Below are 69,619 nucleotides of genomic sequence, written 5' to 3' on the forward strand. Positions count from 1 at the left end.
GTGGTCAAAGTGAGGGGTGAGAGTGGCTGTAGGAGGCACAGGTACCAGTGTCCAACTAAGCCAGATGACTGGACAACTATTTTATTCCTGGGAACCTATCCTACATCCTACTCAAAGCAGGGTTGGCTATGGGGTCAGACCAGGTTGCTCAGGGCTTTTTCCAGTCACATAAACTCCCCAAGACTGGAGACTGCACAGCCTCTCTGGGCAACCTGCTCCACTGCCGCACTGTCCTTAAAGGTAAAAAGGTTTTGCTTATAGCCAGTCTGAACCTCTCCTGTTCCAACTGATGCCTGTTGTCTTTCATCCTCCCACCATGCACTGCTGTGCACAGTCTGGCTCTATCTTCTCAAGGGGCTGCTGTCAGGTCCCCCCAAAGCCATTTCTTCTCCAGGTTCAACAGGATTCTTTCCCTCAGCCTTGGCTCACAGTGCTTGTATTCCAGCCCTGACCATCTTGGTGGCCCTTTGCTGAATTCGCCTCCATTTATATTGTCTTTTCTGTATTGGGGGCCCAAAACTAAACTTAGTATGCCAAATACGGTTTAACAAGCACCAAGTAGATGTGGATAATAATTTTCTTTGATCTACTGGCTCTGCTCCTGTTAATACAGCCCAGGATGCTCTTGACCTTTGTTGCTGTGTGAGTAATATGGGCCTCTTCAATACTGAGGAGCCTTGTTAAAAGGCTTGCTTTCATTCAATACCAAGTAAAAATTCATTAGAAGTATGAACAGAAAGACAGGAGTGGCTTTCTTCAGACAACTTTGCTTCTTGTTTCACACTTAAAGAACTTTTGATTATACAGTCCATGAGATAAAAATTTAGAAAATGAAGCATGACACGCACAGAGAAGCTGAAGTTGATGGCAGCATCGTTTTCTTTAACCTGATAAAATTGCTGTGGTACTTGCATGAGGTTGTTCTTGCTATCTGTTTTGGGGTTTTTTTTTGAACATCAGGTTAGAGAAATTTAAGTATTTGCATTTCTAAAACAACATGCATCCACAGCCACTCTGCCAATTCCTTACTATGTTTCAGAAAAACAGTCCTGGGAGAACCGAAGTAAAGAGATGCTAGTAGTGTGTATGATTCATGTGACTCACACAGTGCTATTGAACTGCTAACAAACAGAAAGCTCAATATGTAAAACCCAACAAACTGCCTTCATTGGTGAGAATACAGTGAAGCCCTTGGGAATAATTAATATTTGAATTGAAACTTTTTTTTTTTCCTAGTATGCTTTATCTTATACTGATGTGTCAGCAGCGATCCATGTGCCATTTGCTGGCAGTGCCCAGCTTCTCTGTATGCAGCCTGAATTGCACTGAAGCAGTAAGATTTCTGGGCAATGAAACAACTGAAACTCCAACTGCAGTTTGTTTAGAAAACTCAGTCTGTTTTGAAAGATGAAACTCTTTCTTTGAAAAAATTAAATAAACTGAACTTCTGTGAACTTTATTCTGCTTTTCTAAAAAATAAAAGAGCAAGCTTTATTTTTTTGTCTTGTAGCAATATTTTTTTTCGGGATACTGGATTTCTCTTTTGTGGGTTATGGCCAGCTATATGTTGAGTTTCCAAGGTTGAAACTCCATTGAAATTATGAATATTTTGCTTGTTCCTAAGAAAATACTTCAGCAAAGCTAGCTCGTCATTCAGGTCCCTTGCTTAGATACCTCATGGACTGCATCATTTACTTTTTCCCCTGGAGTTGTTCTACATTTTCAACATCCTACAGGCACCTGCCCATCTCTGTAAGTTCCAGTGGAGACTTCACCTTGGTTTGTGAGATCCAACAACTCAGTACCTTCACAGTAAGGGTTCTGCTAAACTGGCTTTTGAAAAGCTGTTTACTGAGTCTTCTCTCATGCAGTGGAGGTGCTCAGTTGCTCTGTTTGTTTTCTCTCTCTTCCTTTTGGCTGAAATTTAGATGAACTGAAAAGTGGAAAGGGTGTTTAATAGTGCCAAACCCAGGGAGAAAGGTTTGGGAACTGTGGACTAAGGTCATTGAGTCCAGACTAGTGCTGCAGTGTCCAAACAACTCCACTGAGACCTCATGTGGTGGTAAGGATGCTGCTTTTCATTCTAAACTGGTTTTTGATTTTTGTGTGTGTGTGGTGGTTGTTTGTTTTGGTTTTTGTGTGTGTGTGTGTGTGTGTTTTTTTGTTCGTTTTGTTTTGGTTTTTATTGTGTGCCATAAATTCCAACCCAATGAAAGGGTGCAGAAACTTACTTTCTAGCACAGGGAAAACTTTAAAGTTAGATATCCATTTAGGGAGAGTGGAAGGAAAAGTGGCTGTGCACATCCATCAATATCATGAGCTGCTCAGGCAGATGTAAAGTTGCCCATATACCACCAAAGCTCTGTTCTCAGCTGAACGAAAAAAACTCCCTGCAGTGGGATACGGCCTGAAACAAGATCTGAAAACTGCTTTGTTTCATCCCAGTGTGTGATGGTGGCTCCTGTGCTCACTGCAAGCCACAGGCCTGGGTCTGAGGGAAATTACAACTGCACCAAGCTCTCTGACAGCTTCTGCAGTGGGTGGCATTTGGCCAAGTGTTGCCTGGGAGTGAGTTGGGCATAATAGATGTCATTTGTCCCATGATTCATGGTTTGCTGGAAACCCTCTGCAGGGGGCTATGTTCTCTTTTGAGTATCTCTGTGGGTGCTGTGTTTCTGAAAGACTAGTGTGTAACTTTCCTTGGCTGGGTAAATATGAGCTAAAGCCAAAGAGTGTGCGAAGAAGTGAATTTTGGTCCATTCTGGGGAGGGGAGACATGACCGTAGGTATATCTTACTCCCATGACTGTAGCTTTACTTTGTATACTTTTTGTGTCTGCCTTTTGTGTGACAGCACATTTCCAGGCAAAGGACTCAGCCCTGGAAATATTGCAGCACTTGGGAGTTGACCTTTACCCGAACAGGCACAGGAATGCACAGCTGCATGATGATGTTTTTGTAGTAAGTCTTTCACTGTATAGGTTAGTACCTAACCAACACCCAATAACGCTTTCTGCTTAGACCAAAGCTTTTGACACTAAACAGCCATTTGGATGGTCTGAGATTTATTGCAGAAGAGAAGACAGGGTTGGGAGCAAGGAAAAGGCAGAGCTGTTTTGTGGAGAAATGCCAGGGTTGTGAAGGGCCTTTTTTGGGCCAGTCCAAGTGGAAAAGATGTGCTTGTATCAAATTCCTGTAGCAGTGGATGGCACCACCTGCAGACAGTTAAAGGGGCCAGAGATGTCGCTAGTGACGCGTTTATTCTTGTTCTGTTGTTTGGCTCCGCGGCTGGTTATTGACTGTTTTGCAACTTGCCTGGGAAAGTTTCATATAAATAGTACTATTTGTAAAAGTATTATTTTTATCTCCCTGCAACGAAGCTTTTGAATCAATCTGTCTTTTATGATCAAGCCTGTCACTGAATTCTCAAATGGTTAAAGATGATATTCCTTGCTATCGTCTGAGCTGGTTATGTTCAGTGCCGCATGTGAACTGACTTAAAAGCTATCAGCATGCTAAAATATATGAAAAAATTATCTTGAGTGCTGTGGCTCACAGTTCAATTTCTCTGCCAGTTACGCAGTGAACAGTGGGAATGCCCCAAAGGCAGATGTGTTTATATGGTTTTGCCTGTTGGCTATTTTGCCAGCTGTTGCAGGTGAAACACAGACCTCCACTGGACAACTTGCCTAATAGTCTTCAAGCAAGCAGAAGTGCAGTTTTCTTTTAAACAGTCTGTTTGAAGCTGCATGTTTGCTCATGTGTTCTGGAACTTGAAACCTGCTCCCAAGATATTCTTGGAGCATTTAAGTGGACATGTCAGTGGCCTCAGCAACTGTTAAACGGTTGATCTCTCTCAAAATCACAGATACAACATTCCAATGGCAAGAACTTTCGCATTGGCCTAAGGAAAACTGTACCGCAGTGAACATGTCAGTGTCTGCTGTGTAATTTGTTCTTGTTCCTGTCTGGGGGCTTGAACTGAGATTGCAGGAGAGAGCTCTTGCCTTTCTTCTTAAATCCTGCTTTGCTTTCACCATACCTGCCTGTGGGGTTTTTTTATTGTTGATGAGAGAAAAGATGGCTGTGGGTTGCCATTAGCCCTAAGATTAGAGTAAGGATTTAATGGCTCTTGGCTAGGAACCTCAGAAAGCATTTATAGGCCATATAATTAAAAAAACCACTTGCAGTTGGGATTAGACTTTTGGGTACTGTCCAGAAGACAGAAAAACTGGTCGGTTTTCGGTTTTGTTCTGTTGTTGGTTTGGGTGGGTTTTTTTCCCTACAAGTTGCATGGCATCCTCCTCTGTTGTAAAAACCAGCAATTGAGTCCAAATGGAGGACATAATTTGCCTAATTGTCCTGATTTGGGAGTGTCTGTTCTTGCAGGAATCTGTAGTTATGGAAATCTGATACTTTGATGTTTTTGTAGCTTCTTTAATGTCAGCTGAAGAAGTGTCAGGGACCTTAACTGACACTTAATTGTTTTGTTTCTCTCTTTGAAAGTTGTACAAAATAACCAAACAAGAGAAAGATAGCGTCTACTGTTCCTGAGAGCTTTTGTTTGCTTCAGTAACAGGTAAAACATGTTATGAGATTTGACAGTTTTAATGCAATTTAACTATTTACCCTTTGCTTTAGTAAAAGGATGTTTCTGAAAACAGGATCTACCACACAATATTTGTGCCAAAATAGTTTCCCTGTTATATACTTAAAACTGAAAAGGTTTTAATGATCTTAAATCTGTGTACAATCTATATGAAGTTTTTATTCTTTAATAATGAAGCATCTTGTAAAATCTTCATTGATGCTCAAAAAGTGTTCTGCTACAGTTCACAACTTTCTGTGACATTCTTATTAACTTTTTGTTCCTTAAAATTCTTCGTCTTTAATTATAAAATGTAATTTTTGCTATCAAATGGGGCCATGGTGTGCTCTAGTCTATAGAAAAGCAGAAGCCTTGAAGTTCTAGCAGAACTGTACTGGCTTACAGCTTCCCTGGTGCATTTCTGCAAAAAGTGAAGTACACCACACGTGCCAGGGCTCTCATGCAAAGAGGCACAGGATCTGTGGGATCTTTTATATGTTCAACTTCACAGAGCACACAAAGCAATTCCAAGATAGATCTTCCCAATTACAAACCAGAAAAGTCAATCTTCTGTTTCCATGTGCTGGGTCTTCTCCATCTCAACATATGTAATTGGAATCATATAAGGGAGTTTATTCTTGATTTGCATTTATTGCCCCTGGAATTAATTTACTGTTAACCCTTTATTGTTGTATAAATTGTTTACCTGAACGTTTAAGAAATTGAGCACTATTGTAATAAAATGCCTCTCTGTTTACTTCCCCAGAAGTAGCCTGGTTTTTACCCGGATAAAACTTGTCTTGTATGTAATTTTTCTTAAAGCCAGAAGGTGCAAAAGTTCTGCAATTGTTAAACAACTCAATGAAAAATGGTAAAGCTCACATTACAGAGATGGAACAAAAAATCACTTTGTGCTAGCCAAGAGTACCCAGAGGCTTTTCTGTGCGCTGAGTTTTGTTATCTGATGCTTGTATTACAGGTGACTTCCCCACGTTGTGACTGATATGTGCTCCAAGAGGGTATTCTTGGGTTTCAGGTGCCCAGGTAATGATCAGAGTTTGAATAGACAGTAAACCAAACTGAAGGATAATAATACATGAGTGCTGGCAAGCTGCCTAGATTGGCATTGGTAAACATCATTCTGCAAGAGCTGTGGAGCATGAAATGGGAACTGTGCTGTATTTAAACAATCAAGAGGATTAACCTGAGTTCCTTGACCGCTGACAGGTACCTTGCACATAGGCATAAGCAAATCCTTCATAAAAAAGCTAGGAAGAAACCAGGAAGATGATTCTCATCAGATTTATGCAGAGTAGGCAAAGGGCAGGGGATTCTGCAGTCTTTTTTGAGCTGTAAAGGGACAGATACTGAAGAGCTTTAATGAGCATGGCATTTTGGTGATTTCACACCAGGCCTATGAGACATAGCTTGCACAAATTGTTAAGATTGCTCCCCGTGCAAATCGAAGGGATACAGCTTTTATGTATTTCCATCAAATACATGCATTTTCCATTGGGAGAACATGTGAAGCACAACCGCAACAGTTATTTAGCTATGGAAAGTAAATCAGCAAAGTGTTTAACAAGAAATTGATAGACAGTTGTAGAGTGCTGCCTGGGTCTTCTCCCACATTGTTTATCAATGTTGCCAATGATCTAATTCTTGCTTTCAGTATTTCAGACTTTATTTCAAAGTCAGGAGGGAATGATATCTAGTATTCATGTTGTTAGCATGTGTGTACTCTGGCACTATTGATCTGCAACCATCACTTTAAATGGATTTGTATTTGAACATGATTTTAGTGTTGGGGTTTTTTTTACCTTCAGTATCAAGCTTGCTTTTGTTTAATGCTTTGTTTTAAATATTGTTCTGAAAGGGCCTTCCCTGAATGAGACATGGGATTTGAGGCTGTGAGACAGTTGCAGACAATGATAGCAAGATAATAATAATAAAAATAATGAATACATTTTGATTACACTTGGTGTTTTACTCCTTAGCAGTTTGGTGCTCTGCAGGAACAAATGGTAAAACTGGCAGCAGCATGGTTTTACAGCAGAGACTTTAGGCAGCAAACTCTTCCAAGAGTTATTACTGAATGCTGATGGTCTTTTCCCATACAAAAAGAAAGCTTGTAATGGTTTCTGCACCTGCAAGGAGTATCCTAGCAACATCACTGAGGAAACTGTATGCCAGGACCTTTTTTCTGAGTGCTTTTTGTTGAAAGTAGCAGCCTGTAAAACAAAGGTCAAGAGCAATTTAAGCTCTTCAAGATGCTGTTGCCTAATTAATTTATTTGCAGAAATGTTTGTGTTGTAGTTTTCTGCCTAAAGGATAAATATCGGGTTACAGAGTCATCCAACAGACTATCCAATCACAGTTTAGTGAAATGCAAATATTGGTTAACCTAAATGTCACTGCTCCTTGGGGGAAAAGCACTGTTGGCATTTAACACTAGTTTTTGCCTTGTGAAGTAACCAGGAGTTCCTGCTGCCTTCTGCCTGCTCTAGCTGCTGAGGATACCCAGGGGCTTCTGTGCAACGCAGAACAGGGGAGCACAGACCACCACCAGGTAGTGGGAACAGACCATCGGTCTAATTAAAAAAAAAAGCTTTTTTTTTTTTTTTTTTGTCTGTGGAGGTGTATGTGGTCATTGTCTTACAGTATGCACAGACCTCAGGTGAGTTCCTGCTTCGTGCTTTGTCATCAGATTCAGGGAAAATACTTATTTCAGGTTTTCCTGTGACGTTCACTGGTACCTTGTCAGAAGTACTTGCTGGGCTTGCTGTTGCTGGGCTTGCCATCTTGCGAAGAGGAGAGGGCAGTGTTTATCTTTGTGTTCTATGGATGTGGGAGTTGAGGCAAAGGACTAAGACCCCTTTAAGCCCCCTAGGGTGGGGCTGCAGAGTTACCGGGGGAGCTGGGCCATGCTTTCAGCCCCTCTGAGCTTCTGTGACGTTACTGTCTCTCTCTAGGAGAGATGGTGATACAGCCTAAAAAATGCATGCCATTGTAATAAGTGTTTTTGTCCTCGTCCCAGTCTAGTAGATAATCTCTAGTTCTAAAGCCTGGTCTAAAAATGAAATTTTTACCATTTCTACTCAAATTTATCTGCTAGACAAGGGACAAAGCCTGTTGCTGGTCATTTTCCCTGCATTCTGACTTAGTGAGAAGACCTTGTACTTAGATTATTGGATGTCGGCCTTCTTAATTAGCTACTTGGAGAAATACAGGTCCTCCATGGTTTCATATGTAAACAATCTAAAAAGTCAGCAGTCATCAGACACAATTCTCTCTGATGCAGCTCCCTACTTATTAATCTAATTGACAGTTTAAGCTGAAATTTAATACTAAACAAACTAATGTGCTTAAGGTAACCCTCTGTTTCCTTCATTACAAAGGCACTTGAAAAGTGCTAGAGCCATTTCCCTACTCTGAGAAATATTTCTGAGTAATTTGCCAAAGAAAGTTAGTTGAGGATAAGGTGCTTGTTCTGAGGCAACAAGGAAATTTTCAGTGAAAATCTGAGACAGCTAATAGAAAAAATTAAACACTGTTCCATTCAAACAATTTTTTAAAATTTTTTTTTCCTCCTTCTGGACTTCAGGTGATGTCACCCCTGTTCTCATGAATCCTTTCTTGCAGTCACACTCCATTCCTCTGGCAGAAGAAATATGCCGTACTATATCAGACATGAATGCAGATCATGTGATGGTCACTCAGGAAACTTTAATAGAACAGCTAATGAAAAATCATCCAGGTAATGTTCTTGTTTCTCCCTCCTTTTAAAAATGACTATACCATAGAGCTTGAGTTTCTGATATTGGGCAAATGATCGCTGAATGTTTAGAAGCAAAGCTGGCACCATTCAAGAATATAAATTGAGGCAATTGGTAGAGTACATGAATGGGCATAGTTCTCATCAATCTGTGGGTCACTAACATTGTCTTGGATGTAATTCTTTTTACAGATGTTACTAAATCTTCTCTGAGAGTAAGAGGGAACTGAGTGCAGTAGCATGTTGAGAGTATGCCCTTTCTATGGGATGGGAAAGCATAGATAAAGTATTTAGGTGCCAGATATGGAACACCATAAAATAGACTGTGTGTCAGACCATACAGACTTTGAGTCCTCCTTTAAGAGGCAGGGACATAGCTGACTTTGACGGCAAAGGGACTGGGTAGGAATCTACATCCAGTGTTTGCTATCAAAAAACACAAGCAGCCTCAAAATTCAGGTTCATTGGTCAAATTCCAGCCCCTTCCTTCCTGAAAACAAATTACTTACAGTAAATGAGCTTTAATCCCTCTCCTCTGATGGGGTAGCAGCTACTTCCCTTAAATGCTGTGTTTTCTTTTCAGTCTGAAAAATATTCAGTTTCTCAGATCTGCAATATCGAAGTGTGTGTGTGTGCATGTGAGACTCTGTAAAGGCTCATTACGGCCCTCTGCAGGAAGTTGCTTTGATACTGAGCTTCCCCTTTTGAATCTTCTTAATCTTACAGCTCTGAAAACGTTACAGGTTGATCTGGCAGGCATTTTCACTAGTGTGAAAAATTTTAATGCAACCCCAGAAACTGGCCCAGAACTCTGCCAGCAGTGTGATGTAGTCTTATATGTGCACTGAAGACAACCACAAGATAGCGTTTTCAGGTCAGCCAGAAGTAGCACTGCTAAAGTTTGTAGGGGGAGAGGGTATTTCTTGCTACATTTTCACCTTGCTGGAAGTTTTCATTCCTGTGGGCAGGAGATCTGCAGAAGACTAAGGCAGTAGATCAGATGTCACTAGACTAATGACTCTGGGGCTGTGACACTTAAGGTAAAACCAGTAGCTGAGACCAGTCTCAGTGAGGTAAACTTCAGTAGCAATTGTCATCTGACGAAATTATACCAGAGGCTTCAGAGAGTGATGATAAAAGCCACTGTTAAATAACCTGCCAAGAAGGAAATGCTTTGAACAACACATTATTTGGTTCGTACCTGGCAGAAGGTCTCTCTCATGAATATCATATCCTGACAGACACAGAGAACATCCTTGCTTATTCGAAGACCATCATAAGCTCCATCACAGCACTGTTGCAGGGACAACCAGAAACGTACCTGGCCTTTACCTTCTTCCTCAGGGGTGACCTTGCCTTATCAGTGAGGAATGGCATTGGCAGAGCTAAAAAGGGTTTTACTGATCTGTAAGGCACTGGCAGGATGATGTTTCTGTGCTGCCCTCACCTGGCTGGCCCAGAAGGGCTCTCCCTGACTCAGGGCTCCAGCCTCTGCTGGCCTCGAGGTTTGCAGCAGCCGTCGCTGCCCTCTCCACGTGTCGACACTGCTGCAGAGTGGGGCTGTGCCTGCTCTGCCGGGAACCCAGGGCTGTGGGTGGGGAAATCTGGGTGCAACAATTGCTGGATCTGGAAGCTCGGCAGAGTGGTGACGTGTTAAAAAAAATCCTGCCTTTTGTCCGGTGATACTGGACACTTTCCTGTTGAAATTGACTATGCCCTACTCGAACTTCAGTCACCAGGTCAGTTTCAAACTTCTTTTGGAATCCTCTGAACTAAATACAATGGGTATTTCATGTTCAGTGGCTTCCAAATATGTTGTATGTAAGTTATTTTTTGGCCAGCTCCCATTTTATTTGAAAACTTACTTCTGATTTGAAATACCTGTATCTTTGTTGTAGGCATTGCAGTTCCCTCCCACAATATCTTATATAATATCCTGGGCACTCTAATTAAAGAAAGGAAAGTCTATCATACGGGAGAAGGATACTTCGTCGTGACTCCAAACACATACTTTATCACAAATAATGCCACAGAAGACAATAGATGGGTCCTGCTGCAGGACAGTTGTGGCTGTTCATCGCATTCCATCACTTACCTGGTAAACATTGAGGGCTGTGCAGACCTAGTGAAAGAAAACATTTCTACGGTATCCTGTTACAGATCCTGCCATTGTTTCCCTTACCAGAATATGCTCTGTGAACAAAGACATCGGCAGCTACTGAACCATGAACCTAATGGAGGAGGTAAGAAAGACTGCAGTGAATTGAAACCTTCAATTCAAACTCAAGGGATCTCCACATCCACTGAAAACCATTCCTGGGATACCATCAAATCCCTGACATTTGTGAAAGAGAAACTGAAAAGCAAAAAGTTTGGCCTTGGCTTTTTCTGGAGAAGTGCTTCTAAAAAAAAGAAAAACATAAGAAGCAGTACTCCGCTTTTTCAGTGCAGTTTCCTCCCAAGGAATGGCCAGTCAGGGATGAAGATGACTTAAATAATATTCCACGTGATATTGAACATGAAATCATCAAGCGTATTAACCCTACTCTTACAGTTGATAATTTGATTAAACACACAATACTAATGCAGAAGTTTGAGAAGCAGAAAAAAATATATCAGTAAGGGTACCTCGGCCGAAGTATCAATAGTCAGGCAAAACAGTCTTTCACAGGATTGTACTCAAAAGACACAAAGTAAAACAGCAAAACACAGCGGGAAAAACAAATCAAAGAAACAGAAGCAGATTAGAAGAAGCAACAGGAAATCTCACATACATGAGCTAACACCCCAAAATGAGAAACTTGAAGAGAACCTTTCACTGCCTATCAGAAACCAACAGCCATGTGATGTAGCACTGGAATCTCATGTCATATATAAAAAAAAATTAAGAATCCTTTTCAGGGTCTGTCATGGAGATGCAACTTTTATGCGAAAGGATACAAAGGTACTATTAACAGTCAGCTGAAGTTCGGGACTCAAAAGCAAGAAAGGGCTTTACAAAGGCCACGGTCCTCAGATTCCTCAAAAACCTTTGACTATGAAACTGAACAGAGGGCTACTGAAACACTGGCTGACAAAGCTAAGCAAAACAAACTACTCCACACTAGTAGGTCTTCCCTCCAACTAAAGAAAGACAGTTTAACTGAAAACTATAGTTACCTGCAAGGCAGTACTTTGCAAATAGATAGTAAATACTTTCTGGAGAGTAATATTTCTGATGAAAACATCCCCAGAAGAACAGTCAAAAAAACCCCTGAGAATATTAAAAAATCCCCTCACTCCTACACTGAAGATAATGGCATGTGCAAAGAAGATGGAAAATTTTTGTTACATGTGCAAGATGAGTATTGCAGGTGCAAAGCTGACACTGTATGTGAGTTACTAGATCAAACAGCAAATGAATTTCAAAATGTCTGTCTTTCAAATTATACAGCCACTGTTAACCCGGTAAAAAAAAAAATTATGTCAAATACAGACCAAAAAAAGGATAAAAAGAATGAACTTCTATTTAAATACGACTGTGCCAGCCAACTCAAATCAATTAAGCTGGGAAGTGAAGGGTTTACTGGTAACAGCCATCTTCTGTATCAAAAAACACGTGATGGTGACACTTGTAACTTGTTACATCTGGATGACGGTTTTGAAGGCAATGAACCATGTCACCTGCCTCCTGGCCATGCTTTTTCAGAAACAAGAGACTGGAGTAAAGCTGTGCAAAAGCTGGGGACAGTTGTGTCCCTGAAAAACTGTAAGGTTATGTCTTGGTTTGAAAGACAGGTGTCTGCGGAGGAAGGCAGGAGCGTCCCTTGAAATGGAAAATGCAACCCCCTTCCCTCCAAATTATTATAATGTTGAAATTAAGGGGCCTTCAGGCAAAGATATGGGGAACAGGAATAACAGTTCTTTACTAATATATATATATATATACATAACACAAGGCAGGGAAAAAAAAAAAAAAACCAACCCACTGGTTTACACTGACAGAGTCAGGAATACAACCTGACACCCTGTTAGGGTGGCAGTAGCAGTCCGATAAGATGGTGGCTGCAGTCCTCCTGAAGCGATGGATGTAGTTCTGTGGAAGCAGCGATCTTGTAAAAGGGTCTGGTCTTCCTCCGAAGGTCCAGTGGTAGGTAGGTAGCTCTTGTCCTCTGGAACTCCAGTGGGGGGAAAAGCTCCTCTGGGAATTCAGTGGAAGAAGGCTGCTAGGGTGTTCAAAATCTCCGGTTTTATTTGGCATGGACTGCTTGGCTCCTTCCCCCCCCCCCCCCCCCCCCGGGCGGGGCATCTCACAATGGGATGGGGAGTCGTGAGGCAGTTCCTTGCTGGGCCGTTACCAGGAGATAGTCCAGGAGCGAGTTATCGATGGGTCAGGCGATAAGGCATTGTTGTGCCCAGTAACAGAAGATAGTCCAGAGGGAGGAGGCAGGGAGCACTGCCCCACCTGGTCTCAACAGCTCCTGAAGATGGTAATAGAATACTTTTTTGGGGCACATCTTACACTGTAACCTAGGACAGGTTAATACTTATCCTGCCCCATACAACACAACTGTAAATAAACGTGACACTGGAAAGCAGAATCAATAGATGGCTCAAAGAAGCATCGAGAAACAGATCTCACAGAAGAAAGCTGTTTGTGCAGTCAGGTTCTTCCGATAGGTCACAGAAAGGAAAAAGAAAACGGCCTTACTGAATGTGCGAAGACTTGAGCTGTAGCAGATTTCTGCCACGCTGATGAGGCTGACTCAGATGTTGACACTCTGCAGAACTTCACCTACGAGATGGGCAAAGTAGTGGCATGCTGTGCTTTGGGCTCACAGACCAAAGAAACAAGAAACCTTCCAGGAAAAAAAGATCTTATTTTTAAGAATGCATGTGCTGTGACATCAGGACGGAAACACTTGGAAGGGACAGAAAACTGCAGCATTACAGGAGACAGTGGAATTGACTCAACAAGGTAAGAAAACACATGTAACTTAGATGTTTTATCTTCAAATTAACAATCAGATTTAGGCAGAAATGATGCTGTAAATTATAAATACCCCCTCTCTGCAACAACTAAATTCTTTAAAAACTTCAGTGTTATGTCCTGGAAATACTCAAAAACTGTATAGTTCTACTATGTCTTTTTACGTGAACATTCCCCCTAAATCAGCTATACAAATGCTGCTGTTTATATTTTGCGCTTGTTTTCATGAGGCAAGAAAATAGTATGAGCTCTGCCTTCAGATGGAGATGGCCAAGTGCAGGAATGTCAACAAACATGGCAACTGGTAAACTTTTGTTAGCAGGCAGGTTCAGCTCACATTGATCTTGCCATGTGACATTATGCATATTGTCATAGTTCCCCCAGACATAGACAAAGAATAAAAAGTGCTTTATGTAATAAGTAACATATTGTGCTTTGTTCATTAAACCTGTATGGGAAGGTATGGATGGAAGATTTATGTGCCCGCAAGGCTTGATAGCCCAACCGAAGGACATTCTTGCATAAGTCAACAGGACCCGTAGCTGAGGGGGTTGAGTAGTCACATTCTTGCATAAGTCCACCCACAGGGCAACGAGGAAGACCTTCAGCCTTCATCCTTAGGATCACCAGGAGGCAGAGAAAGACCCCCCAGCAACAGAAGGAACATGCGCAGAGTATCGACCTGATTGCGACATCACGAATGCAGGAAATGAGACTGTATATAATGTGCTTACACGAGGTGGGAAGTTGCGAGCCGTTGGCGGAGCGCAGACTCCCCGGCCGCCCAGCGCTGCCTTTGCTCTTGTTCGCTTGCTAATATAATAAAATTCACATTGGATTTTGACACTTTAAATTGTCCGTGTCTCTACCTATCACACTTTATAGAGGTGTTCAATCAAAATTTAAAGTACAAAATACCATCCGACTTGCTCACAACAGACAGGACAATGTGTACATAACTTGTGCTATAAGCTTCTGCCTCCTTTCATAGAGCCTCCTTCTCTGGAGATATTCAAAACTCGCCTGGACGCAATCCTGTGCAACCTGCTGCAGGTGAACTTGCTCTGGCAGAGGGGTTGGACTAGATGATCTGCAAAGGTCTCTTCCAACCCCTGCCATTCTGTGATTCTGTGGTACATTTTGTCTGTAACTATACTTGAAAAATCCCTTAATGGAAGACAAATTGTCATGGAACCATTTTTTACACAGTTGCGTGTGGAAAAGACCTACAAAACTAAATTGTCAAGAACATAAGTTAAAATGCAGTGAGGGAAAAATCATATCCTTTTTTTTAATAGCATCACATATTCTTAAGATCTTAAATGACTGGTATTTAAGTGTAACTAAACCATTTGAGTTCTCATTAGATATGTACTGTTACCTTGAGAAGCTAGTGTATGAAGGGACAAATCACATACTACAATTTTCAAGGAAATTCTGCTGATTTTTTTTTTTTTTCCCTTAAGCAGATTTTGGCTGTGCTTTCTTTCAAGTACACTTCTAGTGTATTACTTGGAGACGAACACTTCAAATCTGTTGGACACCCTTTAGCAAAACATATTTCAAAGGGTCATTTTCATTGTTTGTATCGATGCCATCTGTGATACCAGCCAACTCAGTTTATTTTTAGAATGTGAAGTCTAATGTCTAATAATTCTGTTATTTTAGATGGACTGAAAAGAAGATGAAGCTTCCTGCCAAATTCTGAAAGCATAAATACTAATGCACAGAGGAGGACAAAGTGGAAGGACACTTGCAGCAAAATTCCTTGCTTCAGCTAACTCTGGTCATGAATATTTGATTTATTTTTTTCTTTCAATGAGCTTTATGAACTTTCTCTTTGTAACAATGTAGCCATACTGTAAATGCCATCAGTCACATCTGTGAGGCTCTCTCTAAATCAAAGCTCTTTGTTACAACTTTTGATGATAGTATTTGTAGAGCTAATCTGTATTTCTGTTGCTCTCATCTTTAACTAGTTCTTGCATTTCTGATAATAAAAATGAGAACCAATATACCTCATTAAGATCACACCATTAACCTGCAAAAGGTATGTGTTGCTCTAATAGGAAGTGGATCAGTTGCACAGGACTGTTTTACACTGTAATTCTTGAAAGTGCTTCCTACTTATGCCACAGAAATAACAGCACACTCCATCTCCCCTGTCAGAAAACAAAGCAAATGAACTAGACTGGCATGCACCTTGTTACCACAAAAATTCCTTGATGCCTGAGGTTCTCTCACGATGTCCTGAAGAAATCTCAGCTGACCTCGTGGTGTGTTTGTATCTGGCAAGCAGGATGCAGTCTTTGCAAATGTAAATGCGTTCTTGCAGGAGACAACAGGTAAGGTCAGTGGCATTCTTTGAGAGAAACCCTGCTGTGGGTCGGCATGCTCCTGTACTGCTCCTGACCACCCTTTTCCTTCTTTTAAGGCATCAACATCCTGGCAGCCGTCAGGATCACTTTACAGCTTTTAGTTCAGAACACTAACTTTTAACTTCTTAATCCTGATTTCTTCCTGTAGCTAAAAGCAGACTGCGCTCGTTTCACGACGCTACTGCCAAAGGCTTGTGGTCCTTTAAATCTGAGGGCACTGGTCATGCTGTTATTGACTACGTTGGGCTCCTTCAATGTTGAGAACTTGCCTCCAATAATTACGGAGACAGAAGACTAAAGCTGTAGTTACCTAAAGCTATTAGAGATTTCTGTTCGGGAAGGTGTCTCTGGCTGTGAAGAAGTGGAAGAAACTGCATTTGTGTCGGCTGGGGCTGAGCAGAGCCCTGAAGCGCGCTGTACGGTTCGCCTCAGTCATGCCGGTACCGGGATTTCACCGGCAGGCTCCTCCAGCAGCGCTCTACCCTCACGCTGCCTTTGCCGACCAGCAGCTTTTCCGCTTCCTTAAAAAGTCCCTCCCAGGGGCTTAACACAGGCAGCGAGGGTACGGCACAACGCGGGGTACAGCGGAAATCCGGTGGGCAAGGCCAAGACGGCGTTTCCCCGCCGGCCCAGCTCCCGGGCCGTCGCCCGCCCGTGGCCATCATGGCGGACGCCTCAAGGTGAAGGCGCGACGCCCGCCACGAGCTCCCACGTCTCGCGGGCGCGGGGCACGCTGGCTCTTGGAGTCCTGAGGGGGGGGGGGGGGGGGGGGGGGGCGGGTGTTTCTCCGGAGCATGCTGGGCGCTGTAGTCCGGCGGCGGGAGCGGCTGGCTATTGGCTGCCGGGCGGCGGTTCAGCGGCGCGGCCCCGCCCCGCGTTGCCGGGGCAGTGGGCGGGTTCTGTTTCTGTCACAGAGCGGCCGGTGGCGGTAGCAGCGTGGCGGGGCTGCCGGCGAGCGGAGATGCCTGAAGCCACCCGGTTTAGCGTCAGCAGCGGGACCGAGTCGGATCCCGAGTGCCCTATGGAGTGCGAGTCAGCCCTGGAGAGCAGCCGGCGGCGGCGCAAGGTACGGGGGGGGGGGGGGGCGGCGGCGCTCCGGGGCCTTCCGCGGCCGGGTGCGGCCTGGCCGCGCCGCGCCGCGCCGCGCCGCGCCGCCTCGCCTGTACGCTGAGGCTCGTATCCGGCGGGTCTTGCTTTGGGTCTTGCCTCGGGTCGTGCCCCGCCGGTGGCGTGGGCCAGGGCGGGTCTGCGCTGTGGGGCCATGGGGAGTGCTGGGCCGGCCGGCCGGCCGTCCACGTGCGCGGTGGCGGCGGGGCCTCCCGGGAGGCCGGCGGGCTGGAAGGGCTTGTGGCGCTGGGCCGCAGCTCCCGCCCCGTGTCGGGATGGCCCCACCGGGGGTGGTGGGCCTGCTGGAGCAGGCATGTGGCCGTCATTGTCGTGCAGCGCTCCGGGGTGCGCTTTCGGGTGCACGTTGAGGTGGGGAGGAGTCCCGAAAATGAAGGCCTGGGTGTCTCGTGGTCAGGAAAATGCTTCCTGGCGGCACCTGAGCTGCGGCAGGGAGGGGTGTGTGCCTTTATACGAGCCCCTCCGTCAATAACTTGAAAATAGATTGCTGGTTTCGACTGTTCTGCAACGTCTTCTCTGTTTTGTGTTACTTGGACCGTCGTTTATTGCTGTGTTGCTCTGTGCCTTACCAGAAGGAGAAAAAAGAGAAGAAATCTAAACGCCATGACAAATCTCGGAAGAGGAAGACTCAGATGGATGAAAGTGAGCAGTCTGAGGATGAAGTTGATTCCCCGAAACTCAAGAAAACAAAGAGTAGTGTTAAACAAAACGGTGATACAAGAGAAGAAAGCCCAGAGAACACGAGATTATCTTCCTTAAACATTAAATCTACCCATAAAAAGCGGCACAATAATTCTAGTGAAACGTCAAGTGGCGATGGTGACAGTGAGCAAGAGCAGGTAAAGCTAATGATTGATTTAGTTATAGTGATGTGTTTAGCTTTCCACTCCTGCACTGCAACCAGGTTAAATTCAGAACAGGTCATCTTTCCTTTTTTTTTTTTTTTTTTCCCCAGTCAGTGGAAAGACTAGTATAGATTTTCGGGGTTCAAAGCTTCTTGAACTGTCTCTTCTGTCGATTATTTGCAAAAACTTTAAATTATGAAAGTGCTGAAGTTCTAGATTACCGCACCTTTGTTACCTCACTTCAGCAGTCCGCTACCGTGGTAGCTGTTGGCAGATGGATGAGCTGCAGTGAGATGGTGCTTTAATGTGATTCGGCATCATTAGATATGATTGTAGTTGCCACAAATAATTTGTCTTCTTTTTGGTACTATGCGTACTTCTCTAGTGAAATAAGAATTACCTGGTTTTAACTAGTGGAAAAAGAAAAGTTATGTTTTAATTTGTTTTTATGTATCATCTTATTAAATAGTAGCTTTTAATGTGATAAGATGGTTCTTAAGGTAATAAAACATCATGTTGTAGTGGTTTTAGAAGGTTTTTTTAAGCTTTTATGTAAGAATGTTTTTGTTTTGTCTATTTCTGTTTGATTTAGGTTCTTTTAAAATTGCTTGACATGAGCCATGTTTTTTTTTTTGAAGGGAAACATGGAAACATGTTGGGTTGTACCTAGAATTTGTTTTGAAAAGTCCTCGTACTTGTATATCTGCTGTTGCTTGGTTTTGTTTCTTGTTCACAAAGCATCCAGGGTTAGCATTCTTTCCTCATGCTTAGCATTTTAAACACTGTGCTGTTAAAACATATGTGGAAGTGATGCATTGCGAAGTAGGTACGTTTGATGCTTTATCTCATAATGTTACTCTTTTGAGGATTGATTTCTGTGTCTGTAAATTACAGAATCACAGAACGGTTTGCGTTGGTAGGGACCTTAAAGATCTCCTAGTTCCAATCCCCTGCCATGGGCAGGGACACTTTCCAGTAGACCAGGATGCTCAAAGCCCCATACAGCCTGGCCTTGAACACTGCCAGGGAGGGGGCAGCCACACTGTAAATCACTGTGCTGTATTAATTGGGAAGTAGGAAATAAGCTAGATATCAAGCCTGATTCTTGCGTATTACAACATAATCTGTTAGACCATTGGTAATTATTTAAAATTAAATGTTAAAACTTAATTAAAAGTTTTCAGAGTTTTAGTTTGGGTGTTTTGCATTTACAGAGTTGTGCCATTAGGTATGAAACAGCCGTAACTTAAATTACAGATCACTTTTGTCTAACTTTGAAATATGATAGTAAATAAAACACAGAAGGCTCTTTAGCTGCAGCTGAAAATTTGACCATTGGCTGTGACACCAGTGCCTATGCCATTACCTTGACTTTTCAGATGGTCATATGATATTCACATGGAATGTTATCTGATTTATTGTTTACCTAACAGGAGATGACTGAAGAACAGAAAGAGGGTGCTTTCTCCAATTTTTCTATTTCCAAAGGGACCATTCAGCTTCTTCAAGGTAAATTTCTTGGCATGATATGACCACAGAAAGTAAATTATCTCCATCATGTGTTTTTATGCTCAACATATTCAGTCAATGAGCTTTGAGATGTGCGCTGTGCATGTATAAGCACAGATGCTATAAAGAAGGCATACTGATTGCCTATGGTAAATACATCTTTGAACATGCAGACTTTTCTGTTTGCAGTATTGCTCAGTTCGGCCTTTACAATAGAATTTTAAATGACATAAGCTCAAAAAAAAATTCTGTGTGAGAATTTTTCAATTAAATGTTATTTGAGTGTGAGTAAGGGAAAACCAGTTATATTTAGTCTCTTTGATAGTTTGTGTGTGATTTAGTATGAATTAAGAGAAGAATAGAAGTGGTTTTGACATATGTTTTGTTTGAAAGGAAGAGATTTTCATAGATGGGAATATTACATAAATAAAGCCACAGTATTTAAAGACTTGCATTAAAGGCTAGTAACTTCATCTGTCCCAGCCAGCACTGTGTCTGGTGGTATGAAGTGGGAGAATAAAATGGACAGTCCCAGAGCACTCTTTACAGATGAACTCTGTGATTAAATAAATCAGTGGAGGTGATAATATAGTCCTGACTTACTTTAGAGTTGATGGAAGTTGTATTTGGGATAACTTCCTCTGAAGGGTATGAAAGAACACTTATAAAATGATTGTATTAAGGAAGTCTGTTGAAATTGTCACAGCTCGAGGGGTGACTTACCTGTTTCCTGTGCAAGTGAAGACCTTCGACCCAGTATATTCTGGCAAAGATGTAATTGCTCAAGCACGAACTGGAACAGGGAAAACATTCTCTTTTGCTATTCCCTTGATTGAAAAGCTTCAGGGAGACTCGCAGGAAAGAAGAAGAGGCCGTTCACCAAAGGTAACTGTGCTTAGTTAGAATGCTGATTTTGCTTTGTCTTATGTCAGAGTGATTCAGAGTTTTAACCCACTGGAAGAGTTCTTCAGGTTTGTGCAGGGACAAGCTAACCCACATTAAAGGTTCTTTAAAAGCTGTGTTTGTAGGGCTTTGCCTGCATCCTGTGCTGCCTCACACCCTCTGATCAAGAGTAAAGAGCAAAATAGCTTTATCCATTTGTCAGTTCCTTTTTCTGCTGTAAAGACAGACTGAAACTACGGATGTTCAACGTGTTCCTATTAAATTTTGTTCAGTGACCTTACCTGTTCAGGTCCAGTGGTTACTGTGTGCTTGTTTTTATCGCAGATTAGTAACAGATTAGCAACTTTTTCTGATTTATAGAAACTGTCTAGTTAAACATGTAAATGGTGGGAGGTTTTAAAAATAGACTTAGTTTTTACTAGGATCACCACCAGATATTCTTCTGCTCCAGAGAATGCAGATTCATGTCATTCCATGTATGTTTTTTCACCGAATTCTTGTGATGCCCTCCCAAACTAGATAGGCCTAAGCTTATCGTATCCCCATTAATAGTGGATTTTTTTTTTTTTTTGGTCAGTTTATTTTGTCTTGTCACCCATCTCGTAGATTACCTGAAACTCATTCCAAAACTAGTGCTAGCTGTTTTATTTGCATCTGCTCATCACGCTGTCTGTCTGAGAATGCTGGCTCTAGGTCTGGCGCAGTCTTGCGGAGAAGGGAAGGCTTTCTTTGAGGGAGTCACAAGTCTTAAAATAAAAAAGATTTCAAGCCTCCCTCTACCATAGTACACACTATTCCTTTCTTTTTTGTGATGTGTTTCAATGTTGAAAGAAGTAACGGGATAGAGATTTTAAGGTTTCTTTTGTCAAGCCACTGATGCAGGGTTTGAGAGCAGTACTACAGTCATGCATTGAACTAAATTAATTAAAGCTCTTAGCTAGTATCTTGTCCATCGCCTGTATGTTGGAAGAGAGGATGGTTCCTCAGTTGCTTCTGCGGCGATATCAGCATGGGCTCCAGAACCATACTGAACACCAGCTTTGCAGACTGAACATATGTTTCCCTGAGTCACGGGGAAGCTGATAGACAGTTGATAGCTCTTCCTTACACCTTCTTATGGGACTGTGAAGCATTACTGAGCATGTGTAAAACCCTTTTGTTACCCAAATCCTTCAATCTTGTATTCAAATGGCATATGTGTATGTAAAAGACAACTTGTAGCTGATCTGTTCAAGAGCAAAGTTAAATAAGATTTAAGTACCTCCTATCTCACTTAAAAATAAGTTAACCTTCCTAAATGAGCTTGTGCTGAAGGAGATTAATGATGTTACAAGAAACTTAAGGAGTGTGTTTCTCTAATCTTTGCTTAGATAACTATTTAAACCAGATATTTTTTTTTAAATATGTAAATGGTCAGACCTAAACTAATGATTAGAAGTCTAGTGGTTTCTTGGCTGAGGCCACACAGAGAGAATATCTGTTTGTCTGTGTTCTGTCTAGGTACTAGTTCTTTGTCCCACAAGAGAGCTGGCAAACCAAGTTGCCAAAGATTTCAAGGACATCACAAGAAAGCTAACAGTAGCTTGCTTTTATGGAGGAACTCCATATAATGGACAAAGTAAGTGACACTTATCGCTAATAATTGAAGTGTCGATTGACTGACATATTTGAGAAATGCAGTTGGGTCCTTCAAAACACACTTTTAACTCAAGAACTGGAGGGTATTCATGGGGAATTTAGTAGCTCAGAATATATCTTCTTATGGTGACAAATAACCATAGCTCTTGATTATATTCTTAGTGTTCCTTGTCTACCCACGTACTTTAATTGAAAGTGAAAGAGATTGTACTGCGTGTATACAGAGTATTTGGGTTTAGGTTCTTGTAAACATTTATATTTTCTTTTAAAAATGTTTAGTCTTGGAGCTCTAAGTGGATGTGGGTTTTTTGTGTGATAGGGGATATCTAGAGGGTTTGTAAAGTGGAGAAAAATTTCTTTACTGTGACAGCATAATTTACTGTCTTGATGGTTGTAAACAAGGCAAATGTGAGCAGGAATGAGATAAGCTCTTTCATCATAATGTGTCTTGAAACATTAGGGATATTTTTTTTTCCCTGCAGAGCTTTGAGAAGGAGGTGATTTCAGTCACTTGGTTAGTCAAATAAATAAAGATTTTGTTTTTTTCTACATTTCCAGTTAAGGTAGACAATTTGGGAAGAGCTAACTACTTCCAAAGTGTGTTAAAAGAAGCTCTTTGTTTGCCACTTTATTTAAATCATGGGGAGAGGAAAGTGAGATGGGAAATAGTTTTTCCTTCAGGAAGAGCAGGAGAACTTCTACCTTACCAGTTTTGGTTTTTGTTTGTTTTTTTTCCCCCAGGTTTTCTTCTGTTCATCATTTGTTGTCACTTGCATTTGTAAGGAGAGTTCTTGTGAATGGTTTAAGAAGCTGTTTCATTATTACTTAGCTACCATGTGTTTCTAATGTAGAGAATGCTCCCTAGTTCACTGCTAACTCCTTTTCTGCTCTTTCCTGCTTATCAGTTGATCTCATGAGAAGTGGCATTGACATTTTGGTTGGGACACCTGGTCGAATCAAAGACCATCTTCAGAGTGGCAAGCTGGACCTTACCAAGGTGAAACATGTTGTGCTTGATGAAGTTGACCAGATGCTGGACATGGGATTTGCTGAGCAAGTGGAAGACATTTTACGAGTTGCATACAAGAAGGGTAATCTCAATATTTAAACAAGTAGTAGGAAATATACCTGAATTTCAGCAGACTAAATTATTACTAATATTTTTCTGAAAGTTCAAGGTGGCTTTGTTTAGAAATGTCTGAATACTACATATTGTAGGAAATGTACTGTGAACGCAGTACATGAGCAAGTGTTGCGAAAGTGGGAATCATTCATAGGACCTTTGCAAAGCTTAAAATCCAGTACCCAGGGATCTGTAAATAACTGTCTTTGGCACCTATCTCTAAGTTGTACTTGGACTTCTTCCAATTAAAAAGAATTAGAAGCTTTTTATGCTTTTCACCACTTGAAAATAGACTGGATTTTTGGTCATAGTAACTTTTTTCTAAATCTTGAAAATATTTAGATTTTTTTCTAGAGTATTTTTTCTCTAGATGTTGGTAATGCATAATTTAAAAAGCAGAATTGCCTTCTTTGTTTTATATACTGGTGTTTGAGCTCATATTTTTAATAACCCGTATAATCCACTTGTATGCATCTGTAAGATGAAACATACGAAGTTTGTGAAACATGGTTCTGTGTTTTTTTTAAGATTCTGAAGACAATCCCCAGACACTACTGTTTTCTGCAACTTGCCCACACTGGGTGTATGATGTGGCTAAGAAATATATGAAGTCTAGATATGAACAGATTGACCTTATTGGGAAAAGGACTCAAAAGGCTGCTACAACAGTAGAAGTGAGTAATCTATCTAATGTGGAATGTTCCCAGGCCTTTTCCATTTTACTTTATGCTACCAATGGTCATCCTGTCTTAAGGTACCTTATCAGAATGATGTTGAAAGTTGTTTTGAGAATTACAGTTTTTAAGCATAAGGCACATTACAGCTAGTCAAACCGTTTCTGGGTTTAGGATCTGTCTCTTTTCTTACAGCATCCGGTAACCATATAGACATCTCGGGTAGAGTGAGGATTCAGTTATCAGTTACTTTTGTTGGTTTTCAGAGAAAAGCGGTATCTGAATTTATCAAAGTTGGAAGCAAAAGGCACACATTAGCATCAGCCTAGCTCTTTTATATCACCACGGACATCACAGTGAAATTCTGCTATTCTGTGTATAGGAGATATTTTTAAACTTCCTGTGGTATCTCACCTCACATATTTTGTCCATCGGGAAACTGTATCACTCTTTAGTATTTCTGGATTTTAGCACTCCAAATGTATTTAAAAAGAATCTTGTGGTTTTATGTAACCTAAACACTGGATTTTTTTTTTCCATAGCATTTGGCAATAGAGTGTCACTGGTCTCAGAGAGCTGCGGTTATTGGAGATGTCATTCAGGTCTACAGCGGCAGCCATGGGAGGACCATCGTCTTTTGTGAGACCAAAAAGGAGGCAAATGAACTGGCTCTGAATGCTTCAATCAAACAGGTATATATCATCTGTATTAAGTAAAAAAACCTGTCAGACATACGTCAACCCTGTGTTAATACCAGACCTATGCTGAGTAAGTTTTAAGGGGCGACTTTCAGAGTGAATAAGGCAGGCTTTTGCAGGTGGTCAGACAGTTTCAAAACTGCCAAAAAGAACCTTTAAAAAAAACCAACCCAAACTGGTTGAAAATGTACAGCATTATCGTCTTCAGGACTAGGCTGCACTAACAGATACTGGGCTACCAAAATTCTTTTTCTCTTAAAAGAAGAGTTCTCATTGACAGTATGTGAAGCAGTTATGAATTAATTTTTCTGTAGAGAGGACTGTTTTGGATTAAAAAAAATGGTGGTGGACTTAGAGAACTACTAGGATAACAAGTCGTGGTACTGGAATAGCAGTTTTTGAGCTGTGATGCTGACATTAATTAATGTTGTCGGGGGCAGGAGGAAATTTGGGTTTCAAGCTGTAATGTAACAGAGGCTATATTTGTATTTTCATGAAGATGTTTATTAGCTGTTACGGAGAGTTTAAAGATGTATGCACAGAAAGAATTCCATCTGCCATCTCTTGTGAATGACGTCTAGTGTATTCCTGAGATTCGTGGTATGGCACACTCTAGCACTGGTGGAAAATAACTCGTTGATGTAGTGGTGCAACGTAACATGTGGTGACACTGGCACTGCATGCCCAGTTCTGGTGGTGGTATCACAGCAACTGCTTTTTCTGTGTGTGTTTTCATTGAGGAGATGGGTTAAGTTCTGTCTAGAAAGCAGTATAGCATTATGTTCCCAGGGAAAGGAGAAGCTTTTTCATCTGCCGCAACTGTGTTCTGGAGTGTTTCTCCCACACTCCTAGCTGACCTCAGTAACAGCTAAACCTGAGCATGGAGCCTTACCCTACGTTAATGGTGGTGTTAGTGATTGCATAGGCAATGCAGAATTCTGATCTTGGCAGGTCAGAGAAGGAAGTTACTTGGATGTTTCCGTTTTAGCATATTACTACTCACTAACAGAATATATGCCTGTTGTATTTACCAGCTGACATCAGTCCAAAACTAGCTGGAAAAGAGTTTTTGAATTCTGTGCTGACCCGAGCATTGTATTAGTATTTTTTAAAATAATTTTCTGTTTACATGTGAAAAGTGGAGGAAAAAACCAATTTTTGTATGTTTGGTCTTCATATTGCATGATACAGAAGGACTTTCAGAATGTTTGGACTGAAACAAAATTATTTTTGAAGCTGTAGTTCGTTTTTTTTAGGACCACTTATATTTTAATCCTTTAATTGGTAGTGGGGGAGATTAATATATTAAGGGAGATTAGGAAGAAACACTATTTTGGAAAAAGATGCCTAATGAATACTAGGAAGGCCTGAGAAAATTGTCAGTGACTATTTTGAAACAGCTATGCCTTGCATAGATGGTGTGGATGGCAAGTTAGGGCGTAGTTGCTCTCGTAGGTCACAGTAATTAGAGGTAAGACACTAAGGTGATTCTGTTTTCCTACCTTTATTAAAGGTCTTTGAGGTATATGAATAAGAAGTACTGAGTAAATACTGTAAGACACCTAAAACATAAACTCTAGGAATTGTCAGTATCTTGCCGTACATTAATCCTTCAAACACCAAGATACTGTACCCAAAGCTGACCATAAATGGAGCGGTGTCTTGGATTTTGGTATGGTCCTATAATAACACTGTTTTTCAGGATTGCCAGTCGTTGCACGGTGACATTCCCCAGAAGCAAAGAGAGATCACACTGAAAGGTTTTCGAAACGGTACATTTAAAGTTCTGGTTGCAACCAACGTCGCTGCCCGTGGTTTAGATATCCCTGAAGTTGACCTGGTTGTACAAAGTTCACCACCAAAGGTAGGATATGGTTATGTTTGGTGTCTTGTAATGATTTGTAGTCTTGTTTTCAAGTAGTATATGCTGTCAGGTATTCACCATGCAGAGTTTATCAGCATGGCATTTAAGGGTAAGAAATGTCCTGATATGTAGAGGTACTTTCTTAGAGGATTTTTTCCAGAGTGTGTCAGTCCCTAGTATGTTTCAACACGGTCTCCTTACAATGCCTTCTTTAAAGGTTTTTCAAAGCCTCTCCCTTCAAGGCCATATATGGTGATGGCAAGTCTGGAAGCAGTGAGAAGTGAGGAAAGCCTGTTTGTCTTGCAAGAATGATTTACTAAGTGGGGGCATATATGAGGAGGGGACCCCAACAGTGAGAATATTGGCTGAAGTTAAGAGGGCTTAAATAGAACAATGTAATTTTTCCGTGGATGCTCAATTAATATCTCAGTAACCATGCTTAAGTTGATGTGCAGGAAGGTGAGAGGGATTGTTAGAGGTATACATACTCAAAATGTTTTCTCCTGTTTGTGCTGATGCCAAAACAAGACTTAGTTGATCTATGCTCATGGTTCTGGCTTTCAAACCGTGATTTTTAGAGGGTTATGGAAAAGCTTACTCATTTGACTTTAACAAAACTGGTTTTTAATTTAATTCTCTGATGCAGTTATTGTGTATTGTTCAGGCTTAACTGTAATAGCTTCTACTAAATTATGTGAATGCAATTAATTGATTAAATTACAATAAATTCAGTAAGTCATAAAGCTATTTATTTTGAAGGATGTGGAGTCCTATATCCATCGTTCTGGACGCACAGGGCGGGCTGGACGGACTGGGATCTGTATCTGTTTTTATCAACGAAAGGAAGAACATCAGTTAAGATATGTGGAACAAAAAGCGGTAAAGTACAGTTTTCTTCTGATCACAAGCACTCAAATGTAACGTGTTAGGGTAGCACGTAAAATCTTCATGTTTTGTCCAGTAGTTCAATTGCAGAATATAGCTTATAAAGCACCCAGGTGAGGTTCGGTTACCTTGCAGAGTTTGGGTACACTGGCAATTACTCTGGAGCAGGGAGCATGCTGCATATTCTCATGCCCGTGCTTTTCAGCAAATGCCCGTACCTGTGGAAACGAGAAGAAGCTAGCAGTATTTCAGTTTAGTGTTCACCCTGGCTTGTCATCTGATCAGTGATTGGCATATGTGTGGCTTTACTGAAAATCGTTGTTTCCATTTTTGCACTTTGTGCACTGTTTCATATGGTAGTTTTCTCACCAATTAAGTATTCGGTTGCGATGAGATGGTTTAGTCTCTGCACATAAAACTTGGACTTAATTTAGAAAGGCTGTGTAACTTAAATCCAAGTAAATCAGACTAAAATTAAGAACTTAGAATTTGTAGGACTTTTTTTCCTTTCAAATCTGCCAAAATGATCTCTATTTATTTCAGTTTAAGGTCACTGGATCATTTATCATGGAAACATAGAATACCAGGTGGGAAGGGACCTCAAGGATCATCTAGTCCAACCTTTCAAGGCAAAAATATAGTTTAAATTATATGGCCCAGCACCCTGTCAAGCTGAGTCTTAAAACTGTCCAATGTAGGGGAATCCACCACTTCCCTTGGGAGATTATTCTAATGTCTAATTGTCCTCATGGTGAAAAAGTTTTTTCTGGAGGCCAATCAGAATCTCCCCAGGAGTAACTTGTATCCATTACCTCTTGTCTTTTCCATGTGACTCCTCCTAAAAAGGGAGTCTCTGTCTTCTTGATAGCCACCCTTTATGTACTGGTCATAAGTTTTCCCCTAAGCCTTCTCAAGGCTGAACAAATGCAGTTTTCTCAGCCTTTCTTCATATGGCAGGTCTTCCAGTCCTCTGATCATCTTCTTGGCCCTCTTCTGGACTCTTTCCAGCTTGTCCACATCTTTTTGTATAGCAAGGACCAAAACTGAATGCAGTGCTGAAGGTGTGGTCTGACCAGCGCTGAGTAGAGCGGAATAACGACTTCTTTATCGCTGCTGGTGATGCCCTTGTTAATGCAACCCGGCATCCTGTTGGCTTGCTTTGCTGCTGCAGGACACTGTTCACTTATGTTGAGCTTGTTGTCCATCAAGACCCCCAGATCCCTTTCCACAGGGCTGCTCTCCAGCCAGGTCTGAGCTGCATTCCTGGGTTATGTACTCCCAGGTACAAGGCCTTACACTTCTCCACATTGAACTTCATAAGGTTCCTGCTAGCCCACTCTTTCAGCCTGTCCAGGGCTTCCTGGAGGGTGGCTCTCTCTTCTGGAGTGTCAACTATGCCACTCATTTTTGTGTCATCAGCAAACTTCATCAGGGTACACTTGATCCCATCATCCACATCACTTATGAAGATATCAAACAGCACTGGGCACAATATCGATCCCTGGGGGACCCCACTTGTAACTGGTTGCCACTTTGTGAATTAACTATTTCCTGCCACCCTCTGGGTATGACCTGTCAGTCAGTTCCCCACTCACTGCACAGACCACAGCTTTGAAGTGTTCCCTGTTTCCTTGTAAGCTTAACCTTGTAATTTTCACTAGCAAAAGCTGGGAGTTAAAAGGTGAAAAGAAGAAAAGTGATAGATTTAAATGCTTGTCTCATTGGAGTCCAGTTTCTTTAGAACTGAATGATTAATTAATGTTCTACAACTTCTATCTGTATTTTGCTTTTTAAATTTCAGGGCATTACATTCAAGCGTGTTGGTGTTCCTACTGCAACAGATATAATTAAGGCTTCCAGCAAAGATGCCATCAGGTGTGTTTGGCGACTCAAGCCCTGTTGTATCTTCCTGTTTTCCTAGTTCAGAATGGCTGTTTGGATTGCTCTCTGCCATCTCTCTGAACTGATCACTATTAAAGTCTTGGACTGCTGTTTTTCTATTCCAGAGCCTAGTAAATACTAGCATACAATTTTTTTTTTTTTTCTTGCTTTAATTACATTTAGGTGTCTGGATTCTGTTCCTCAAACTGCTATTGAGTATTTCAAAGAATCTGCTCGGTTCCTAATCCAAGAAAAGGGACCAGTTAATGCTCTGGCTGCAGCTCTAGCCCATATTTCAGGTGCTACTTCCATTGAACAGCGCTCCCTGCTGAACTCGGATGCGGTAAGGATGTATGGCTTAATGTTCCTCTTGAATATGAAAAAAAAACCCACACCTCTGTGTTGTTTATTTAAATAGAGAATTGTCTTCCTATGATTTTGTTTATGGGGACTGTACTTAAGCCACTAGGAACTACTAATTTAGTTAAAAGCAAGAATATAATGGCTATAAATATACTTTATCTCCCATAATAGTATCCACTTGAAAACTTAGTTTATAAACTAAATTAGCAGGTTTCTTGTGTCTGATAGATGTATTGAAGCTTATTTGTCTGACTGAATGGAGCATGCCTTGTTTCTGACACTTTAGGGATTTGTTACAATGATACTACGCTGCTCTGAAGAAATAAACAATATGAGCTATGCTTGGCGAAGACTGCGAGAACTGTTGGGTGATGATGTTGATAGGAAGGTCAACAGAATGTGTTTCCTCAAGGGAAAAATGGTAAGCTTTTTTCATATCTTTGCTGCTGAGCTCTTCTGGTTGTAGCCTTTCCTCAGCAATTGTCCGGGGAGATACTTGGTCTTTTTCCCTGCTCTAGGCTCTGATGATAAGGCCATAAATAGTAGAAGGATGGGCCTTAATCCTTTTTATCAGGGCTCATCTCAGGGGCTTAGGGCTCTGCTCCACTGACATGTTAAGGAGGCAGTACATAGGATAGCAGTAGGGGTAGCAGAACAGGTGAAACGTCCGAGCCTTACAAAACATGGAACAGGATTTCTTAGGACAATCAGTTCTGATAGTGCATGTCCATCATATTTCTGACACCTGAAACGGAAAGATCAGAAAGTTACTTTTTGGGTTGTGAACTTAATGATGCTGCAACAACTGAGCAAAGCTCACTGTTGTTTAAAAAAAAAAACCAAAACAACACAAAGTGATTCCCTTCACTCTTCTTGTCTCAGAATTTGTATGTGTTTTCACAAACGTGAAAATGTGTGATCAAATAGTGTGTCCAGGGTTGTTTGTGGTGACACAGAGGACAACGAATGCTTATGCTCTGCTTTTGCGAGTTGTTAGGCATTATTGCTGATTGGCTCCATCTTTGTGTTTTTCTGGATGTGTTTCTTGCTTCTCAACATATCCTAGTCACTAAAACAGAAAAGAGAGGTGCAGCAATCTTGATGACTTAATTTGTGTGCTGTCAGCACATGCCATTCTCTTATCCCTTCTGCTGCTGTTATTTTCCCGGTGCTTTCACACACCTACATTGCCATCCATACTGCATTCATATCCACGTTGAAGTTTCCATCACAGGCACCATATGCCACGTGTTGTTACAGAGAATGATTCAGTTTGTGTTTCCCTAGTTTTGTGTGGTTTAAAGTGCTATGGGATGGGGAGAACAATAGACAAACTAAAAAAAAACCAACCCCAAAACTGTTCAAAGACAAGCTGAGAGGATGCTTCAGAGGCTGATGTTGCATGAACTTTTATGTAGAGATTTGTAATGGAAGCATTAAGGTTGGTATGAGTGCAGGTGGAATGGTGGGTGCCTTTTGGAAGTACCAAAAGGAGAGAGAGGTAGAAATGGCAGGTGTTGATGGCACCTAGTTTAGCAAATCATCAAAATCACAGCACATCTGTATGCCAATACTGAGCATACCCAGACCTGGTGGACTAGAAAGCCTAAAACAAGGGACAACCTACACTTGGACAACAGTTTAAGGATTTGAATTTCATGCGTAGTTCACAAGGTTTCTTGGCCAGACACTTCTGATTTTAAATTTGACTTAGGGTACTTCTTTATGTCAGTGAGCTATTCTTATTATTTCCATTGCTGAAATTTTTTCTTAATGTGTCCTTCACACGTGATATTTGATATTGTGTTAATTGGTAAGGTTTATCGTACTTTGCTCTGTCTCTTTATTCGCAGCATTGTTCTGTATTTGATGTATGCAACGCTATCTGTGGATGGTTTTCCTTACATCAGATTTGTAATTCTCAGTACCCAGATTGTTCATTCAGACAAAGAATAGCATTTTAACATGTGAATTATGTATGGTACTTAATCATTCAAGGAGTTTAATTTCAGATTTTTAGTCTGAACCTAACTATTCAGTTTACTGTGTGTATACATTTCTTAGTATAGATTAAAACTTCTGATTTGAAAGAATTTACAAAGTGAGTAATGCAGAAGCCAATAGACCACACTTTAGGATAGATAGGGTTATAAGCTCACTGTAAAAGTGCAAGAAAATGTGAATTGGAAGTACTGGCTATACAGAGGAAAGAAAAATGTGTATATCTGAGGAAAACTTTAAGGAAGTGCAAGTATGGGTGTCTTGATAAATACCGATGCAACTCTCAATGTCCAAAGATTTCAAAGTATCTTCAATCTCTATTAAAAAACACTTTGAAATTTAAAACACTTCGTTCTAGTATATAGATTTGTAGGCTGTATTTTTTCTAGTTGCAGCAAATTAAAAGGCTAGACTTGTATCCATTAAAATTATTCTCTCTTTTTAGGGTGTGTGCTTTGATATTCCTGCAGCAGACCAAAAGGAAATAGAGGTACATTCATTGAAATTTCTGGTTATGGCAGTCTGTAGATGAAACTGGCTGGACTGGGTTATGCAGAAAACACTACATAGTCTGTATCCTGCCTTTCCCAGTGGCAAAAGGGATGGCTTTGAAGGAACTGCAAAAAACAGAACAAGCATACAGTGTTCCTTTCCTAGTGTATTCCCTTGTCACCAAAAATCTGTAGCTTGAAACTTTTGCACTGACAAGAGTGGTGGTGTGAGCAATCCACCCCTTGTTACTGCTGCTGGGTTAATTTTTGTGGACAACAAGTTTCGTTACACTATAAAATCCCCTTTTCTCTATTCTCCTACACACACCATTCTTCTCAGCCAGAATTCTCTCCCCAGAAAAGTGAATTCCAGGTTTTTGCTTGGCAGAATTAGTATTCCCATGCCAAAATTCCCTAGACTACCAATCTTTCCATCAGGTATTTCTCCGTTAGTACATCTCTATACCCTCGTGCCCTACTATTCATTCACTCCTAAAACAATATTTAGTTCTGGATTAGAGGGGAATTGAGGAGAGGGTGTGGATTTGTGATCAGTAATAATGATAGTGGTATTCTTAATAAAGGAAAGGTGGGGAAAGTTTACTGATGCGGCTGCTCTGTAAAACTCTTAAGGTGGGTTTCCATTCTGTTCCATAGTATCTGAGGTGTACTCTGACAGCTGTAGCTCTTATGCTTAAAATTTTGAAACCAGTATTGACCACTTTAGTTAGAAACTGGAATCTCCTATATTAGCTCACAGTCTTGCCTTTTCTGCTGAGCAAATTCAGGAATTTAACTTGCTATATCTGACTTTTATTTCAATAGGCAAGATGGGAAGATTCAAAACAATGGCGTTTGTGCGTGGCGACTGAATTACCTGAATTAGTAGAATCCCAGCGAGGAGGAGGAGGCGGAGGTGGAGGAAATGGCCGAAGCTTCTCAAGCTCCAGGAACGGGCGGCGTGGTAGCTCTGGTAGAAACAGATTCAGAAGCAGAGGCCAGAAACGAAGTTTTGACAGAGCATTTGATCGTTAACTTCAACAAAGAAAGTGGAAAAAATGGGACTGCAGTATTTTATATCACATTAAAGTAGGCTGTTCCTCTGTGTTTGTACCACTTGGAAAAATCTGTCATTTAGTTTTTTGTTTTTTTTTCCCTCAGTACTACTTTGGTCATAAACAAGATCCTGTTCACTTTAAAAAACACAAGAAAAATAAAACTTATTGTTTAGTTTCTTTCTTGTATCGCCATTTCACCTGTAAGACCTAAATCTTTATTCCAGAATATGGCTGTTGCGTTCAAAATTGTAGCCTGGCTCACTGTATAATATATAGATCTTAACTGCTGGTAGAACCTGTACATTTTCCAAAAAAAATAAAATCTATTTTACAAGTTCATATTCCGTTAGAAGGTTTTGAAACCTTCTTTGTGGGTTGGGCAAAGGCGAGTAGAGTAGTTTGAGTATAGGCACTTGGGAGTATATTTTTTATGACAGAGAATCATCAATGGGAAGGACCTTAAAGGTCATCTAGTCCAACCCCCCTGCCATGGGGGCATAACACGTCTTCCTGGGAGCCTTCTCCAGGCGGAACAACCCCAGCTCTCTCAGCCTGTCCTCAGGGGAGATGCCCCGGCCCCCTCATCATCTTCACAGTCTCCTCTGTACCTGCTCGAGCAGGTCCGTGTCTGTCTTATGCTGGGGGCCCCAGAGCTGGATGCAGCACTGCAGGTGGGGTCTCACCAGAGCAGAGGGGGAGAATCACCTCCCTGGACCTGCTGGCCACCCTGCTTGTGATGCAGAGCCCAGAATGCGACTGGCTTTCTGGGCTGCGAGCGCACATCCCTGGGTCATACTCAGCTTTTCATCCACCAGCACCCCCAAGTCCTTCTCAGGGCTGCTCTCAATCCACTCATGGCCCAGCCTGTATCTGTGCTTGGGATGGCCCCGACCCAGGTGCAGGGCCCTGCGCTTGGCCTTGTTGAACTTCTCCAGGTCCCTCTGGATGGCCTCCCTTTCCTCCAGCGTGTCGACCGCACCACACAGCTTGGTGTCGGCAAACTTGCTGAGGGTGCACTCGATGCCACTGTCCATGTCGACGACAAAGGAGGAAGCATTTCCAAGCACTGGTACATTCGGTAAGTATTGTTTTGCCGGTAGACGTGCGTAGGAGTGGGAAAGCAACCTGGTTACCGGATTTTGAAGCGTGGCGGCGGGAGCCCTGCGAGGGGAGGAGGCGGCGGCGCGGTCAGAGCCCGGTGCACGGGGGAAGCCGGAGGAAGGGACCGGACGGGCAGCGCCGGCGGAAGGGGCGGGCCCGGGCCGGGCCGGCAGCGCAGCGGCTGCATGGGTGGCGTGTGGGGCCGCGCGGCGCGGCTTGGCTTCCCCGCGGGCCGGGCGGCGGCGGCCCCGGTCAGCGATCGGCGGCGGCTGGGCTGGCTGGCCGGCGCCCGGGCGGGCCCGCTGCTGCTGCTGGCGGCGGCTGCGCTGCCCCGCGGCCCAGTCCGCCCGCCAGTCGCCCTCGGCACCGCGCCTCACTTCCTGCGCGCCGGGGCGGGGCGCGAGTCCTGGGGTCGCCGCTGCGAGACGGGCAGCCGCAGCGCCACCGCGCACCTCCCCGGGGAGCAGCCGGCCGCCATGCCCGCCGCCGGCCCCGCCGCCAGCCCCGCCGAGCCGCAGGCGCCGGCGAGCGACGAGTCCCTCCGCCGCGGCCGCCGGAGGAAGGCCAAGGTGGGAGCGGGCGCGGGAGGCGCGAGCCATGTGCTGCCGCGGGGGCGGCCATTTTGTACGGCCGGGCCCGGCCGCGCCGCGGGCTTTTGGGGACCAGGGTGGGGGTGGGGGCCCAAGTACGGGGGTTCAGGCCTTAAAATCGAATAACGGTGCGTTGTTGAAGCGGACGGGTGAGGGAGGTGGTTCTGCTATGTAATGCCTGCTTCCCTTCGGTAGGGGGAGACCCAGGAGAAGAAGCTGAAGCGGCGAGGGAAGCTGAAACGGCGTAGTAAGGCCCAGGGCGAGCAGGCCCAGCCCGAGGAGAGCGGGCTGGGCGATGGTGACCTTGAGCCCCCCCTGCCCAAGAAGACAAAAAAAGTCAAGGAGAAGAGTAATGCTCTGACTGGAGAGGGTGATGTCTCCGAGCACACGGTGAAACTTTCTGCTGTAAGCAACGACGTGACGTCGCCAGCAACGCAGAGTGTATCCGGTGACACAGCTGCTGGAGAGCAGGGCAGCGACCCAGAGGTAGTTATACTCTGCCCTTGCCTTGCTTAATTAAAGTTCTGGTAATGAGCAGACTTAATAACCCATACTGAGTGCTGTGTGGAGACTTGGGGTGCGAGGGCTGCGGGAGCGTTAGGCTGCTGGCGTAGGCAGCGTTTGCCGTTGTTCTCCTTAGACTTCCAGCACCCGGTCCTGGGTGTCAGGGAGAGTCTGGCATCACGCCTGTTTTTGCCCCAGCTGCAAACGTGAGTGAAGCGCAGCAGCATGCGCACCAACACGTGGTAGCTGTCTGTCCTTGTGCTTTCCCTGTGGTAAATGCCGAGCTGTTTGGAGTAGCTTATCCTGCAGTGGAGGAGGCTGGGTAGCTAGTGAGAAGCAGTTCCCCTGTTCTAGCTCAGCTTCGTGTGGCAACTTGTTTTGTGTTCTGCAGCGCAAGGGTTTCTCTCTGCTGCACAGGCAGTCGCTGTCCCAGAAACATGCACTGCTTTATGCTGTGGTGGTGTTTTCTCTGCTGGCAGGCCCTTTGAAGTATTTGGAAAGGTGTTCTGTAAGGGAAGGTTACAGTTATCCTCGTTAATTCCTACTTCTGGAGTTCTCTCTGTTCAGATTCCACCCTTTGCCTTGCACATGTGTGCAAGAGAGCCCCACAACTTGCCTTCCCCTGGATAGGGTCTTCTGTGGGTAGTGTTCTCTCTTGTGTTTAAGATGGGAATGTGAATCAAGAGAATGCTTTTTGTACATTGAGTGTAACAACGTGGTCTCTTGGGTCTTTGAAGGAGAATCTACATTGTGAGTTTTAAGTAAGTGTCTACTGGTGTGCACAGTTAATAATCTGCTTGCATGGTGTACTGAGTAGGTGTGATTTAGAGGGAAATTCCTTCATCACAGTGAATTTTGACACCAAATATGTTTTGCTGTGAAAAACAATTTTCTAATGATTTCAGTGGACCCCAGTTAAGATTTTTAACAAGTAGTTTCCCTTTCCTGATTTGCCAAGTATATGTGCACAATGCAGTAAAATCACGTGAAAGGGATAGTTGTTCCTTTGTGTTTGACATGGTTCTTAAAAGGTGGTGCAGGTATATCTGAATTAGGGATGAGATAGCAATAGTTGTGATTTTGAACAAGTTGTTGCAGGTAACAAGAGCAAGAAGACCTTTGGTAGGAAGCCTTAACTTAAGACTAATGTAAAAACAGGATTCACTTCTAGGAATTCTGTTACTGGGTGGTGCAGCCTGTGTCAGTGTGTCTTATCTTCTAATACAGAGTGGCTGGATTCAAGTTTCCTGCTTTATAATGTGATGACGTTTTTGTTTGTGAAGTACCTGCTTAACAAGGGTTTTCTTTTTCTCTAAACAGAAAGAAAGGTAGTGGGTAAAATGGCAGTGGTAAAGCAAATGCACAGCTTTTCTTGTGTGCCTATGTAGGGCGTGTTATTTGCTTTATTGGCTCATCTCTTCGGGCTAATACCTTTTTTTTTTTTATCCTGTCAGGAGCTGACAGAAGAAGCAAAAGAAGGCGACTTCTCCAATTTTCCTCTATCCCAAAACACCATCAACCTTCTCAAAGGTTAGTTGATGTGGTAAAAGAAATCACTGTAAATATTTGTCCAGAATTGCAGTCTGTTGCCTGTATTAAGAGATAGAAGCCAAGGGTATTTTGCTGTAAATCTTCTTACATTTATTGTGTGGTAAGAACATGCACATGAGCGGTCACTGTAGATTCAAAGAATCTACTGTTGTTAGTAGGAACAAAGTTTCAGTTTTGTTCAATTTCGGATGCCTTAAGGTGGGTTTATTCTTCCATGGCGTGGTTATTCCTAGATATGCATTCTAGAGACAGGGTTTCTCTTCTCATCGTTGTCGTTATATTTACCATGTATCTTTAATTTAATTCCTGTATCTGCTGTCTATAATATCACTTCTTAAATAAGAGTAATGGTGGTTTGTATATGCAGACTGTTTGGCTTCTGTGAACAGATTATCTATGATTATTCTCATACTTTTGGGCATTTTCATATCTCTTCTTGATTAGTTTTGTTGAGGAAGTGATTGCTGTAGAGTTCTTGTCCTCTGTGCTGGAAAGCTGTGCGATTCTTGTTCCTCGGACAAAATTCTTCTTGTTCCTTTACATTTTCCTTGCTTGGAAGTTTCTCTTGGATGGATTGTTTCACTTCCACTGTGCAAAATCCCTCTGAAGTTTTATAATGTTTTGAAACAAACACCCTCGCTTCCTCCCCACTTTCAGAACCAAGCTACCACAAAATCTTGGGCTGTATCAGAAAAAATGTGTTGGTGGGGTTTTTTTCTTCTTCTTCCTTTCATGTTGTCTTATGCCAAACATCACAAAGAAGGTTATATTTCATTGTGGATACTCAGCTGTGTGGTGGTGGTGGGGAGATACCTTTTGATCTAGAGTAAGAGTGAAAACAAAGATAAGGTTTTCTCCTAGGTTCCATCCCCTGCTGTGTACAGGGTTTGACCTGATGTGCCCTACATGTTTGGGCTGGCTACGTATGAGGGCTTCTAATTGTTTGTTCACCTTTTAATGAAACCTCTTTGGATTATCTTACAGCTCGAGGTGTAAAATACCTGTTCCCTGTGCAAGCGAAGACTTTTCAGCCCATATATGATGGCAAAGACCTAATTGCTCAAGCTCGAACGGGAACTGGGAAAACCTTCTCTTTTGCTCTTCCACTGACTGAAAAACTTCAGAGTGTCTCGCAAGATGAGAGAAGAGGCCGTGCACCAAAAGTAACTTACACTTAAGGCTTAACACCAAAACCTTAGAATATGGCAGTTTTCAATTTTGTAATTGCTTTGGGGACTTTTGTTTGGGACTTGTCCTTTATTGGTTTACGTAATACTGAACACTTTCCTCAGATCAGGAGCTAGTGTGACAGAGATTTTGCAGCACCACAGTCGTAACATGTTTCGTGTTTAGTGTTCCTTGTGACTGCATTTGGAAGAATGGTCAGGGCACTGCAGCAGTAGCTGGTAGAGTTCCAGACTGCTGTCCTCAGGAAGTTAGCCTGTGGCTTTGAGGTTCAACCCCTTGCCTCTTCTGAGGTAGTGATTGAGACAGCTGGACTTGTCTACGTTCACTCACGTTGTTTCTCGCTATAAATTCCATGCTAATAATTGAAGGCTCCCCCCCACCCTCCGGCTCCCTCATGTCTGGAGATTCAACTTAATGGATGCAAGTGGTGTTTACATTTCTACTTAAACATGACATGGAATTGGTAACGAACTACCTGTGATCAGATAGCACATTCCCACACAAATAAAGTGTATATATTTATCATTAGACTGAAAAACTGTTATAGTCTGCAGATTTGTGGTCTACTTCATCCTTCTATTTTATTAACTTTAAAGGCGATGTAAGTTTTAAAATCTTACTGTCTGAAGGATTTCTAGAGAAGAGTTCAGCTCTTTGTTTTATCATTTCGTTCTTAAAGAAAATGGAGCAGGGGGAAGGATGGGTACCAAAGGAAGGCAGGCTGGTGGAGAAGGAGGATATATGGCTAGAATGCATCATGATACGTATCTTAAGATCTCAGTACTCCAGATTGTTTAGTGGCTGTTCCTGTCCTTTGATGCTGAACTGTGCCTTTGTTGTCCTTGGTGATGTTACTGAAGTGTCTATTTTGTCTGGCATTAGGAAAGAACATATCGCTGTTCTGCATCTCAGTTACCTTGTAATGCTTTGCTTTGTTTCCTCTTGCTGGCTATGAGGCTGTGTTGTGCAGGCTTGAGGTGGTAGGAAATATTACTGGGATGGTGAGGAGCTGTGGGCTCCTCTGTAACCACTGTAGACTGAGAATGGGAGTACAAGCTGTTTGATGTGAAGTAAACCCTCTTCTCCTAGCACCTTCTCCCAAGTGTGGCTGCGTTTTTTGACTTTCTCACCCCCGCTCCCCTTTCACTCCTTCCAGGTGCTGGTTCTTGTTCCAACCAGGGAACTGGCCACTCAGGTAGCCAAAGACTTCAAGACTCTCACCAGGAAACTGTCAGTGGCGTGTTTCTATGGAGGAACTCCATATAAAGCACAGCGTAAGTAAATGCTAAGGAATTACTACTGGATTGGAGTTGACTTTCTCCAGATACATTCCGTGGATAAAACTGGCTTTTTTGCTCCCTCAGAGTTTCATTTCAGTCAGGAACCATGACATTGCTTTCAAAGGAAGCATACAGCCTGGGTTGTATTATTTTAGTTCCAATAAATCTGTGTTTAAAAGAATGGCTGTAGGTCTGCAAAGTGACCGATCCTTTTGGTTTCTTCTTTATTGTGCGTTTGTCTAGTTTTTGTATGGACATATGCTGGGATTAGGTGGCTGTCCAAGGAAAAGAGAGAACTGTGTATGTGCGTGTGGCTGTCTCCAGAGGTAGCTGTGAAAAAGACTTTAGTGAAAAACAAAAGCATTTTTCTGTAGTAAAGCTCTATAAAGGTTTCTAATGCCAGCTGATTGCTGCTTGGAAATTGGCATCTCTTCCTGTAACTTGGCTTGTGCTTTAGCTGGTATTCCTGACAGAGCAACTTGGACCTCCATTAAGCTTACTTGTTTGTTGCCTGGGCTGGATGTAGTGCCTTGTTCAGAGATTAAAGTGAAGGGCAGGAGCTTTTTGGTTCTAAAATCAGAAGTGTTGCTGTGTGCTGGTAAATTTTTACCTTGTTGTCTTTTAGCATTCTGACACTGTCCTTGTTTTTCTGTCTTTTCTTCCAGTTGATCTCCTTAAAAGCGGCATTGATATTCTAGTGGGAACTCCAGGACGGATTAAAGACCACATTCAGAATAGCAAGCTGGAACTTTCCAGTGTGAAGCATGTTGTTTTGGATGAAGTTGATCACATGTTAGACATGGGCTTTGCTGAACAAGTGGAAGAAATCTTAGGATTTGCTTATAAAAAAGGTAAATTGTGACATCAGAAGAGGAGTAGGGGATGATGCAGAAACCAATTATGCTGCTTTGAAAACTGCTGATGCACCCCAAACTTGAATCCTTTGTGTGATGCTAGTATTGGACCTCAGAGAAAAGGGCAAGGTAGAATTAGAAATGGTTCAAAGCAAGGTGACGGATGGCTGAAGGGCCACAATAGCATCTCTGGAGGGAGGGGAAAAAAGGAAAAAAAAGCAACGACAAACCCAACCCAACTCCCAAAGCCCTGTTTTTCATGCTGAGAGAGGTGACTGAATCATAGAGTTAGGGTTATGGTGTGTCTGTACACTTGTCATCGCACAAAGTTGACAACCAGGGAGTGTTTGCTCTTTTTTGATGTAGTGGGCATTCAGCAAAGCCACCAGGTAGCAGGTACAGAACAGGAGGTGGTTATTTTAAGTATGAAATTCGTTGCCACTTTGTACTAATGGCAAAAGTTTTGACAGTTGACTTGATGAATTACTGGAAGTAGAAATATCAGGGATTACTAAGAGGAAAGTTAACAGTTCTGGCTGTGTAAGACACAAAAAGCTGGTTGCTGGCAGAGTTTCTTCACATCTTTGTTTACTCTTGAATACTGTTGGAGAGAGTACATGAACTTCTTGGATCTTAGCTTTGGCCCCGTACAGTCGCTGTTATATTCACTTGACTGTTACATTCTCCCCATTTGTGCAGAGTTGGTCTTTGTCCTGACAGCCAAAAAGTACAGATAATTTTCTAAAAAAGGAAATCTGTATAGGTTTTGGAAGAGTTGTTGTAATGATTCAATCTTAAAAGTTTTCTTCATAACTGGAAAATAAATTGTAGGGAATAATAAGTGTTTTTTTGCAATGTGTGTTCCTTTGTCTGATACTGAAGGTAGCTTAAACTTTTTCAAGACATGGTTTGTTAAACTGTTCTTGTCTGGGGTAATATGTCTTGTTATATAATTCTTCCCTGTGGTCTGCAGAGCATCCTTTTTAGCCAGCCTTTTCCTTTGCACATAGCCATGCTGTTCGCAGCTAGTTAGTGCTGGAATACCAGGCAAGTAGGAATTGAGACAAGAGTTCTTCCAGGTATGTGGGAGGACATCAGGCATGGTCTAAACCATTTTGGGCAGATGATCTAGAAATGTGTCTTGCATTTCTTATCAGGCAGGATGGAGGATTCGATTTGGTCCAGTTAAAATTATTGCAATTTTGCCTTTGGTGTCTAAAGGGTATTAAAAAATGTTTTCATTGCTTTTAAGTGTTCTTGCAGCTGACTTAATGCACATAAAAATTTGAAAACAACTCTGTTGTTTTTTTTATCAGTTCTCAAGTTTCAGAGTCTGTTGTGGTGACTGAAATCAGTGGTCTTTCCTTCCAGGTTCTGAGAACAACCCCCAGACACTGCTGTTTTCTGCAACTTGTCCACGATGGGTATATGATGTAGCAAAAAAATACATGAAAGATGAATATGAACAGATTGACCTGATTGGAAAGAAGACTCAAAGGACTGCCACAACTGTGGAAGTGAGTAATTCTGCTGCAGAGCAGTGCAGGTCCTGAGAGCATGTGGCCTGGATGAAATGGGTTTTGCATTGACTTTACAAATGGGGGTGGGGAATGACTTTTCACGTGACTGACACTGAGATTTTTTTAAGCAGAGCTTTCCTATGGGGGCAGTGGTTTGCAAGTTTAAAAAAAATAATTCTGCATTTGTCTGTCCTGTGCATGGCTTAGATGTAACATAGATGCTTATTACGTTTCTTTCCTAAACAGCACTTGGCTATACAGTGTCGCTCATCTCAGAGAGCAGGAGTTCTTGGAGATATCATTCAAGTCTACAGTGGCAGCCGTGGGCGGACCATTGTCTTTTGTGAGACCAAAAAGGAAGCAAATGAACTGGCTATGAATGCTTCACTCAAACAGGTACTGGGGTCTGAATGGAGAACAGCAGTTATGAATATTCATGGGTTGAATGCCTTGAAATAAATGTGATATTGCAACTGTGTGGATGAAGTTGTTTCTGTGAGTGGTTTTAAGACTTATGAAAGCTGTTTATAAAAGTAGCTTTGTGATTAAAATACCTTCTAGGCTGTGATTATGAGTTTATTCCTTTGGCTTTAAAATCATGTAGGACCGGATCAATGGAAAATACACAGCTTATGCTGAGTAACCAGGAGATAGTAATAATGGTAATAAACAGGAGCTAGTATAGTGCACATACTCTGTCTAACGTTAGGTGCTTTTTGGGTTCCCATCTCTTAGTGGCACTTAGGCTTTGAACAGTCGGTAGTCAGGAAAATCCAACTAATATGGTAGAATGGAGTGTCTTGTTGCCCTTGGAAGGTCCTTTAATAGTTTATTCAGAACTTGGGTGATATATTGAGCAGGTTTTCTATGCTTGCTTGAATTATTACCCTTTTTTTGAGAGCAGGGAAAGGTGCTGGATTTTTTTTAGGAAAAAAATAGTGTTTGATACTGAATACTAATTCATGGAGAAAGAGCAGTGATGGGAATATGTGGTTTGCCCAGTGCTTGATAAATGTCATACACCATTCACATTAAAATCTTGCGGCAACAATTTTTGTCTGTTGGCCCTGCTGCTTTCACAGTAAATCCAATGAGTTTGTTCCTGTGTCGGTATGTGACATGTTTTTGTCTCATGATAGTAAGTTCTGCTTTAGCATGTTGCTCGTTTGAATTCTGAGCTTGTGACTCTCCGCTTTTGTCAAATGCTTGGTCTGTCTCTTGTCCCATTACATGTGGAGGTTGTTCAGATCACCTGTAAGGTTTGGGAATGCCCTGAAAACCTCACTTCAGCTTCCGTGTGTTTTGGGATGGCTTCCCAGGGAAGGGAGCAAAGCCTCCTGCCAGCTTGTGACAAGCATTGCTTAAGTAAAGTTGCTTCCATTTGTTCCAGTGGAAGTGAAAGCTCAAGCGGGCCCTTTTGGCATGGCAGACTGCAGCTTGTACAGTCTGCTGTTGGTATGCCAAAAATAACAATGATATGGTAAAACTACTGCTTATGAGTATTGTTGTCCCAGAGAAGGATCAAACCACAAAGTAGGATGCTTTATATTCCTTTGCTATCAGCTGTGCAATTATTTTCTGTTGCTCTGCACAATGTTTTGGATTTTGTAATTAAATGTCTTCAGATACTGCAGCCTAGACTCCCCTGTTAAATGACATGTCAATGGTTTGTTTCACTGGCAGGATGCGCAGTCATTGCATGGTGACATTCCGCAGCAACAGAGAGAAGTTACATTAAAAGGCTTTAGAAGTGGCGTGTTTGAAGTTCTGATTGCAACAAATGTAGCTGCCCGTGGACTGGATATTCCTGAGGTTGACCTCGTTATCCAGTGTTCACCACCAAAAGTAAGTTATTAGGGGAAACTAAAATTATGATTTTTTTTTTTTTTTCTGGTAGAACAGTGCGTTATTCCTCTGTTTCACTAGAATTAATGTTCTGATTCACAAATGAAGTGGATTTTTTGTAAACGCAGGCCTAGAATTTCCAGTTAAACTTTTTATATTTTAAGCTTTGATTAAAGTAAAAGCAATGGTTTTCAGTTACTCTGGAAAATCATAAGGTAGCTTTTGACATTGTTTCAGCATTTCTGAATCCCTTCTGACCATTGTTGAGTGTCGTAACAATTCTGAAATACTCCCGCTGCAGTTTTCTTCTTTTGCAACTACGGTGAAGCTTTTTATTTAAAAAAAACCCCTTGCATCAGTAGTGTGTGTTTTAAACCTGAGGCAGGATACCCTGGGCAGAGTAGCATATGCAAACCAAGTGGTTTGTGTGTAGTTACAGGTTTGGGTTTAGAGACATAATGTGTCAGTCTCTAGGCTTCTGAAATAGAATTTAGCTTGTGTTTTCTGTCTTACAATGTATAAATGTCAACTGTTTAAGTTACATAAGTTTTTCTCATGTTAATCTGAATGTCTGAAGGATGTTGATTCCTACATCCATCGTTCTGGACGTACGGGTCGAGCAGGCCGGGCTGGGATCTGCATTTGTTTGTTTCAGAGAAGAGAAGAGGATCTTCTGAAACAAGTTGAGCACAAAGCGGTGAGTTGTACCTCAGATCTCTGCTTAATGAAATTATTCAGCTCCTAAAAAGACTCTGCCACTCTTAAGACTTTGTAACCATGGGCTTCTTAATGAGTCCAGCGTGAGACTTGTGTCCCATAGTCCAGTAGGCCTAAAATGTTGATATTTGGTGTTTGGGAATGATTTTGTATCACGTCATGTTCTAATGTCTCATGGGTTTTCCCATGTTGGCAGTACTCTCTGGATGTCAGCAGGCAGATTGTGACAGGAATGCTTGAAGGATAGCATGCCTTGTATTGCAGTCTTTGTGTGAATTGGTGTAAAGCAGCTCCAGATTAACAAAGGCGGGAACTTAAAAGGTTTATTTTAGCTTTAGAAATAACTGAAAGACTGTGGTGATGTTCTAAATGGTAACTAGAGGTCTCAGTAATGTGACTTAGGTAGGGTTGAGTCGTAGGGTGCTGAAAATACCTTTAATTGTAACTTGTTTTCTTTCAGGGGATTACATTTAAGCGTGTAGGTGTTCCTTCTGCTACAGATGTAATTAAAGCTTCAAGTAATGATGCCAAAAAGTAAGTTTATTTGCCTATTCTTAAAAGATGTCTAGAGATGTTAACAACAACAATACTGCTAATGCAGATCTTCTAAGGAATCAGACCTGTATGTGACCACGTCTTTCCTGTCATAAAAGTCGGCTGCTTTGCATGTAGACACTGACTTGGCTTTATCAGATGGTAGCAATAAACATCCGTGTGCTTGAACCATAGACCTTTTCATAGAACATAATGTTCTCTAAGTTCTTGCAAAAATGAACTTTTTCTTCTATCATCAGAAATTAATAGCAGAACAGGGAATTACTGTCATGCAGTAAACTGATTTTGTCCACTCAGATGATGCAGTAGCACCGTGGAAAGAGCAATACTTAGTGTAATGAGGAGTTACTCTACGGTAGTGAGGGTGTTGTAGCCCTACCCTGTATCATTTTATTTTCAAGAGTTGTGTTTTTTATTCCACACAGCTGTTTACATTTGCTGCCCCATTGGTGGAAGTTGCATTGACAGATACTATTATAATTAGTGAGGATTTGACCAATAAAGAAGATCATGAGCGTTTTATTTGGTTCACCGCATACTGAATAAATGACGGGAAGTGCTGGTGTACCGAAAATAGCATTAGAGAAGTAATATTAGTTCTCAGTTTCCCAGCATGTTTTCACTGCCTCTCCTAGAAATACCTGATTTAATCAGCTTGCACTGAGAGCAAGAAGTGCCATGCCCCAGCCCAGTAGTGGCATTGTAGTGGTTTGCTTCTTTTCCTTGTGAAGTAAAAGCAAGGGGTTCTTGGGTTTGCTGGCAACACTTTCTTGTGGATCCTTGGTTGTGGCCCTAAGGGTGCTGATGTTTTTGAGCCTTCCCTTCGTGTGTTTATCAATGCTCTCAAACAAGCCACGTTGCGTGTCCTCAGTTTTAAACACATCTTTCAAGAGGCTTGGCTTAATAAACAGAGAAGGTGGGATTCAGCGTCCTCGCAGTGTTGAGTTCCAGTGGGTGGTAGTGAAGCATGAGCATGATAGCCAGGGGGATAATTTGTTAATCTTGAAAGCTGTCTGACGTCTGTGTCTTAAACATGACTGCACTTTGCACTGGCCTTTGCTGATCTCTTCAACTTTTGTTGTCACCATGTAGGTTGTTGGAGGCTATTCCTCCTTCCGCAGTAGACTACTTCAGAAAATCTGCTCGAGAGCTCATAGATGAAAAAGGGGCAGTTGCTGCCCTGGCTGCAGCTCTAGCTCATATTTCTGGGGCATCTTACATTCAGCAGCGCTCCTTACTCAACTCAACTGCGGTAAATACCATTATAGCTGTATTTAACAAGAATGGATAAATGAATTGCTTGTGTCCAGTCCAAGTGTGGCATTTTCTTTGGCTCTTTCAGTAGGGTTTCAGAATAGCTATTATCCCCAGCTCCTGATTTGTTGCTTGTTCCTTAACTGAAATCAGGTCTTACTGATGCTCTGCAGAAAACCAGAGAAACTCAAAATCACTTAATAAATCTTCTTATAATGAGAGTCAAAAGAATTTATACAGAGATCTAAGTGACAGAAGACTTTGAAGCTCTACGAGAATTTAACTAGACATTTCACAGGCTAATAGATTGGTTTGTGCTTTTGTAAAAGCTTTTACGTTTCTGTAATATTTCAAGTAAGTCTAGCTTGTGACTCCCTGATTTCAAAGAGATCTTGCGAGAAGAAAGGTACAGCCCTTCCTTTGTCTGATGCATTTGAGGAGAACTTGGCCCAGTTTGTTGTGTGGCAATGCAGTTTTCAGAATAGCCTGTGACTGGGCTTGTGTTTCTTGTGTCAGTTTGGGATTTTTTTACCTGTTTTCTAGTGGCAATTTTCTGTATGTATTGAGTAAGTGTCTCTGCTTCTGGCTAAAATACAGAAATGCTGTTGGCCTTCGTATCGGTGGGCGATCCTAGGTTAGATGGGTGCCCTCAACTTCTTAGGAGGCTTTTAGCTGCTTCACTTTTGGGAAGATGGTTTCTTAGAATTAAATGCTACGTTACCATAACAGCTTGTTGCATAGTTTGTTAGTTATTGAGTTACAGGCTGTCCAGCCAAGTTTAGTCTTGTAAATGTTTTTCTCTGTTTCCTGAAGGGCTTTGTGACCATGGTGTTAAAGTGTTCAATAGAAATGCGTACCATGAGCTATGCCTGGCGAGGACTAAAAGAACAGCTTGGTGAGGAGGTGGATGCCAAAGTATCCGCAATGCGTTTCCTCAAGGGGAAGACGGTAAGATGGGCCAACCTTGGGGAGAGGTGGGGGATGTACACATATAGCCAGTTTTTGCAGTGATTGAGGCAGGAGTTCTGAAATAGCAGTATAGAAATGTTGATATCTCACTCTATCCCTACTCAGTCTCATTTCTTAGAAAATGGTAACCTATCACGATGTCCCCTAAAACTGCTGTTTACTATTTAAAAAAAAAAAAATCATTGAAGGTTTTAAAAGACACGTATGCAGGAATTCTCTCCGAAAAAAAACACATCAGAAATCTGTACATAGCAGGAGTGGTTGTTGTGACCTTTTTATTCTTTCATTGTAAACTTGGGCTAATTCTGTGTACCACGGCATTGAAAAGAGCTGTAGAGTAGGGCAGTGGCTGCCTGCCTGACCTGGGCAGTACACATTCACCCCGCTGTCAGCCTGGCTCCTGACGTGTCTGACACTTGTCTCCTGTGCAAGCACGTTCTCAGAGAGCTGTGGTGCCAGATGACGCCTGTCTTAGGCTGATGGCAGGCAATGCTGCTGTCAGCACAGAGTGTTTGAGTCTGCCTTTTGTTTTGAGCTTGTGTGTTTTAAAACAGCTTTTTTTTCTTCAGCTTATAAAAAGCTTGCCCCAAAAGACAGTGCTTTCTGCCATTTCTGGTTTCTACACTTAGTATGTGTGAGCGGTTGCAGGTGCTGCCTGTCTGGAGTTGTGTGTCTGTTCTTGGATATATCTTTGCAAAGCAAACGCCTCTTCTGTTGTAGGGGGTGTGCTTCGATATCCCTGTTGACGAACTGAGTAACATACAGGTATGTTTTGGTAGCCAGAATTGGCTTTGGAACCTGGTGATTATAGGATTGAATAGAGGGTGGTTTGGGAGGGTAAGTTTCTGTTTTAATAAGAATGTTGCATAGACAACAGTCATTAGAGCATAGCACAGTCATTAGAAAATACCCTGTCATGCCTCCTTCTAACTTCAGTTCTTACTATATTACCTGATTTTATTAAACAAAATCCTGTGTTCTTTGGCTGCTCTGGGTGTTGACCTCTCCAGTGTATTTGAGAGTTAACTGGGTTTCTGTTGACTGTACTCCCTCTTGTCTCTTTGTGATAGTCTATCCTTTGTCACAGGACTGTGAGTTGCCTCCTAAGAGGGATCTACTGACCTATTTCAGCATGGGTGGGATTTGACTGGAAGTGCCTTTGCATTCAGGGTTGCTTTTAATGATACAGGGTGCCATGGACACACCCACAGGTACAGAAAGCCTCATTGCGTTGGTGGTCTTTCAGGAACAGTGGAGAGACACCAGGCGCTGGCAACTGTCAGTGGCAAAGGAATTGCCTGAGCTGGAAGAGTACCTCCAGGAGGTGGGACAAGGGTTCTCCAGATTTGGAAACGGGAGGCAAGGCGATGGCAGCTTCAAGAGAAACAACTGGTTTAAGAATGGAAACCGGGGACATGGTTTTAACAGGTCACTTGATTAATCTCTGGTACAGATAGGGGACTAAGCTGATAAAAGCCTGTTAGACATTGCTCTTTGTCTTTATTCCTCAATAAAGCAGTCTGTCTTTAAGGATGGCTAAAAATCATGTTTGCTGAAATAACTGAGGTTTTTTAGAAGATTTTTCTTTTTGCCCAGCAAACTAGCCGTACGTGTATCGGGGGAGGCGAGTGTGTTGCTGGGAACTCAGCGCTGTGGGGGAGCAACGGTCTTCAAAACATGGACAGTAACCGCACCTTGCCTGTTCAGCAGCCCTTGCATTAAAAAATCTGGGTCTAAAATCTAAAAATTTTTTTTTTTTCAGAAAAAGTTGCATCGTTCCTCGGGGGGCTCTGGTGGCCGTTGGGGTGCTCCCGCCGGCCTGTTGCCGGCTGCTGATCTCGGTGCTTGGTCCATTTGCCTGCAGCCCCGTCACAGAGGCTGTGGGGAAGACCACTGAGAATGTGAAAGCAGTAGGAGAAGGGAGCGTGGGGACACCCGAGGAGCCGGGGCCGTTCCCCGACGAGGCGGCGGAAGGGGGCGCCGCTGCGGTCGCCATGGCGGGGCGGGAGGAGGGGGCGGGGCCGTCCCCGCAGCGCGGCGGTGATTGGCCGACGGCGCGTCAGGCGTTGGCGCGCGTGACGCTGGGCGGCCGGTGGAGGGAAAATGGCGGCGGTGGCGGTCGGCGGGTGGGCCGCGGTGTGCGAGAAGTTCCGCGCCGCCCGGACCCTCTCGGCCGTGGAGTCGCGCAAGGACCCGGAGACGGAGCCCTACCGCTCCAAGTATAGCGCCCGGGCGCTCCTCCAGGAGGTCAAGCAGCTGCTGAGCGCCGCCGAGGAGGGTGGCGAGGCGCGGCTGCTGGCCGTGCGGCGGGCCGTGCTGGAGTACGAGCTGGGCGTCAACCACACCGACACCGAGGAGCTGTCGGCCGGCGAGGAGCATCTGCAGCGCTGCACGCAGCTCCTCGAGCCCCACCGCCTCTCCCCTGACTGCGTCTCCCTCTACATCCAGGCCCAGGTGGGCTGGGGCCGTAAAGGCCGAGGGGGGTGTCTGTGATGCGGGGCTGTGAGGTCTGAGGGGTCCTGGGAGGGCGGGAGTGTGTTTGGGGGTGTGAGGCGGAGGCGGGTGCCGTGTCTCTGGGCCGTGCGGTGTGGTCTCTGCAGTGAGTTGCAGGTAGGGTAAGGGGAGATGCGTGGCACGTCAGTCTGCTGATGGGTCTGGCTTGCTTAATAATAACAAAGACCAGCAGCTCTGGCGTTTATTTTGTGCCCGAAGAAATAATTCACAAATGGGGGCTGTGGAGGGATGCTACTCTGTTTTAAGCTTGCTGCTGCTCCCGCCTCTGAGCGTGGAGAACATCTGACAGTGTGTTCTCTTAGAAACTGGGTATTGACAAAGCATTGTACTTTTCAGCATAGACCGAGAACTTGTAAGAATTGAGCAAGAATAAATTAGTAGAAGACCTCAGTGTGTCCCGAACTTTTTTGCGATTCCTTAACTGTCATTTGTTGTCAAAGTAGAGTTTGAAGATGCTTTTATTTATGCAGTATACTGAAATGGTAAATTGTTCTCGAAAGTTGTCACTTATTTGCTTTTCAGCCTTGCCTGTTATCTCTTAATTATTATATTTTATTCCAGATGAGGAAATACAATTTTGTAGGGCTAGAAGTAGTAATATTCACCCTTTATTCTGAATAAAGTAATACTGTTTAACAAAATTGGTTCTTACCATATGAAGATTCACAAAAGGGCCATTGCTCAACTGCTCTGTCGTGGCAGCTGGTATATAGTTAGATCTCTATCTCTAGACTTTAAATTAGATAGAGCAGTTATTTGGATGTCTTTGTCAAAAATGGCAGCTCTGATTAGAAAAGGCTCGGCAGTACTTGTCAAACATTGCAAAACTGTAAAGGAATTGTGTGTTAGTGTGGAAAGGCGCTAGTTAAATTAACTGAGTTGTCTGGAATTCATGAGGTTACATCTGCTCCTTGTCCTTCAGTGCAATCGTTTGGGTACACCACTGCAAATCTGTTACTGATTATAAGATTGAAGATTGCTTGAGCACCGATCAAAATAAGATAACGTCTTCTTCCCAGTGTACATCCCTGTGGAGCTGTTGCATCTGTGGCTGAGGGCAGGGGATTGCACTGTACTCTTGAATTGGTGTGTTGGAAAGCAGTACTTCTCTCCTGTTTTTTAGGTAGAAAATTAACTCCATCCTGGCCAAACCCAGCACAGGTGGACAAATGTTTGCATGGATTTTTTGGGGGCCTTTAGGAAACAGCAGGATAAAGTTTCCGTGTTATGCCCATGAAGTGCTGTGGTCCAACAGTAAACAGGTCTGCTGTTGTCTGGCACTGTCATCAGGCATGCAGCTAAGGGTGGTGATGGTAAATGAGCATGCCCTGAGCTTTCTGTCCCAAAGGTTGTAGAAAACTTGAATATTTAATTAAAATCATTTCTGGTATAAAAGCAGTAGCTGTCAACAGTGGCCATACTTCTCCATATTCTAGGACGTACAGAGTATGTTGTCACGGCACTGACTTCTGTTTTGAAAGAAGGAGCATTCCTTTTTCCTGCCGGGCCTGTTTCTGTAGCCCTACTTCCAATTTCTGACCTGCATAAGGGTGTGTGTGACAGTTTCTGTCAAACTGAATTTGCTCTGTTCCACTGCTTGGCCGTGGGCAAAGTGTTTCTGTTCATAAACATCACGCTATGTGGTGCTTTCTTATACAAATAATAAAATGGAATTGAAAGGGACACAGGACTGGCACACAACTACACCTTCTAACTCTTTTGAAGGTATTTTTTTTTTAAAGCCCTGTTGGACTTTGTCACAGCACTGCCTAGGAATTAAATTAGCATATCAGCCTTAGATTGTTATTAATGCCTTCAAAAGGTTGGTTCACGGATGCAGTAATGTTACTATGTACATTGCTGTAATTTAAATTTGAAGGTAGTAATCTGTAGCTTTTGCATCTTTTAGTCTCTTGTCGTTGAAAATATACAAGCATTCATTCCTAGCATATCTTTTTCCTGTTAAATTTTTCTACAGAGTCATGATGACAAATTTCTGATTCCTTGGCACTTTTAATGATATTTGTGTATGATATAAAAGTTGCGTGAATCAGGTGCAGAACATACATGCAGAACGGAAAACCTCGTTATTTGAACACACCAGTCCTTATTTAGCAGAGTAAATGCAGAAAGTTAACAGTTTGTGAGGTGACCTTTGTATGTACTTGCTGCTCTGAGAGCCCTCCCTTTTGAGCAACTTGTGATAAAATGGGTGGGCACGATTTTTGCTTTCTGAAATCCATTGTATTAGAACACATGTATATATAAGGATGAGGACTGATGAACTGTTTGAAGAAAATGTGTAATGTAAATGGAAGATAATGGGAAAAATGACTAATTTGTTCTTTTCACCTTTAGAACAATTTAGGTATCCTGTGGTCTGAAAGAGATGAAATTAAAATGGCACAAACTTACTTGGAATCTGCAGAAGCCTTGTATAATCAATACATGAAAGAGGTATTGTGTTTATTGATATTATGGCAGGTCTTACTTTCACATGCCACTTACAGTTTTAGTAATCTTTGGGGAAAAAAAACCCGTACAATGGAACTCAAGTTTCTGCATCTTGTGATGCTTTTGAAAACTGATATAATGTGTACTGCTAGCATAGGAAGAGGCAAACTAGGATCACTTGCTAATTTCAAATTGGATTTACTCAGGAAAAGAATTTTGCTCAAAAATAATGGTCCTTTTTGAAAGCTGTTTGAATTGATAATCCAAAGTTGAAGCCAGGTAGAATTTGGCTTTTAATTAAGACTGCTCTTGATTTCATCTTGGGAATGCTGTAAGATGTCAATCCCTTGCTTTCAGTGAGGAAAAAAACCCAAAGCTCTGACTTTGTGCTCTGACTGTGGACAATACTGAGTTTAGTTCCAGATCCAAGAGGACAATCTTATAAACAGCTAAACCTCCCATGCATATTAAACAGCCTTTTGCGTTGTGGATTCTGCTGTGTGTTGACAAAGACCCTGTAGTGCTATTTTTAAGCTTTTTGCAAAGCTGCTCCTACACTGACTTGCCTCAGGGACAGTTTGTGAGTGAGGTAAAAACATTTGTGGCCTTAAAGTAGCAGTATTTGTGTCTCAGGACAGCTATAAAGGTTTGACAGAACTTAGTTTCATGAAATTACAGTTCAGGTTTTAGATGAACTTGGTTTATAGCACAGATTATTCTTGTGGAAATTTTGGAATGGGTTAGTCCTTGTTGGTTGGTTCTGCTACGTTCCCACCTTTGTAGCCATGTCGGCCTGCAGTGATAGGAGAGGTAATGGATCCAGAAAAAAACCCCCGCTTGTGGTTTAGCTATGCCTAAAGACTTTTTTTTTTTTAAGGGAACTACAGCAAAAGACTGTTTTTGTGGTAACTTTATCGGACTTGTCATGTTTCTCTGAAAATGCTGAACTGTATTTGACGTAATCTGCAAAGAATTAAAAAAAAAAATCAAAACACAGGGTATGGGGGAGCTTGTCTGACTGCTTTATGGTTTATAAAGAGGACTTGAGTTCCTTGCGGTGATGTTTGATTTGTAGGACTTATACAGCCATGTCAACATTTGTCATTCACAAATTATAAAAATGGGAATATACTTTTATTAAATTTCCCTATTTTTAAGCTATCAGGAAGCCTTCCTGTCTGGGAATCTTTGGTAAACCGTTGGTGATTGAGGTGTTTCCCTGAACTGGTGGATTTAGTTGTTTACTAACTGAGTCTAGTTAACTTACCAATTGGGTGGGATTGTTTGGTTTTTTTCCCCCCAACTAGAGCAAAATGAAGGCAATTGCAGGAATAAAATTATTTTGGTAGAGATAGAAGATCCTTTTTGCTCCTGAATGCTTTGAGTTTTTTCTTTTTTCCCCCAAAAAATAAATAGCTATTGTAACATTTTGCTATTAGGAAAGCTTTTTGATTGTTTAATGCACTGCAGTGAAAAACCTGAGGCAGGAACTTGAGCTAATAAAGTCCACCTGGGAAGGATAGTTGCAGACCTCTTCCTAAGGATAATTAAAGGCAGAAGGCTTGACATCCGAGGATAAATCTGTAGATACAGGAAGGAGGAAAGGGTCTTGCTTACTGTGTCTTTTCATTTTCTTTCTTTGGAAGAATAGCTCTAGTCTTGCCAGAATATACCTCAAATCTTGTTAGAAGGTTTGGGAGCCTGTGTAAGGTTGTAAGCCTTTTTATCTAAAGAAAATAAGATGGAAGGTTATGAATTCACATCTTAAAAATGAACGAGGTATAAACAGAAAATGCTAAAGATCAAAAGATCATAGAAAAAATGTACACATCTCTGGTAGGTTAAACACACTTGTATTTATTTGTCACTATCTTTCAGACCCATTTGTTCATCTTTGAAGATTAATAAAACATTTCCATTAAAAGCAAACAAACAAACAAATCCATTCAGTATTTTTAGTGAGAAGTACAAATATAGAAATACGTTTTCTTCTCTATAAAGTGAATGCATTCTCTACCCTTGCTCCTGTTCCTGCCTGAGTCCCTATTATCTTACGAAGAGCATTTCTTTGGACTGCTTTTTATTTGTTGCCTTGCTTTCTCTTGGGCTAAGAAGAAATGGGGTTAAGAAGGGGCGAGGAAAGTTGCATACTAAACTGGGCTCTGTTGCTAGCAGACACATTGAACATCCTTCAGGATGCACTGTGTAATGGGAAAAAAGTCACCTTGTAGAAAGACACCCTTCATTTGAAGTGTTTTAGAACTGGCATCTGAAGTTATTCACAATTACAAAGGAGATTAGATAAGCACAGACTAATGAAACTTTGACATAAGCAATGTTAATGTGTTGGGCTTGAGAGTTATTCTGACTCTAACTTTACTGACAGTTGTTTTAAGGCAAGGATGAACAGAGAAATGCTGAAAGGTGTGTAGTCGTCTGCGTAAGGATTCTGACAGAACTCACGGTTTACAAAAAAAAAAAAGGCACCTCTAAATGAAGTGGTTCACATCATTAATAACTTGCATGGAGGTCATGCCTTACATCAAAGTTTAACAGCTCCGTCCTCCAAAGACATTGCCTGTTGTCTCATTCTTGTATGTGAGTAAATAGTCTTACCAGCTTGTGAATAAAGGAAGTCATTTCACAGGGCCCAGTCTTTACAGCAGGTCTGCTGAGCGCTCTCTGGACATAATGTTCTTTGCCGTACTTCCTGCAGGATGTTTTCTTGTTGCTGATTAGTACAGCTGGGCAAACGAATATTTCTCACTTGAAGGTACGCTTAGTATTAAATTGATGCTTTAAAAACAGTTACGTTGCTGTACAAAATAAAACCACCCAAGTATAGTCCTGTAGAACCCAAGTTGAGTATTTCTGGTGGAGACAGCATGTGCTACTTGGAAGTATGTAAGCAGAAGTCTTCTACAAGCTGAAAACCTTGTTGTTCTGTGTGGAGTTGTGGCTTTCATCCTCTAAATCTCCTGAGTTTTGTGGAATTGCTCCAGAGATGTGACATTGAGATAGGCATAGATGCATGATGTGAAATTCTGTTGAATTTGGGATTGAAGAATGATAAATCATCTACAGCCAGAAGAGGGAGCACTGTGTTACAGAGTAAGAGAAATGTAATTTACTGAATATATCATGCACCCTTGCAGGATGGAAATCCTCCCCTGGATCCCAGTGAACATTTCATGGCAGAAGAAGAAAAACTCACAGACCAGGAAAGATCTAAAAGGTGGGTATGTAGTAGCATACTTTGGTTATTATTACTTTTTTTTTTAATTTATGAGTGTGTATTTAGAGAGGAAATAAAAAAGTAATCTAAAGAGACTGTTGTTTTTTCCAGATTTGAAAAAGCCTACACACATACTCTGTATTATCTGGCACAAGTCTACCAGCACCTGGAGATGATCGAGAAGGCTGCTCAGTATTGCCATACTACTCTTAAACGACAGCTTGAGTATTGTGGCTACTACCCAGTAGAATGGGCACTCAATGCTGCTACTTTGTCACAGTACTATCTCTCTAAGGTAGTATACCTAATGTTTTTCTGCTGTAATTATACCATAAATGTAACTATCAAGTAAGTCAGTCGTTTAAACAGCTGTTTGAGACAGAGCTCCATGTTGAATTAAAAATGTGCTGCTATAAAACTATGAGTTGTCTTCTGACAAGAAATATCTGTTAGTATTTTCTGAAGAGGACATATTGGCTTTTCTGTGGTGTTGTGATGGCAATGGGAAAAATGAGCAGGGGTGTAGACATAAGAAAAGCTCTATAGTTAACAAAGTATCAGCAGTGATGTGACGTGATGTTCCTAAGTAGAACTTTAAGGTTATAATTGCTTAATTTCAAATTGTTTGTTATAATTATATTGGTTTCTTACAATAAAGAGATTAAAACCAGAAACATCTGAGGGCCAAGGTACTGCACATTATGTTTTCAACAAATTACTGGCCTTTGTGCCTTAGCATGTGTTTAAGACTTGTTTGAGCAAGTATAAGATGGTAGCGGTTTGCTTCTGCACATCTGTGTTGACTCTAATAATCTGTTAGGAAATGCTCCAGCTTTATTTAGGATTTTCTATATTCCAGACTATTCAGATGCTCTTTTCTGCCATACTTAAGCCAGTTAATACTAATTTCAGTAGTAACTTCTAATTTCCATGTCTTTTTGATGCATTGATAGCACTGATCATTAAACAATGCACTGCCAAATATGAGTAAAGGAATCTAAATCTGACTCATAATGTTGACTTGTAAGTCCAGCTCATTCTGACTAACACCCCATGATACAACGTTTGCCACAAGACATCATTTCCTTTACCGCAAGGAAGCGATAGTAGCAGAGATCGGAACAGTGAAAATGTTCACAATGCATGTATCTAACATTAAAAGCAAGGCTGGCTGTTGTGGCTGTGGTAGAGAGAAAATGGCTGGTTAGAAAATACTGTATTCAGTAGTAGACGTGGAAAAATTGTGGTTTTTCTTCCAGTGTCTAGGGGAATAGGCTCCAAAGCCTCTCAGTTCTATCATTTCGCTTGTATTTCATGTATCTTTATTATCTGAAGCGAGGGCTTTAGCCAAGCTGAGAGCAGTGCTTGGGCTGCTTATACCAGTGATAAAAGCTGTTGTTCCTGTTTCTCTCAGCAATGCTTTATGGAGTCCCGACACTGTTTAGCAGCAGCCAGTGTCATCTTTAGCCAAGCTGGACAGGTGCCATCTGCTGAAGACAGTAAGTTCATATAAAAGTTTTGAATATAATATTGCAAATTCAGCATCATTGATACATAATGTTAAAAGTGACGTCTAGCAGTATGTACAAAACATATCCCAGTGGTGTTAATAACCTTTTTAATTAACGATAAAGTGGAACGTTTCTGAAGAGCTGCTGCTACTACAGCTTAAGATTGGCTATGAGTAACTCTGCAAGAAAAACTCAACTGCTGGTGTTTCAGAAAGCATACCGGAATAAAATGACATCTAAAACAATATCCATTTAGATGGTGGCAGTGTCTCTTTTCATCCGTTCGTCCTTGTACATGTGCTTAAAATGCGGCTTGCCTTTGCTTCTCAGTGATCAGAGGGCAGGGTTTCATTGAACCAAACCAGATGCCTCCTGGGAATAGTTTTAAAAGAGGAAGGGAAACTGCAGCTCTTAAAAGCCCCAAATCCAGAAGGTACTTGTATTGTCTTTTGTTGCTGGATGTTGCAGCCTCGTAAAGGGCTATTTTTGGAGTTGTAGCTCCTTGCTGTTTTGGGTTTGATGCAAAGGAACTGCTTTGCGGTTCAGTGTGAAGATCAATAAAAGAAACTTTTAGAGAACTGACCACAGTTTTAAGGACCTGTGGTTACATGATAGTGACAGTACTCAACGCAAGTCCTCTGTTTTAGGCTTAGTCTCTGCTTGTCTGCTGCACAGCCTTCTACATTCCATGTCTTGGGCAACTGAAAGCTTCAGATCAATAGAGAGTGAGCAAGTACTCAGGGTAGCCCCTGTGTGAGTTCATAGCTCTGACTTTGAACAGTGTATATATTGGTTAACTTTTATCGGTTTGAGCTGTTTAGAACACAAGCTCTTTAATCCACTTAGTTGTTATTTCAGGTTAAAATATAGCCTGAATAGACACAACTGAGTTTTGTTTAATTGAAGTTCAGTGACAGTACATTAATTTAATTGCTTTTAGCATTTCTCTGAGCTCAAAAATACAGAACTCTATGCAGTTGCCTTTGTTGTTATTTAAGTACTTTGAGGATGATGTCCGAAAGTTTTTAGTTTCAGGGAAACAAGGGCTGTCAAGAGTCAGGTCTGTTTAGGCTGTTTGAAGACAGGATATTACAGAAGTTTCAATGGGCCTGAATCAGTGTTTATGGGCTTCCATAGCTAGCTGACTGCACAGTTGTCAGAGTTCATGAATATGGTACTTAAGCCAGAAAATGAGGTTATGTTTTCAGTAGGTATGTAGAAACATACAGTCAGTTATGGTCTCAAATTCAGGTGCAAGACTGGAAGTAGTAGATAAGAGTCGTATTTTTAATTGTACTTTATAGATTTCTTGTGCGATTTTTGGTCAAGTAACTTCTATCTTGACTTCCTCCTACACCAAACAGGAGTAGTGATATTTGTGTTTGTTTCAACGGAGTAAACGTTTATCCTATTTTCCCTTCCTTTTCACGGTCCAGAGAGCTGGGCTGTGGACTTGAAGATCATTGTGCAGAAAGTTCTGACTTACAGAAAGACTAATATATGGTATTGGCCACTTAAGCGCATTAATTTTATTGCGTTAATTGGAATATAAACACACAGAGAGATATTTAGAAAAGCAGCCTTTTGTTAGATGAGCAACAATTCTTATTTCCTTTAAGAACAACTTGATTTGCTCTAGTGAAAGCTAATGAACACAGTGGATCTGAGTCTGAAGTTGGCTTTTTATTTGATGAACAGGAATGCTATCGTTCCCCCCCCTTGTTCAGCTAACTCACTGCCTTCCGCCTAGAGACTGGGAAATGACTTCTCTCTGAAATCCATTCAGTTTCTGAACACATTATCTTGAGACATCAGCAGTGCTGCCACTTATGACAGTGGGGAGACTGTAGGGAGAAAAATACAGAAGTTGAGGCTAACAAATCTCATGCTAGTACCAGGCCAAAGGCAGTTTCCCCTGCTTTTGTTCCCTTTTTCAGTAGCAGGTTGTGGGCCCATTGCAATACAAATGCCCTAATCATCTTCAGAAACAAGTATTGGGCAGGCAGCTGAATCTCAGAAAACGAATTATCCCAATTTCTTTCTCTTGTTACAGAGAGACATGAAAACATTTTCCAGTAAAACACCTTCAAGATCAAAGCTTTATTTAAACATACGTTATGATTTTTTTTAAGAATTCATGCATGACGAATCCATGTGAATCTGTATGGGTTTCTATCAGAGTGACAGTTTGCAGAATTATATAAACTAACAGAGAACATGTTTCTGTTGAACAATGAGGAAAAATTAATTAAATACAAGCAACGTGTTCTTTGCATGTAACATTTGAGGTTCTTGCTGGAGTGCTTGAGTTCTCTTGAAGTTTGTATGTGAATATGTCCATTCAGTAGGTGAAACAGAGCAAGACCAACAAGACCTTCGACAGAGAAAAGCTGAAATTGCAAGATGCTGGATTAAGTATTGCCTGAATCTCCTGCAGAGCGCTCGGAAATTACTTGAGGTAACTAAAAATCTGTTCTGTACCTGTCATTGTGTAAAACCAAACAAAGTCTGGTTTGATGTTTGTAATGAGAATCAATTCATAGTTGGTAGCAAGTGATAAACAGTTGCCCCGTGAATAATACAGTAGGTGCTTGCAATGTAGCAAGTGTTTCATAGCGTGCTTTGTCTTTATTGCAGCACTTGGGACGGATAGGAGATCAGCTCTGTAGTATGATCAGTGCACTGCTTGTACAGCAACTTCACGAATTTTCCTCCTCTACTGCATTTTCTTGCAGCTTTTGATTTGGCAGATTACTTCTTACTTAACTGCGAGTAAGCACATCTTGATGTGCAGCAGTTTTGTATGCGGGTGTTCTCATTCATTCAAGTATTTGATTCATTCAGGCATTCATTCATTTAAGCATTTATTTGAATGTTTAAAACTCAGCATTTGAAGAAACAGGGCCTTTGAGCTTTACATCTATTGTTTTGCCTGTGTTGTCACACAGGGTGGGGAGACTAAATTATCTTAGTCTTCTGTTTTTGCAGAATTGAGACTGTAATTTACGTGATATTTTTCTGAACATAAGGTCTAATATGCCAACGTATCTTCTCTTCCGCCTTGTTGCTAACTAGTTTGTACTTCAGAGGTAACCCATGAATAAAATGATTCAGTGTAAGTCTCTCTTCATCACCCATGTTCATTTTTAATTAGTGTGCTTTGTCATTTCAGGATAACATAGGAGAGCTGGATCCAGACAGGCAATTGGAACTTAAAGCCCAAAGGAAAAAAGAAGAGGATGAAAAAGAGAAGGGACGGAAAAAAGCTGTCCTTTTTGGGACAAGTGATATATGTGACTCTGTCTTAGCTATGGAAGAGAAAGTGAGCAGCATGTATCCTTTAGATTTTCAAGAAGCCAGAGAAATCTTCCTAGTTGGTCAGAACTATGTTCAGGAAGCAAAAGAGTTCTTTCAGGTTGATGGTTATGTTACTGACCATATTGAAATTGTTCAGGATCACAGTGCTTTGTTTAAGGTACTTGCTTTCTTTGAAGAAGATTATGAGAGGCGCTGCAAAATGCACAAGCGTAGAATAGACATGCTGGAGCCCATATATGCAGACTTGAATCCACAGTACTATCTGTTGATTAGTAGGCAGCTTCAGTTTGAACTAGCCGACACCTATTATGAGATGATGGATTTAAAGGTAGCTATTGGTAACAGGTTAGAGGAGCTAGACTCCCACACAATTAAAAAAATTAATTCTCTGGCTCAATTAGCAATCAAATATTATGAACTCTTCTTAGATTCTTTGAGGAACCCAGATAAGGTGTTCCCTGAAAAGCTCGAGGAGGATGTTCTTCGCCCTGCGATGGTGGCTAAATTTCATATTGCACGACTATATGGTAAGCTTATTACTTCGGACAGCAAAAAGCAACTGGAAAATATGCAGACATCATTGGAATATTATACATTTCTGGTAGACTATTGCGAGAAGTACCCAGATGCTGTCCATGCTGTTGAAACGGAACTAGAACTCAGTAAGGAGATGGTGGGTCTTCTTCCGACACGAATGGAGAGGCTAAGAGCAAAACTGTGTCCATTTATATAAAAAATACTTGCCATGAAGGAAATGTGCACTATTAAAATGATACCTGTCAAAACCAGTGCTGTTGGACAGCTTCCGTACTGATTGTGTCCACAGTTTGGCAGTCCACCTAGAGCCTGCAGTAGTATATCTTTGTGAAAAACTCGGAGCTCTCCCGTTCAGTAGCTCATCCACACTAATGGTGTAAACTGTAAACTGTAAATGTAAAGTGAATGCCGAGCTGATGCTTTGTGTTGTTTGTCCTGTATGTAAATACAAACTTTTTCTCCCTTTTTTTTTTTTTCCTTCAGTATATGGTTCAGTTTCTAAATGTAGTGCTGTATGAAAATAGTTTCTTTTAAGAGTATCTGGGAAAACGTTTCTAAGAAACCTGAGGCATGTTCTTCCAACTACAATACATTTTATCTCTTCTAACCTTTGTCCCTAGATATCTTTTATCCGTATGAACAGAACTCTATGTTATTTTCAATATTTATTTTGTATTATGTTGTAGTGTTTTCTCTTTTCCCCTGTTAATCACAACCTAGTTGAGAGAGGCTTAATAAATTGACTAACTTGGCTAAATGTTTTTTCAGAGTCCTTAGAATTCTGTGCCCTCATTATCTTACTAAGATATGATATACATTACAACTTTGGCCAAAATATAGTTGTGAAAGTGTTTCCATGTACCTTCAGGAAAAACATGTGAGCAATTGAAGTGCCAGAACGAAGAGCAAGAAAGTAGCACTGTCTTGCTTGTGGTGGGAGGAGATACCCTACTTTTAATACACCCTAGAGAATTCACAGGTTAGAGGTGCTGTGCTCTAGTGCTCCAATCAGTTGCCGAAAGGCCTGGGATGCTGTGGATGGCTTACCTTGTGTTGCTTAGGGAGCCCAGGTGCTAGGACCTGCAGGCAGGGACCTCTCTGAAGTTGCTGCAGATGCCAGTGCTGCCGAGGCACTATTCAAAATCTGCCTGTGTGCTGTCAGTTGCCGCCTTCCCTGTTAAAGCTGTTCTGGTTGTCATTAAGGACCTGCTGCTCTGGCAGTGTTCCAGGTCTTACACAACCCATCACCTTTGCCTTGTTCTAACTTAGCCACCTATTTACTCTTTATGGAAGACCAGGCTGCAGTTCTGACCCACAGCATACACAGAGGTTGTCTTTGTATTTCTGGTGTCCACAGAAGGATTATGAACCAGGAACTGTTTGAGATGAAAAGTAGGCTGAGCGCATTGTCTGACCAAATACTAAGAGATGCCATGGGATATGGGGAAAGTGAAGTGAGAAGGTGATGGGGTGCGCAGTAGCGTGCCGCTCTGTGCACCAGCAGTCTAATCACTGTCAAGTCCGTGGGAAGATGTTTTCAGCAACAGAGGACATTGAAGAAGAATAGTCAAAACAACTGAATTCTGGATGACACAAGAAAATTAGGGCGGGGGAGAAAAAGATGTTAGCTTGGAGGGCGTGAGGGGGAAGCATGTGCAAGAAAGAAAGCGTGGTAAAAACCTCTAGCTTGCAGAATTCTTGGCAGAAGACTTCTAACCATAAACAAATAGGCCAACGAATGGGCCCTGGAAACAAGAGGCAACAAAACTCGAAACTAGGCTAGCTACCTGCATGTACATAGAATAAGGGAGAGAGGGCGAGCACGTGCGCCTTGTTCCTGTTTTACTAAACAATTGCCTAGTCAGCCTTTAGGAGTTTCTTTTCTGCCATCAGATCTTTTAATTTAGTTTTTTCCATGGCCTGCAGGTACGGCGGCCCATAGTTTCTCAGCGAAACAGTTCTCAGTGGGCTGTCTTGTGCGTTATTTTTGTCTATGATTTCAATTAAAGCTAGTGTGCACTTCTACCACAAACTCATAATTTGAAAGTTTAAATTTTTTTCTCCTAACTTTTAGCTTCATATTCAAGTAGAAGGCAGTGATACATATTTGGGGTCAGCTTTTTTTCTTCTATACTTCAATATTCCACCCTTGAGAGCCTTTGAGCAAATTTTTTAGAGCAAGGATAGGCTCATCAAACTTAGTTTACTTGTAATTAGGGGAAGGATCGAGTGTAGGCTATCTGAGCATACAAAAAAATGTTTTTCCTGTCATATCCTTCAAATACTGGTCTAAAGCGAGTGTTGAATGTTACCTGCAGGGTAGGGAAAGCTGAGCAAAGTGCAGGGCAATGTGTCGCTTTTAACTAGCAGTTGCGTACAGGGGAACACTGAATTCGCCAAAATCCTAGTGAGAGCTCAGCAGACGGGTAGGAGCGGGTCTGTAGCTAAGAAGGCCTGCAATGAGAGGGATGGGAGCTTTGTTGGCACAGCTGTGTGGTTTGCACCGTAGTTTAGAGTTCTCTCCTCTGGAGATAGCCCAGAACCCTTCAGCTTTGCAGCTGCTCTTAAAAGCTGTGTACTACAATGTAAATGCCTTTCATATAAATGCATACAGAGTTATAGAAACCAATGATGCCAATTCTTCATCCCCTATAGTAAATGTTCAGGACTATCACCAGCTAAGTATATTTTATTCCTGGAGACTGTATTGTGCCAGATGCTCAGCACAGGTTCTTTTAAGTCACAACTTTTTAAGGAAACCTTTTGAGTATTTCCTGTTTTTTCAATGATTTGAGAAGTAACATTGTGTATTTAGTTAAAGAAAAAAAAAAAAGGCAGGGAGCTTGTTGGATTAGGCAGCAAAGCTCCCTTCAGGAATGTTGAGTTTTAACTGTAAAGTATGTGTGAGGTCAGGCATTTATTTCAAAGATTAATTAAAGATTAGGTTCCTGTGAACTCCATTTAACCTGCATTTCTATTCCTTTTTGTACAGCAAAAAAAAAAAAAAATCTTAACAACTGAAACCTCCTTTCTGTTCTACTGTTTTTTTTTCTCCTAACCAAGCATAAAGCAGTGAGGTTTACAAGAAGCACACATTTGTGCAGAATTTGTAGAAAGTGTGACATCTGAACTTGGAGGCTATATCTTCAGCATACTTCTTCAAATAGGGCATAATACTCACAAGAAGTAATATGGTTTGATTAAAAACATGGTTTTGTTTTAATTGAAATACTCTTAATTCATATGCTGGCTAGAGACGTGTTACATGTTATAAAACGTATTGATCGGGAAGGTTGTGCTGTGCTTGAATATTTCAGGAGAGAAAGGAACCAGTGCCTTGTTCTCTGTCTCTCCCTTCAAGCCCATCAAAGGAGGCTCTTTCTTTTTCCCTTGAGGGGACTGGACTGGAGGAGAGCAGCAGGAGGTGACAGCCGTGTCCTTTGCGTTCTCCCCTCTTAAGCCAGCTGAAATACCGGGGAAAGTGGGTACTTCCCCTTTGCCCCAGGGAAGTGGGTCCCCCGTGTTGCAAGGGGAGCAGCCAGTGGTGGTTGCTGCCTCGGTGCCACAAAAGCAGAAGGTCCCTGGGCTGGTTCACTCTGTTTGCCTGCCTGAAAGCTCCTCTATTGGGAGTTTTGGTCCTGCCCTGGCACAGGCTCACGTGGTCATGGCGAGGGGGATGGTTTCCGCCTCTTATCTGCAAAACAGTGATGTGTTAATGTATCAGTGTGGTGCTCGTGCTGGGTGTGATTGCTGCTGCGCTTCCATGTCCGGAAATACTGCAGGAGACTGATTAAGTTCAACATCAGACAAGGAGAAAAAAGACTGATCTTGTTAACGCGTGGCTTTGCACATCTCAGTTTTGTTTGATGTTTCCCTTTCGCTCAACACTGAGAGAACGAAGATGAGCTTTACTTGCGTGTTTCTTTTAAAAGACTGAGATAGTTGGTGTTACCTAGATGTTTTCCATGGAACGTTTAATTGTAAGATGCCTAGATACAGTCCTGCCAAAGGAGGACTTACCCAGACTGGCAGCTCACAAGGCCAACCCTCCTGTAGTCTTGAAGTTACAGAACTAAAGACTGTTATGTTAAAATCAAGTGCATAAAGTTGTGGTGAGAAGCATTTGTCAACTTTCTTTCCTCTTCAGTTGCAACATCTTTGGCTATGTTAGAACTTATCAGAAATTACTAATGCAGATTTTAAATTTGGTTTGAAAACTGCTGTTAGGTACTTCCCAGGAACTCTGTCCAAAGTGCCTGCTAGCACTTTTTAAATTTGCACTTTGGCTGGTGGTTTCTAGATCTTCCTTGTTACGGGTAGGCATACAAACAGTCAGCGGTTTCCTGACGAGGACTATTTTCCTGGCTGCCTTTTTTCCAAAACCATTGTACAATTGTGCCTTTACAGCTGAAGGTCTGTACGATGTGCCAGAGAGACTGTTGAGCAGAGGGGATGCTGAACACAGTGTGTTCTGCAAACACGATACTTGCCTTCAGAACAGAAAATGTCTGGGGTATTGAGCGTTTCTTCAGAGAGAAGTGACCAATAACAGGTTGTCCCTTAACACCAAAGACCTTAATTCAGGTGTTTTTAGCAATTTTTAATGTTTAGTGCTTGAGTTTTTGGCATTTTATATGCACAAAATACTTAAAGTCTTTTTACATGCTTGTTGTCACTGTAAAAGACTTACTAGTTGGCATCAGACAAGGCTGCAAGGATTTTGCTGTTCGAGGTTTTTAATGCAATTTTCTGCTGAAACAAAGAGAAATTGGATGAGTGATTGAGTGCAAGATCGCATGTGATGGAGTGAGCTGGTGTTAGTCACAGAACACCGTAAGAGGAGTACAAGTGCTTGCGTCAGCTACTCTGAGATTCACGGGTGAAATGCGTGGGACAAAAAAAAAAAAAAGAATTAACAAGATGATTTTCTGTACACTAAGTGTCTTGGAGGGGAGCAGGAGCAAGTGGTTCCCAGGTGGGGATTTCAAACCACTTGGAGAGTTGGCCATTTCCTGCTCTCCTGGAGCACATCTCTGGATAACCAAGTGGGTTCAGCAAACACCAGGGAAGTTTTACAGCAGCCCATGAGAGGATGCGATCAGGTGACCCCAGAGCCTCCTTCTACCAGGAAGCCAAGACTTTTTAAATAACAGAGGTAGTGACACCCTAGAAGCGATGTCTAGTACAGACAAGGAGACAGAAATGGTGATGCTGGATCTGATGGCCATCACGTGGTCTGCAGGCAAGGAGGGCGCAATAAACTACAATGTAATCTCCTGCCAGCAAAGTTTACTCAACACCAAATACTTACTGATGGTTTGTGTGTGGACACCCAGGGCTGATGAGCGTCACACAGTGCTATACATCCTGCCTGCCCACATCTGGAACTTTTTGACAAATAACTCTCAAATCCTTTTTAACTTCTCCGTGTGCTTTGCCTTAATGTTTTCACATGGCACCGAGCTGCCTGTGTTACACAGAGCTTGTGGAAAGACACACTTTGCTCTCTACACTCTAAAGGCACAAGGCATTGCAGTTGTGAGGGTCTTGTGAGTCTTACCTCCCTGGTTGGACTGTCTTGGCCTCCCCACTGCACTCTTTGCTCGAAAGGCTAGATGAGATGGGTGAATCTTGCCCCATGCTTCAGCTTTCCCTGCTGGCTGACCCCTGTCTGAGTCCTTTTCTGCACTAAAGGAGATGAAAAAATAGAGCTATTATAAAGCCTGTCTCTTTCAAGCAGGAAAAGGCAAAAAATTGGGTTTTTTTCCTAATTAATGCAAATTGTGTTTTCTAAAGGGATGTACTCACCTCAAAATCCCCTGTGCTGCCAGGAGTGGAGTAGCTTCATCAGCACCATGGGCTGTTTCTGAACCTGAGGGACAGCAGTTTGGAGTGTGCCACTTCGTGCCACAGCAGCGTCCAGCCTGAGAGCACAGAGCAGATCCTTTGAAAAGCGCTTGGTGGGCTGAGGTGTGCCAGTCCCACCAGGGAGAGGCTCCCATGGCAGGCCTGCTTTTCATGCCTTTTCTGATTTTTCTCTTCTGTGTGTCACATTTCAAAACAAAAGGATATTTCTACTAAAACAAACATGCTTAAAACTAGCTAAAAAATGCCTAGCTCCTTTGGTCAATAGGAAATACAAAAAACCCGTTCTCTTTTACTCTAAATGTAATTTCATCTCTTTCCCCAACAGCACAGTCAAGATCACAAAACTACAACTGTAGGTAAAGGGTTGGTTAACTGGAGCCCAAACACCAGCTCCATTCCACTTTACACACAGGATGGGAGAAGCGGACCTGGTTCACAGGGAGACTTCCACAGAAGCGTCCGTGCTTCTGTTCCTTTTCATCTTCCCAAATTTACTGATGCCCTTTTTCACCCACACACGGTGTGAAGTTATTATGTGGCACTGGCAGAGCTTGTACTTAGAGATGGGTTTGCAGTCACGCCGAGAGTGGAGGCAGGGTGAGCTGCTTGGGGTGGACTCTGGGGGGGAAGAGCCCAGGGTTGATAAAAAGCATCTAAAAAAAAAAAAAGCTCACTCGTGGGAGGTTGTCCTGTGCTGGAAAAACCATCTTACGGAAAAATAGCTGTGTCTAATACCCACATAACCGAGCTCGAACCATCTACATATGTGGCAATGCCAACTGGTTTGGAATGAAAAGACACTCCTGGAGAAGCAGTGGAGGAACACGGCACAAGGCTTTGCTTTTAAAACAGTTGTCCCACCATCCTTCGCTCCCTCATTAGTTCCTAGTGGGTTTAGGGGTGTTTTGCCAATGAGCAGCTGCATGAGGGTGACTCCCTTCCTCTCACTCCACTGTGCAGGTCCTTCTCCCAGCAAGGGCTGGGCTCTTCCACTGCAGGGCTGGTGCTGCTCTGGTGTAAGGTTTTAAAGAAGGAAGGACAACTACTGAAATTGCCTCCCTAATCAGAAACTGGAGCTCAGCTGCTGTGTCGTGTCTTAACAAATTGTTTCTTTTAAACTATAGTCCTGAATTGGCCAGCCAAAATCTTCTGTTGTGCTGGGCTTCAGCACGTGGAAGCAGAAAGCATCACACCTCCCAGTGTGAAAGCAAGCTGCTTTTTTTCCTCATGAAGAGCAGGCCTGTTTCTTGGTTAATGTTTTTGGCAGAGGGGAGATCGCTGATGGGGAGAGGCCGTTGGCAGCTTCCCATCACTCTGTCACTGACTTCAATCTTGATACAGCTGTGGCTTTCCAGCAAAGATCTCTCCCTGTGCACTTGTTGACCTTCATCATGGGAAAAAAGAAGGAGGCTCTTTGTGTGATCTAGATGGCAGCAAATGTCTGATTTCTATGTGATGCACGTGAGCGCTAATGATTTCTTGCAAGATCTGAATCTTATCTTCATGGGCCAGGTCCTGATACTGCGCTTGAAGGCAAGAGGTAGCAGCACGAGAGGTTGAGGGAAGCCACATACTGCCCTGCTCTGCATGCCACAATGCTCCGGGTTCATGGGCAAACACAAGGGCCAGGCACTGAGCTCAGACGCAACCCAGGTTAAGAATTCATCTTTGCTCAGGGCTGGATTTAGAAACACCCACAGGTCGACCCAAACCTCCCTCCCTGGGTTGCCAGCTCTTTGCTATTTTAAGGCAGGATATATTTTTGCTTTCAGTCCCCAAAAGTTGGTTGGCTGAATGTGAGCTGGTGGCAGAAAGCATCCTTAAATCTAGCTAGGCTGCTGCCTGGAGGGAAGCTTGCTGCTGAGGGGGGTCAGGGTGATTTTGGGGCATTTAACAGGGAAGCTTGTGAGTACTTTCTGAGCTGGCTCAATGTGCTCAGGGCCCATTGGATGTCCAGGTCTGACAGATCTTGTCCCACCTCAGCAGTGAGCATCGATGCGGAAACCTGTTCTGCCTTCCCAAAAGACAAGATAGGCAAAAAAAACCATGCTCCTTGTGTCCAACCCAGCTGCCATTCAGACACTCTCCCCTTCGCTCAGTCTGACCTCTCTCCCCTGCCCCATTTGCTCTCACTCTCTCTTTACCCCGTTTTTCAGCTCTGCTTAGAACATGTAGCCTTTTCTGTGCTGGCTGCTCCCCAGAGCAGTGACCTATACAAAATGGGTATTTTCATTTTCCTAGTGGAGCAATTAGAGCTGAACATCGCAAGCAGGGCCCAGCGCTTTGGGACCCCTGGCTGCTCCAGCCAGCTGCCAGCTTTGCTGCTCCAGGGAGGAGTGTTCGAGGGGTGCAGGGGATCCCCACTGAAGGCGGGACCAAGCTCCTGCCAGCTGAGGCAGGGGGAAATCTGACCCCTGAGAGCAGAGTGACCCTGCAGCAGTTAGGGCTTATCTGATTTCTGAGGAGTTATGAATGAGAAACTTCCTTATCGGGACCCCCTGTCTGGACAGATACTGCCTCGCCTGTGTGCCTTGCTGATAAGCGCTGGGACTGTGGGTGCCCATGAACCTGTGGGAGTGTATCCACCCAGCTGGATGCTTGTCGGGAGTACAGGCTGTGAAGTAAAGATCTGCTGCCTGGTGAGGAAAAGCAGCAGGGAGTGCGGCCCAACACGGCTACATCGGACTGCTCCTCTGGACCACTCCTCCAGACCGAGCTGCTCTGGCAGCGTTTATCTGGGCTAGAGCAGGGCAGGGTTGGTGTCCACCAAAGAACTGGCTGAAACACCCCCATGATGCCCCTCTGTGTTACTGAAATTGGCCTGCTGGGAATTTTCTTTGCCCTACATCCCCTGCCCTTGACAGCAGGTTGGATGTCCTCATACCAGGCACTCCTGCGGTGTGGTCCCCATTTAGTGATGTTGCTAAATTACTTGCTACTCCTGAAGCCAACTAGGAGATAAAGCAGACCCAAGAGTTATGACTAAGGAGCAGTTAATCACTTTTTGAAGTGTTTATTATAGCTTAGGGGCTACTCCCAGATTCTTCAGGCACATAACGAAGAGTCCCGAGTGTCTGGTTGAGGGGCTGGGTGCACAGTGCTGAGGCAGCCCCCTCCCTCCGCTGCCCCCTGCTCCCCAAATTAATGCCTTAGAAAAATGCAAAGCTCTTAATCTGCTTTGCATGTGATTTGAAAATAACAGCAGCACTTCAGGTAATGGTAAGAAATGCTCTAGGAGCGAGCTGTGTTCGCAAATACCTGCTCCTTGTTTATTTTCTTCTTTTTATAGGTTTATTCTTTTGGGGCATTTAATCTTCCAGTCTCTATATACAGGATCTATGCAAGAGGAGTATTATCCTATGAGTCTTCCTTGTAGTTTACAGGAGGTAGTTTTGAAGCAGCTGACCTACGTATGGTGACTGTCCTCTCCTCTGTGGATTTAAAATATTTGACTTAAAAACACCCTCTGTCTCTTAAACTCGGATAG

At 42.4% G+C, this 69,619-nt stretch overlaps 4 protein-coding genes across 5 annotated transcripts; all 4 read left to right on the top strand.

Moving 5' to 3' along the window:
* Nucleotides 1-8,199: 8,199 nt before the first annotated feature.
* Nucleotides 8,200-15,039, top strand: STOX1 (storkhead box 1). The gene is given in 8 exon segments (XM_086467214.1): nucleotides 8,200-8,344; nucleotides 10,261-10,766; nucleotides 10,769-10,965; nucleotides 10,967-11,241; nucleotides 11,244-12,115; nucleotides 12,881-12,929; nucleotides 12,932-13,319; nucleotides 15,000-15,039. Coding segments are annotated over 8 exon segments (2,460 nt in total). The 5' UTR covers nucleotides 8,200-8,211.
* Nucleotides 15,040-16,664: 1,625 nt separating this feature from the next.
* LOC104351304 (nucleolar RNA helicase 2-like) lies at nucleotides 16,665-33,106 on the top strand. Its single transcript, XM_086467423.1, has 15 exons — nucleotides 16,665-16,775; nucleotides 17,407-17,673; nucleotides 19,113-19,188; nucleotides 19,895-20,073; nucleotides 21,592-21,709; nucleotides 22,635-22,820; nucleotides 23,381-23,526; nucleotides 24,069-24,218; nucleotides 25,927-26,088; nucleotides 26,848-26,967; nucleotides 28,775-28,848; nucleotides 29,038-29,197; nucleotides 29,504-29,638; nucleotides 31,664-31,708; nucleotides 32,535-33,106. Exons 1-15 carry the CDS (start codon nucleotides 16,671-16,673, stop codon nucleotides 32,742-32,744), a joined length of 2,133 nt encoding a protein of 710 aa, XP_086323549.1. The 5' UTR covers nucleotides 16,665-16,670; the 3' UTR covers nucleotides 32,745-33,106.
* A 947-nt stretch (nucleotides 33,107-34,053) lies between these two features.
* Nucleotides 34,054-48,225, top strand: LOC104341882 (nucleolar RNA helicase 2). Its single transcript, XM_086467422.1, has 15 exons — nucleotides 34,054-34,437; nucleotides 34,654-34,944; nucleotides 36,417-36,492; nucleotides 37,498-37,676; nucleotides 38,858-38,975; nucleotides 39,647-39,832; nucleotides 41,207-41,352; nucleotides 41,602-41,751; nucleotides 43,039-43,200; nucleotides 43,778-43,897; nucleotides 44,378-44,451; nucleotides 45,565-45,724; nucleotides 46,540-46,674; nucleotides 47,416-47,460; nucleotides 47,942-48,225. Exons 1-15 carry the CDS (start codon nucleotides 34,054-34,056, stop codon nucleotides 48,134-48,136), a joined length of 2,421 nt encoding a protein of 806 aa, XP_086323548.1. The 3' UTR covers nucleotides 48,137-48,225.
* A 573-nt stretch (nucleotides 48,226-48,798) lies between these two features.
* Nucleotides 48,799-60,515, top strand: KIFBP (kinesin family binding protein). 2 transcript variants are annotated; one of them, XM_086466505.1, is made up of 7 exons: nucleotides 48,799-49,149; nucleotides 51,568-51,666; nucleotides 54,819-54,898; nucleotides 55,010-55,193; nucleotides 56,313-56,397; nucleotides 58,755-58,867; nucleotides 59,582-60,515. In XM_086466505.1, the coding sequence occupies exons 1-7, from the start codon at nucleotides 48,799-48,801 to the stop codon at nucleotides 60,458-60,460; spliced, it is 1,791 nt and encodes a 596-aa protein (XP_086322631.1). In that variant the 3' UTR covers nucleotides 60,461-60,515. The 2 variants fall into 2 exon arrangements, with proteins under 2 accessions (XP_086322631.1, XP_009944519.2); XM_009946217.2 differs by having other exon boundaries at nucleotides 58,758-58,867.
* The last annotated feature ends 9,104 nt before the right edge of the window (nucleotides 60,516-69,619 follow it).

This window comes from Leptosomus discolor, chromosome 6 (genome assembly GCF_034619465.1).
Source record: "Leptosomus discolor isolate bLepDis1 chromosome 6, bLepDis1.hap2, whole genome shotgun sequence".
NCBI classification, from domain to species: Eukaryota; Metazoa; Chordata; class Aves; order Leptosomiformes; family Leptosomidae; genus Leptosomus; species Leptosomus discolor.

What these genes read in the sequence shown, in the direction of transcription:
- KIFBP (XM_086466505.1), top strand. Translation starts at nt 48,799, where the DNA reads ATGGCGGCGGTGGCGGTCGGCGGGTGGGCCGCGGTGTGCGAGAAGTTC. An exon ending in GACCAGGAAAGATCTAAAAG is followed by an intron (nt 54,899 to 55,009) that starts GTGGGTATGTAG and finishes TGTTTTTTCCAG; the next exon opens with ATTTGAAAAAGCCTACACAC. An exon ending in GCGCTCGGAAATTACTTGAG is followed by an intron (nt 58,868 to 59,581) that starts GTAACTAAAAAT and finishes TTGTCATTTCAG; the next exon opens with GATAACATAGGAGAGCTGGA.
- LOC104341882 (XM_086467422.1), top strand. Translation starts at nt 34,054, where the DNA reads ATGGGTGGCGTGTGGGGCCGCGCGGCGCGGCTTGGCTTCCCCGCGGGC. An exon ending in CACCATCAACCTTCTCAAAG is followed by an intron (nt 36,493 to 37,497) that starts GTTAGTTGATGT and finishes ATTATCTTACAG; the next exon opens with CTCGAGGTGTAAAATACCTG. An exon ending in GGACTGCCACAACTGTGGAA is followed by an intron (nt 41,353 to 41,601) that starts GTGAGTAATTCT and finishes TTTCCTAAACAG; the next exon opens with CACTTGGCTATACAGTGTCG.
- LOC104351304 (XM_086467423.1), top strand. Translation starts at nt 16,671, where the DNA reads ATGCCTGAAGCCACCCGGTTTAGCGTCAGCAGCGGGACCGAGTCGGAT. An exon ending in GACCATTCAGCTTCTTCAAG is followed by an intron (nt 19,189 to 19,894) that starts GTAAATTTCTTG and finishes AAATTGTCACAG; the next exon opens with CTCGAGGGGTGACTTACCTG. An exon ending in CAGACCAAAAGGAAATAGAG is followed by an intron (nt 31,709 to 32,534) that starts GTACATTCATTG and finishes TTATTTCAATAG; the next exon opens with GCAAGATGGGAAGATTCAAA.